The sequence below is a fragment of the Triturus cristatus genome, chromosome 8 (assembly GCF_964204655.1).
Source record: "Triturus cristatus chromosome 8, aTriCri1.1, whole genome shotgun sequence".
Taxonomy (NCBI): domain Eukaryota; kingdom Metazoa; phylum Chordata; class Amphibia; order Caudata; family Salamandridae; genus Triturus; species Triturus cristatus.
Genome location: NC_140591.1, coordinates 1,135,561,993 through 1,135,634,081, shown reverse-complemented (window position 1 = coordinate 1,135,634,081; position 72,089 = coordinate 1,135,561,993). Strand labels below are relative to the sequence as shown.

At 42.4% G+C, this 72,089-nt stretch overlaps 1 pseudogene; it reads right to left on the bottom strand.

Annotated features, from left to right (window-relative positions):
* Positions 1–23,904: 23,904 nt before the first annotated feature.
* Positions 23,905–55,039, bottom strand: LOC146805508 (mitogen-activated protein kinase kinase kinase kinase 4-like; annotated as a pseudogene).
* Positions 55,040–72,089: the final 17,050 nt, after the last annotated feature.

The window sequence follows — 72,089 nt, the reverse complement described above, 5'->3', positions numbered from 1 at the left end:
TTTAAAAACCAACACATAAATAAAAGGCATTGTCATTTACAATGCCAATAGCTGACACTCTTGTAAATGCGAGACCTATTGCATTGCAAATGCTTGTTGTATGTATGTGTATGATATTTCTGTAGCCCGAACCTAGCCTACAGAAGTAAAACGCTGCCAGGGACCAAAGTAAAGTATAAAGTCAAAGAGTGATAGGAGTTGTAGGTGGGTTGTGGATTGTTAATGTATTGTGACAATGTTTTTTTAAGAGGTGAGTCTTCAACTCGTTCATAAATTGAAGCGGCGTTGCAGAGGTTTGGGGGGGTAAGACAAACTGTTTCTAGATCCGGGTTGCATAGGTGGAAAAGCCCTGCACTCTTTGCCCTATCACCACCCTTAAACATAGGGGACCTGTAGATCCTGCTATGGACTTGTGGCCTTCTGCCTTTGTGTCCACAGCTTCATCCACCCTCTCTCTTTGTCAGTCCCCATTCTCATTTACTTCTCTCCTTAATTCCGCGTTGTCCATCATCCAAACTAGTCCCACCCTTCCGGTTGAGAAACCTCAGAGGCCTTGCTATGCTACTGGACCCCTTAAAGAGGCCGTTGGCAAACATTTTATTTACACTTCTTTTATATCTTACAGCCTCCATTGTTCATTTCAATTTGTGTTTGCAACAATTTGGTACAGGATATGGAAGTCCAGTTTCTAAAACTCAAACACTATCTAATCTATATGAACACATATTACTGTTATCAGTGCATGTGTGATGTGAAGGCTGTTGCCCAATGAATGTCATTAGTTAGGCCGGGACAGGAAGTTGCATAAATGACGAAAAATTCCTGGTACTTTTGTTTAAAATAATAAAGACGCTCTGTACTAAAAGAGTGAAAATGTTATATAACATGGGAAACTGAGCTCTGCTTACACCGGAAGTGGTTTGACGCCCTACATGTATCTTTGTCCGCGGGCAAGTCCTGCTTTTCTAATATGTACTCACCAATCTTTAGTGGAAGGAAGCTGAAGGCTTTGTCTAACGGCGGTTTTGCTTTTGGTGTGAAGCAATCTCGTCACATTGAAAAACACAGACCACAGTTTGAGGATGCGTTTTAATTGCAGTTTTATGTATACCGCCTGAAATCCCCTGCGGGTGATGGTGTCCTTTTAAAAAAATACAAAATGTGTATTAAGTTTTTTTTTCTCTGCATGCATTTCAGTGCACGGTGGGTTTTCATACAATCTGTGATGGAAGAAATGTCATTTTTTCATGAACAAAAAAAAAAGGTGGAAGAGCTCATGTTTCCGGATTCCATGGTCCTATTCACAAAATGTAGTAAAAAGAAAAAGCCACACATTTGCTACTGTAGGATTACTTCTACTTTAAGAGCAAATTCTTATTGTTACTAACTGCTGAGCATTTGGCAATGTGATGATGCTGATGTGCATATGCACATTTGACCTTTTATTGTGTTTTGGTCCCAAAGAAAAGAAACCCTTCACCTACGTGATTAAATACGTCTCTTCTTGCCCACCCTGGAAATAGGGACGTCCTATAGGGGTTGCCAGAGGTAGCAGATGCTACTCCTGACAGAGACACACACTTCTATTTGCCATATAGCAAGTACTCCAAGCTGCCGCCCCCAACCTGAAGGTTACATACAGAAACAATGTACTTGGTGAAAACTGCTCTACAGAAATGCATGCTTCAGTACTGCAGTGGCAATGCGCACTGTAAATCACTATACTAGCTCTAAGATGGCTTAGTGCTGAAACTAGAGTATGATGCACATCAGGAGAGAGGTGCATTATGGGCATCGCAGTACTGCAAAGCCAGGGCACACTTCAAATCAGGGTGCAGGAGCACTGTGAGAGCTCTTGGACGACACATTCCTGGAAGTGCGTTTTCCTGATCTCTTCAGATGTCTATATGACACAAGACAGTATTGAGGTGTTTGGAAGTTTCTCATTTTGCTGGTTAGAAAATATATACATTAGGATAGCTCTGCAAACGTCTACGCGCTTGTGTGTCACGGTGCAAGCGAAAATATGATTGTGGTGAGGCAGCATGTGATCCAAATGCATGCCAATTCGAGGCTCTTCGTAGGAGCTTGAAGCTGTGCCAGGGCATGTGATTGTACTTATATCGGCATTCTGCTTGGGCATATGGTCTGGTAGGTGTACCCTTAGCATAACACTGGAGCAATCTAATGAACAAACCGGTGGCTACCAAACGGCAATGTTATCATTTTGTTATTTTCAGAATCTTGCATATATTTTAGTATTTCTTTTTTAGATTTGACATAAAAGGGCATTGTGGTCATTCACGGTGAACATATTGTCTTCCTTTTAAACTTATAGTGGATTTGATGTAAACTCCTTCAGCCATTAGGTTGGTTGGCATAGGAACCTCCGCCATTGGGTTGAGACATTGACAGTCACATCTTGGATCAGCCCATAGGAGTATTTTAGCTTCACCTTCTTTCTATTGGATTTTGGGTGTACACTCCTGACTCCATTGGAATGCAGAGGAGCTATTTTATACCTGAAAAGTTATACACTGTCATCACACATTCAATTCATTAGGTCATCAATGCAAAATAAAAGCGTAGCAATCCTTTCTTTGTAGGTCGAGCCAGGGCAGCGCATGCGATGCTCTGGGGGGCATGCTGTATTCAGGTAGGGACTTGAAGCTCCGCCTACTCTCTGCCCATATTTTTAGTTGGCTCCTGTTGCCATCCTTTGTAAACTGTGGCTGTTCATTTGTCAATAGGCTTAGTAGTCCCTCCTTAGTACAGACTCATCTCATTTTCTAACCTCCAATGGCGACACCCCCTGTTACATGTGTTGTTACTCAGTAGGCTTTAATTACAGCCTGCGAGCATTATTTTCTCAAGTAGCTTAGGACATGTTCTCTCAACACTTTTGAAAATTGTTTTATTGCACGGGCGCTGAACGCATTTGCAGTGCAATAGGTCTCGCATTCACGAGAATTTAAACTATTGGCATAGTAAATGACAATGCCTTTTATGTATGCTTTAAAAACAACACATAAATAAAAGCCAATAGCTCAACCTCTCGGAAATGTGAGATCTATTGCATTGCAAATGCTTGTTATAAACTGTTCTGCATGCAAGCAATCTTTTATTTGTTGCTTTTTACAGCACTCGAGTGCAAGATTTAAACCCTTGTCTTTGCCAATATTACTTTGACAGTGGTATTACTTCCTGTGATCTCATCAAGGTTAAAATTCATGTAATACATACATATACTGTAATCTGGGTCGAAGGACATATAACACCAAATCCTATGATGTCAGGTAGGGTTGAATGCTATGCAGTGTCACTTCTGCTGTCTTTGGAGTAACTGATGACGGCTCTGTGGTAGCAGGAGAGTTTTGATGGAATCAGATTGTATGGCAACTAAGTGCGCTGGCGTGGAGTCACAACACAACCTCAGGTGGGGTCTAGGTGGAGTTAGCTTGGGTTCTGAGACCAGAGTCGACGGAGGATCCACCTCTGCAGCCAGCGACGTCAGGACCAGCATCAACAAAGAAGGGACTGCCACAGATCTTTGTACCCAGAAAGTGCCAGCGTCAGTGCAGAATTGCAGGCAGTTTTAATGTTTCAGACTGCGCCAAGGGCAGACCCGCCAGCGGTAGTCTGACTGAGGGCACCTGTGGATGCTTTGGGCCCGAGGGCACACCAGAGGAAACCAGAAGAGCGCCTAAACTATGCAGCATGACCTCCTTAAAGGGCTTGTCCTGCTGCAGCATTGCCAATGGCTTGTGAAACTCTGCACATCAGGATCAACTGAGCAACCTCTCCCAAAGCGGGGGAATGGAAGCGAGATAGAGTGGCACCTTCACACCCTCACTATTTCTCTTTGGATAAAGTGGGAGGAAGGGGTTGAGTCCTGCTTCGCTTTCTTTCTGCTTCGACTTGATCTTTGACTCACCGGATGACCTCAACATTGAAGTGGACCTGTTGTAGGATCGGCCTTGAGAGCAGGAATATGCTTGCACGCTCCACTTACTGCAGAAATTATGTGGCTTTTTGCAACGTTCAGCAAACGTCTTACCTCCACAGTCTCTAATCACCTTTGGGTGCCTGAGGGCACATTGCTTACATGACAGAGTTGTGCTTCTATTCCAAACACCAGAGACACACCCTGTGGAGGTCTGTCACTGACATACGTTTATGAAAGTCACAGCATGGTTTGAGCCCTGTACTTTTAGGAAGGGGCATTGGCCCCTTGCATACTGGAACTCTGTTTGGAAAAACTTGTCAACAGATGGGAAAGAAGGGAGCATAAATCAGGATCCACGTTGGAAGGATGGAAAGAAAAACTGACAAACAAGTTACCTTCAGTAACACCATATGTAGTAGATACCAGATACAGATTCTTTAACTTAGACTATTCCCCAGGGATCAGCCTGGATCCGGAAAATCTTAAGCAGTATCTCTGCATGCCAGTAGGTGGCGTCGGCCGCAGCAGAAATGATGTGTGCAGTGCCTATATAGGTGCCAACCCAACGCGGTGACAAATACTTTTCGTGACATTTCCATGCCAGAAGCACGGAACCATGGCAGGAACCAGATGGACCGGTGTACAGACACTAAACTTACAGGATCTTTCTTAGGCAGAAAGACTAGTTCTCAGAAGCGAGAAGGTTGGGAAGGTTAGTAAGGAATCTGCAGCTAGACAGAGTTTCTACCAGATAAGGTGTTACCAAAGGTAAGTAACTTGTTTATCTGATAGAGACTTCTAGCCACAGATTCCTTACCTTAGAATAGATACCCGAACAATAACTCCACAAAGGTGGGTCTGCGAACAGGCTTAGACCAAAAAGAACTGGAGGACCGAACAGGCAAAGTACCTGTCATAATGGACTTGACTGTCTAGACAGTGTTTGGTAAAAGTGTGCAGAGATGCCCAGTTAGCAGCCTGACAGATGTCCAGGACAGGGACTCTGCAAGCTAACGCAGTTGTCGCAGCTTTTGCTAATGTGGAGTGAGCTCACAAGCACCCGGTGGGCTACTTCCTGGTCAGTGCGTAGCTCGTCTTAATGCAGAGCATAATCCATCTGAGATGGTCCGTTTCTGCACTGCTTTGCCTTTATTCACTCTGGTGAACGCAATGAAGAGTTGGTGATCCGCCTGGTATTCTCTGGTGCGATCAATGTAGAATAGTACTGCTCTTTTGGTACAAGCGATGAAGTCTATTTTCTTTAGAATGGTGCGGCAGAGTAAATGTCAACAGCGTTATGGTTTGGCCGACATGGAAAGGTATCACCACTTTTGGGAGCGAAGAGGCAGGGGTGCGGAGAACCAGATTGTCTGCAAAGCAGTTGGTGTATGGGTGGTGTACAGAGCGCACCTGTAGTTTACTAACCCTCCTGGTTGATGTAATGGCCACCAAGAAGACTGGTTTGATCATAAGAAAATGCAGAGAACAGCTATGTATGGACTTAAATGGTAAACACATAAAAAAGGTTAAGACCAAATTAAGGTCCCATTGGGGCATAATGAAAGGTTTAGGCAGAAACAAGTTAAATTCCTTTTAGGAAATGAGACACAAAAGGTTATTTGAACAGGGTGGGCTGGTCCAGCAACCGTTACAAAGCAGAAATTCCCCAGAGGTACCCTTTAACTGTGCCCAAAGCAAAGCCTTGCCAGGCCAAGGATAAATCAAACAACAATATCTCAGACAAAGGTGCAGAAAGAGGATCAAAATGCTTTTAAACACACCAAACCACAAATCTTTCCCAATGGCAGGTGTATACGGTATTTTTTTAATGGATGCCTGGCTGCAAATATAAGTTCACAGACTTCCGCCGGAAGATCAAAAACTATCAATTGCCACCACTCACTCTACACACATGAAGCCAAAGTGGACACACTTTTGAGTGGAGAACCTTGCCCTCTTGTTGTGACAGGAGATCCTCCTGAAGGGGTAGCTTGGTCGGAGGACCACCGCTAATGCTCAGGAGTTCGGGATACCATACTCTCCGTGCCCAACCCGGAGCCACAAGAATGACTTGGGCCCGGTCGTCCCTGATCTTCATGTGATGTCTGGATAGGAGTGGCATCAGCGGAAAGGCATATAGGAGCCCTGAGCTCTACTCGAGACAAAATGTGTCTCTAACCAAGAGCCGCTTTGGAAATTCCAAAACACAGAAGTGCTGACATTGAACATTCTTGGCAGTAGTGAATATATCTATCCAAGGTTCCCCAGTCTATCCACAGTCACAGAAGAGACCTTGCACACCACCTCTAGATGGAGATGCCATTAGTGATCTGACAGGCATTGGTGGAGGTATTTGTCTTCCCTGGCATTCAGGGAGCCCGCCAGGTGTTGCACGACCAGTAAAATGTCTTGATGTTCCAGCCATGTTCAGAGTCGCAGGGCCTCTAAACCCAGGGCCCACAAAACCAATCGCCCTGTTTGTTGCAGTACCACATGACCGTGGTGGTGTCCGTGAGCACCTGAACCAGCTTCCCTGTGGTAGGAGCAAGGCTTCAATGCCAAGCGAATCACAACTCCAAAAGGTTTATGTGGAGCCGAGACTCCACCAGAGACCAGAGTCTTCTGATCTCCACCTTTCCCAGGTGGTTGCCCCAACCCAGCAGGGACACATCTGTCACTACTGTGAGGTCTGGATGGGCAAAGGAGCAAGATCAACCTCTGACCAATCAGGTTGTCAGCCACCAGGGCAGGTCTTTCACAGTTCCCTCCGAAATTTAGAACATGTTGGAGCGGTTCCCCTGATGCTTCCCGCACTGGGATCCGAGGCCCCACTGCAGAGTCTGCATATGCCAGCAGGCATGTTTTACCAGCAGGAAGCAGAACACCATGAGACACAGCATTCTCAGGGTGAGTCTCACTAAAATCCATGATAGAGGTTGAAACATCAGAATCATAGCCCAAGTATCCTGGACTCGCTGCTCTAGAGGGGAGACGCGGAACTGCACTGTCAAGAATGGCTGAGATGAAAGGGCGCTTCTAAGATTGAGTCAGGTGTGACATTGGCACATTTATAGTGAACCCCAGCAAATGCAGGGGGTCCGCTGTACTTTGGAGGTTTGCGATGACTGCCTTGGGCGAGCCCAATTTTAACAGTCATCGTGTTAGGGGTAGAAGTGGAACCCCTGACCTCTGCCAAGACCACCATCACCATGGTGAATGCCTGAGGGATGCTGGTACGGCCCTATGGCCAAAGAGTTGCACAGCAAACTGAAGGTGCTCTTTGCCCACTGTGAACCGCAGGTAACACCTGTAGGCAAGCAGGGCAGGTATATGGAAATATGTTTCCTGTAGGTCCAGTGGTACCTTCCAGCCCCAGGGTCGAGGGCAGACAGGCCACCGAGATAACACAAGGATTTTGAATTTCTCCTTTTTCAGTAAGTAGTCTACTATAGGGCGGATGGCTCCATTCTACTGCGACACCAGAAGGTAGTTCGGAATAGCACCACAATCTACTTCTAATGTTGGCACCCTCTCCAAAGCTCCTTTGGCCAGAAGAGCCTGTACTTTGTGATACAACAGGGAGAGGTGGTCCTCTGTTAGCAGACAAGAGGAAGGTGGGATGGGTGCATGAGTGGAAGATCCTAACCACGCCGAATAATTTGGAGCACCTATTTGTCTGAGATTATAGACTGCCATCAGGGTAGATGGTGCTTTATTCTGTCACTGACCGGTTGCCCATGATGGAGAGAGGGCATATTTTAAAGAGGTTTGGAGGCTGCTGGGGGCAGGAATGGAGGGGGCCTGGCAACAGAAGGGGCGAAAGGCAGAATGGGGCTGGCTTGGGGCCATGGAGATTCCCAAAGACCAGCCAGCGGCCCTGCTGTCCTTAAAGTTCTCGAACGCCAAATCTGTCTTATTATCTAACAAGCGAGTGCCATTGAAGGACATGTCCATCAGGGATACCTAGGCATCCCCTCAAAAAGCCAGTTAATTTCAGCCAGGTATGGTGACGAAGTGGCACCAACTAAGCAATCGCTCTACCGTGTGAGTCTGTCGTGTTTAGTCTAAAGCCAACGAAAATTATGCGGCGTCTCTGCCATTGTCAGTAGTTTGGGACAGGATGGCTCGGGCCTCCTCCGTGACCATGGGTAGCACTTGCGCAACTGACTCCAAGACTGCGTGGGAGTTCACGACTGGTGGAAGATAAAATGCTCTTCCCAAAGGTGTCTAGCCTCTTGGATTCCCTATCGGGTGGTGTGGTAGGGAATGCGCCAGGGTTGATCTTGGCAGTGGAGGCAAAGTGACCAGGTTCTTTGTGGTGGGGTGCTGTGTAAGGAAAGCTGGGCATCCAGGAGTGGGGAGATGGTGGCAGTCAATGGTTCTGTGCACAGGCCCCAAGCAGGACATCAGTGAGGACATCTCTAAAGAGAAGAGGTTCCGTGTGGGCCACCCTGGGTTGAAGCACCTCTGTCAAGTTGTTAGTCTTGACTGCACAGAGGGCAGTGTAAGGTGCAGAAACTCAGCCGCCCTCCTCACTACCATGGCAAAGAAAACCCTTTCCTCTGTAGTCCCACTAGGAGGAGAGACTAGGCCAGTGTCAAGATTAGTGTCCATACCACTGGCATTTGCCGGTTCCTCATACCAGTTATCCTCAGCCAGGAGCTGTTCAGGTGGGTCAGGGTGACCATAAGGATCATCAGATCCACCCCATAGGGCATGTCTAAGACACGGATGGTCTTGGTTCGGTCGGTACTGAAGTCCAGATGAGGCAAAACCGATTTGGCTCTATATCGGACTACTGTACGACAATGGGGTTGACGGCACTGGAAAGGACTTAAGAGAAGGTCACTGGTGTACAACCGTAACTGATCCGGAAATGTATTCAAAGGGCCGACTGACACCAACGGCAAACCCACCAGCGGGTGTCCAGTTAGGGCACCTGCTGAACCGGTTCGGCCTGAAGGCACTCAAGAGGGGTCGGCCCGCCCAAAGATGAGGTGCATGACCTCTAAAAATTCTTTAAACTTGGCAGGGGTCGCTCTGACTCCTGGACCCAGACTCAGGCTCCACAGCTGACATATGCGAGTGGGGCCTTGATTTGTGGCATCGTACCCATGCCTCATCTGATGACTTGACTGGCAAAGTCCAATAATGCTTTGACTTCGATTTCTTAGACTTCTTGTGGGACTCACCAAGGATGACTTGGAGCATGGCGACTACCGGTGGGAAAAATTCCAAGAGCGGGCCCGGGGCCTTTATTGCGACTGGGGCCTGGAGCAGTGCAGAGTTGTCCGGTGTATGGTACCCAGGAGCTTTAGGACCACCTTGAGATTCACTGCTGTACAGTCTGGCCAGGCCTGGAGTTGTGCTCCAGCTTCCGGCACCACAAGCAAACCAGGTGGGGTCTGTCACAGAACGGTAGTTTAAAAACGGACTGAGGTAGCTCTCTCCAGATCTGCACTGATGGCATGGAAAGAAAAGGAATGATGTCAACATGCTGGGCTGGCACCTATATAGGCACCTTGCATGTCACTTCTGGCCCGGATGACAACACCGATGTGGAGCTGATTGATGCTAGCTTGCAGCGTGCAGAGGTACTGCTTAAGGTTTTCCGGATCTATTCTGATGCATGGAGAATAGTCTAAAGGAAGGACTCTGTGGCTACAAGTCTCTATCAGATGTAGATGTGCAGGTGGTCGTGCTTCCTTGCTGCTCCACTCTGTCACTTCAAGGCAGGAGGAGGCCAATACAAAGCTGCACGGCACCACATAGCAATTAGAAGTATCCATAAGAAAAATCAGGTTTCTTATTCCTTGTGATGGGTGACCGATAACCTGAAATAGTCCACTTTCGTATGAGGAGTATATGAAAATACGCCTCCTGCATGTCTAAGGACACCATCCAGTTTCCTAGGTTTACAGCGGCCAAGATTTAGGCTAACATGAGCATTTTGAATTTGCCCTTCAGAAAGAAGGCATTCAGAAGTTGCAGATCCAATATAGGCTGAATCTGGAACCTTCTTTGGAGAGCAACACTCAACTCCTGCAGCAGTATGGAGAAGAAAATGTAGATCGGATGCGAGTGTAAGATGTGGTGGAGCAAACAGAAAGGGTAGGGCGGAACCATGCTGAATAATCTGTATGACCCATCTGTCCCATGTGACGAACCACCATTCTAGGAGGAAGTACTGAATTCTGCACCCTTACAGGATGGATCTGTATGGGTAAGGGTAAACTGATGCAGCTTAGGGGCTGTTGCTGCAGTGGACGGAAAAGACTGGTGCCTTGCTGGGCTAAATGATGCATGCCAGAGCGTCATCCCCAACACAGTACAGAATAAGCGATTTCAGGGGACATTGTTTCCTAGTACACTGGTTTTTAAATTTTTGGAAGTCATCGTAGTTCAACAAATGTGGAAGCAGAAATCCAGATCCGGATCTTCGTATCCACACAGCACCAATTAGCAGTGCGTGGGAGCATTGCTGAAACGGTTTCTAGTCTAGTGCTTAGGGAGTATTTGAAGGTGACACATCTGTGGTTATAAATATCATGGGAACAGTCCAGCCCGAACTGCCGGTCCTAGGATGCTTGATTCCGGTCCAGGGAAGACATGGCTTGGCAGTTCGGGCTGGACTGTTCCCCTGAGGCACAGGGTCACGACTGATTTGCATATGGCCATGTCTGAACTGGGGTGGCATGGTGAGCAAAATAACAATGGATTAAACCCAGATCTGTGACTGGGGGTGAATGTTTTGCCATTGTGCAACATTCCGTCCATCATCTTGTGTGTTTTGCTGACCACCCAAGATTACAGATTTAGGACCAACCTTTTCTCTCCTTAGCTAACTAGAGATTATAATCTTCAAATCTCCCCATCTCCCTAACCAATGTATTAAAACAAAAAAGTGAATAAGGTGGAGTGTAATAAAAAGCCTAAAGCTCCACACCAATTTGGAAAAACATTGACAGATGAACATGTCCAAAAGGGTGCTACAAAAACAGACTAGTGACATTTGGTCACGTCCTCCCTACATCAAAGAAAAGGACTTGTGTGTGCTGAGCCTGATGATTAAGTAGCTGCAATACTCAAGTTAGCCTGAGAATAGCTAAGTCCCTTCGAGTCCTCAACAACTCCTCTTAAGGTACTTGAAAAGAAAAGTCCTTAGAAAATTAGCGAAAACTTCTGCAGCCAAAAGATTTGCACTTAAAGCAGGCCTCAACACAGATTTACCCCATGACAATTCTCATTAACCCATACCCCCACCCCGCCCCCGCCAAACCCCCAGAGAACTCCTATTAAAAAAAATAAAAATTTGAAGAGATTGTTTTGGCTGTCTGTTCAGCAGTGAATATCAGGGTTGTGCAAGTATCTTTGACTTTATCCATAAACAAACACCCTAAGGCCATTTGACATGCACTATTTCACATTTTAGTAGATTACGTCACCTAAGGGAGCCTGGTCAAATTATTATAATTTTTATCACTCAAGGGGAATTGGTATCAAAGTTTAAACACCGCAGTTATAAACTGTTTTAATAACACCCGAAGCAAATAGATTCAATTAACTTGCATTTAAAATTAAACTCAATCTAGGAAGAAATTACAACTCTGCTGGGTCAGATAATAAATAACTTTGGAACTTAAATGAGTTATATGTGCTTTGGAACATTTCCTCAAACTAACTCCATGTTGAATGAAAAGTACTTTGCTTTATTAGAACATGCGGCCATGGGAGGCAGCAATACCATACCTGAATCAAACAACTCATCAAGAACAGAGGTGGCACTTTGACAGATCATGCAAGAGCAAAAGAGTAGCATGGAGGGGGATACTATAATGGTAACCACAGGAACCCAGACTAATCTTATTTCTTGGAATGTGTCAGGCTTGGCACCAAAACATGAGCAGCTTATTGAGCAGTGCGATTTTTGCCTCGTGCTCATCGTAGGCTGTCAATTTGACAAAGGCAGCTGTATCACCATCGGGGAAGGGAAGACCCTCAGTGGGTCTTACAACATGGATGAGGACTACAGTGGAGGGGGTGTTAAGAGAGGTCAAGGTGGATTCCCCAGACTTATTGTGTGTTTGTCTTTCAACTCCCCTTGGCAAAACTCTAAATTTCTATAATATCTATCGTAGGTCTGGCGCTAATAACAAACCCATTGTTCTGGAGAACTTAAAATCTCATTTAGCCCCATTAGGGAGCTTTTGTTCAGGCAACTGGAATCCAAATGGATTTCTCGTTTATGTACGGTCGAGTTTGGTCTTAACAAAGATCATGAGTTCCATCATTTTCTATAGAGTTGTGGATGCTATACCAGGATTTCTCCTCTTTACGAAGTGTGATCGTCTACTTTTTAGGCAACTATTGGTACAGCTAAAACCGTGCCCTGTGGGAACCTTATCACATTTACTATTATACCACTTGACTTGTGTTTTCATCGATTTTGAATGGAAGAAGTATTTTTTTCCAGTTTTTAGATTGCCGACACTTTTTTGGCCACCAGTGGTTCCTTTCTCTCTGTCTGGTGATGAGTTTTCTTCTATTTTTTTTCCGAAGGTTATTAATTATAGTGTGTACATTTGACTACAAACTGATCCTTTAAATTTGTATTGAGGCTCTTCAAGTATGCGCAACACAACCATTTACACTCTCTGCTAAGGATTAAGAATAGAATTAGTACTTTTTTCCACTTTAAGATGGCAGACACCTTTTGGCCACCAGTGGTTCCTTTTTCTCTGTCTGACTTCACTAGGACTTAATGTGAAGCTTTGTTTATCTCTTTGAAATGTAGTAGTCAAATTTCTCTCAGTTGCCAACTAACTGGTTTATTTGTACTTAAGCTTCAGAAATATGTTCTATATAACCTTTTAGACTTTCTGCTAACAAAAATGAATTGGTATTTGTATTATTTGCCAGTTACAAGATGGCCAAAACTTTCTTATCACTAGTGGAACCTTTTCCATGTCCTAACACGACATCTTAAGCCAATTGGTATGTTATGTGGGGCATTTAAATGGCTGGAAACAATGAGCACGGTTTCAAGATCTTCATACTGTACGCCCCTTCTCGCTTACACAGGTGAGGTTCTAACAGAGACTAATAGCCCGGTCTTAGTCCCAGCAGCTTAAGGAGTAGTTTTTTTACAATGATTTTTTCTCTTTTTTCTGATTTCCTTTAGATAATGTTTAAAACCTAAATGGGCACCAACTCCATTATTGTGGGCCACATAATGGTTACACATGAATATTTTTAAGACGGGTGAAATGATTACTTTCTGATTGGTCCTACGAGAAGGATGAGTTGTTTTGTTCTTTTTACAAATGTGTGTTTCTAAGATGGACTCTTTTGTAGGCTTTTCGGGATCAAGGAGAGGCTCTAAATAGTGCTTTTACAACACAGAGACTCCACAACCTTATAAAGGTTGTAGAGTCTCTGTGATTACTGTAACCAGAGCTTAGGTTCCATTGAACATTAAAGTTGTGGACTTGATTGAAACAATATGGAGTATACACTTTCTTTAGATGCGGCTTCCAATATGAGCTAAATAATTATGAGTTTGGGGGGGGGGGTCGAACAATATATTGTCGTTTCATAACTGAGTACATTTTGGTGATACTAAGACAAAATGTATTCTTTTTTTGCCATTATATAGATTTGCTTGAATTCTGAGTGATTGATGTCTTTCTTTTCAAATAATTAGAATAACCAACACTTACATTTTGGTGAGCTCTCCGTTTTATACACCAAGAGGGCTATTTGAGGGTGCACGTATGGTAGGCAACAATATGTTACTTAACTGTAGTTTATGAAGATACTTCTTGTGGTTCTCCTTATTAGTTATAATTTTCATTAAATTAGACACATCATTGCAACTTTGTGGTTACATTCTTTGAAGAGTAAATTATTGGTGTAAAAACTTGTTTTAAGTTAGGATGCAAGGTCTTACAAATATTGGCAATAATATGTATTTACCATAGTTCCCTTTACTCAACTCATGTTGCATCTAGAGAAGATACTTTGTATGTAGGGAGCAACACTATTTAGAGGAACATGGAGAACTATCTATGAAAACATCTGTGTAATTATAATTGCGACTACATTGTATGAAATATTTAGATTTTACATCTAAGTTTGCCATGCTTATGAGATAATCATGCTCTAAATATATATATTTTGTCTCTGGTTTTTAATGTAACTATTATATGTATTTTATGAATTATCAATATATTATCTGTTGTCTTTTTACTAAAGTCATGTTTTATGTGTATTTTCTAGGAGGCCTTAAGAAGTCCCTTGGGCCTGGGAAGAAACACATAGGCTGTACCTTGTTATACATGTGTATTGGAATGAAGATTTATGAATAAAGAGGATACAGAGTTACAATAAGAAAGAATTTGCTGTGTTGTCTTTTTCTATTCTAGAAGTGTCTGCTTGCTTTTTCTCAAATGTGCTTTGTTCTTAATAAGACAATAGTATTCTATTAGATTATATTTATACACAGTAACTGTGCTCCTCTACTCTTGTTTTTTGCACTTCATTTAGCCCCATTGCCCGCTAGTGCCAGAAAAATTGTAGAGGGTGCTTTCAATTGTCAATTTGAGCCCATGAGTATAGGGTCCTCGGGCCCTTTGACAAATGAGGATGAAGACTGGTCTATTTCAGTTTTGGAGATTGATCCAATTCGGAAATGGACAGACGCTGCAATAAAAATCAACACATTGTTCTTAAATCAGGGGCGGCGAGCCTGCAATGGCAAATCCAATTTGGACAGGGCAGGGTCGCCTACCTTCAATCTAATCACATCAACTAGCTTAATAGATTTTTTTTCTTCTGGATCTCAAATATGGCCCTCTTTGGAGGATATGATGGTTTTACCCTGGCAGGACACTGACCACAATGCCCTGTCCCTTAAGTTAAGATTAATTGTCAAAGGTCCAATCAATATCTTGCCGCTGGACAGTAGATTGGGAGTTTCCAATAACAAGGGCAGGGTCAAATAGAGTAGCATGGAGAACTAACAGACGTCCTTGGGCCAGATCTATAGAATGGTGGCTGTTGGGATGAGGGAGTGGTGTTGCTAACCCAAACGGGGGACTACAGCTCATCACTGGGGAGAATTGTTGAAATTCACCAAGGGATGTTTGAAAAACTAAAAATGTTGTTTTATATTGAGGCCAGGCAAGCAATAGAGAGAATGCGACCTCCGTCCTGGTATAACAAACAGTGTATGGTGGCAAAATATAATCTAGTCCTAGCCATAAGCAACCAAGACAGGACTCTAATTCAGGCAGCACAGGGTGCCCATAAACAGTCTCTCAGTGTAGCTAAAAAAAGAGTGGGAATGGGAAAGGTGGGAGAGCCTCTTATCCGCTGCCAAGCGAAAAGATCAATGTGCCTTTTGGAATTTAATGCTCTTTGGTTCCAGGTAGGGGCAGTGTACTATAGGGACTAATATTGCAGCGAGCGACTGGGTAGCACACTTCTCTGACCTCTATGTACAGCTGGGTGAAACTCATCTACTCAGACAAATCATTTAGCATAGTCTACGGGCTGTAGATGATGGTATTGAGGGGGGATTTCTGCCACAATCTCCGTATTTGGGAATGACCATAGTCTTTTTGAAATCTCTGTAGCGAAATTTGTGCAGCCTTTAAGATCATCATTCCTAATAAAGAGCCAGGATTGGATAACATTCCAGAGGACTTGTTCCGGGGGCGAGGCAGATATTTGGGGAGCCTATTTTTCACAGCTATTCTGCAAGGGGCACGTCGTGGGCCGGGGAAGAAATTGCCCCCATTTATAAAAAGTTCCCTCGTAAACTCCCTATCAACTACACACCCATCAGTCTGCTTGCTAGCCCTCAAAAGCTATTTTCCAGCATCTCACTTGGCAGACTACAGGATTGGATGACAGATAATAACATTGTTCCTGTTGCAGGCAGGTTTTAGGAAGGGCATGAGTACGGTCAACCAGGTGTTCCACCCCCTGATGACCCAGACTTTGGGTTCTGACCGGCACTACAGGTCTATTACCATCAAGCCCTGGGAACAGCTACGTATGGTGCGGAACTGTGGGGCAGTCTAGACATCTCTTTGCTAGAATTGATGGGAAAACGATTCATGCGAACCTTAGTGGGTGTCCCTATAAGCATGCCTTCATTGCCACAAAGGCTTGACTGGAGGTCGAGACCCCTTTCAGATAAAGTTGGTCTCTGCCCCATTCTCTTCTGGAGGAGGATTTAGGCTACTCCAGAGCTCCGCCCATACCAAGATGGATTTGAAGAAATACTTAGGCTGGTGGGTTCATATTAAAGCCACCTTGGGGGGAGATAGGGGTACCATCATTGTGGAGTGCCCCAAGAGAGGGTAGGTCAGTCTTTAGGAGCACCATTAAATCAGCATATTGGCAGCATCAAAAGTCCTTAATACACTCAAATGCCCGGCACGGCTCTCTGACCAATGCCTTCCTCTTAATTAAAGGCTCATTCACTAGAGAAGATTTCATGGATGAGATCGAAGTCCCCGACTAAAACGTTTCTATAAAATGTGTACATCTCGGATCTAGAAAAACAAAGGCCACATTACCATGAACTGTCAAGTTTTATCACACATTGAAATTATATATATTTCAGCCGAGTGCACATCTTAATGCACAAATACTAAACATCTTGAAAAGTTGAACATCCACACACAAGGAAAGGCATTAAAGCCACATAATTGGCAGGAAGTTTCTGCAATTTCACACCATCTTATACTGAGCAATGGATAAGTCAGGTATGCATCTGATCACAGAATAGTCACAAAATAAAATATAAAACACTCTGTAGGACCCTCATGCCTCCAGCATAATACGTTTCTAAACCCTACACGAATCCGCTTCAAGTTTGCAAGCCTCTATCTAATGCAACACATCCCTAAAACAATAGGGAAAAGACACCCAAACGAAACTTCAACTGTGGCTCTGGTCACTGAGCATTCCAAAACAATTCAGGGGGGTGCCCCAATTCTGAAAGCACTTCAAGATCAGTCAGGGATGTGGTGTACCAATGCACTTTCCAAAAGATGCACACATTCTTGTGAGTCTGCTGCAGCTTTTTGAACAATGGATTTAAAAATACCAACAATAATCTGTGTGCTCCGAACTGCAAAAGTGCAGTGTGTTACAGGAAATTAAGAGCAGTGCAAGAAGCGAGAATTGAGGCAGCACTACTGGGGCAGGGCCTCTGGCGGTCTGCAGAGTACAGAAAGCCAGGAGTCTGCAGACGTACCTGATGGGCATGGAGAGTACTCGATGAAGGTGGTGAAGTTATTCATGGAGAGGTAGCAGGTACCGACGGGGTCGCGGTGAGCCTCATTCTTCAGCATGCGCCAGCTGTACAGTGGGGCACAGGCCTGTTGAGATGGACAGAAGGTCAGGCGGGCAACAACGGAATGGGGGAGGGGAGTGAGTGGGAGCGGAAAGGGCCAGTGAAGGCAAGCAGCACTGAAGAGGGAGGGATTAGGGAGGAGTGGGCACAGAGTGGGTAAAAAAAAAAAGCACGGGGAAAGCAGCAGAAAAGACGGGGGAAACAATTGCAGTGTCGCGCACGCTGTAAAAAAAAAAAAGAACTGCCATGGGTTTACAAAGTGGGAGGGTTGAGGGGAGTGTAACCGAGAATCAACAAAGCGTTTCCCTTGCGGGAGCGAGCCAGAGGCACCATATGTTTGTAAGTTAATTACAAACATATGGTGTCAAAGCTTGCTCCCGCAAGGGAATCGCCAAACGTGCATGCGTTGCCATTGAAAGCAATGGAACGCGTGCATGTTTTTAGGGCGAAAAGTTAATTGATTACAAAAGGTCTTTTACCTACGCAGCGCATGCGCGCTGCGTAGGCAAGACCTAAAAATGTAAGGGCATTTGCTTCTAGTCCATTCATTTATTGCATTAGGATTATTAATATTTTATCATTGCTTATTTCTGTGCTTTTATGGCCTCAGGCCGAAATAAAGCTTGAACGAACTTTGCTTTAAGCTTTTTTTAAAAAATATTTTTAGCTCTGAATGCTTCTCAATGACAAGCTGTAAAGAGAAATCTTGCTAGCCTTCTCTGTACTGAAACACATCATCTAGCAACACTTGTGACCAGTTATTTACATCTGACCATGATAATATTAACAGGCATTTGCAATGCAATAGGTCTCGCATTGACGAAAATTTGAACTATTAACATTGTAAAGGACAATGCCTTTTATTTGTGTGTTTTATAAAACCTGCAAGTGGTGCGTAAACATGCATTTTGCACTTTGCTTTCGAGAAGCAAGGCTGGCAGTAACTGCACCTCTTTTACTGCCAGCCTTGCTTCTTGTAAGCAAGGACTGAAAGTACAAAGAGAGCCTTGGCAAATACCATTCAGTGGCCAAGCCAGAGTCAGCTGCTGTCACACTTCAGATCAAAGTCTTAGCTCCCTCGGGCACAGAAATTGAGAGGAAAAAAGGAGAGAGGCGAGGCCTCTAAAGGTCACCAAATTGCAGTTAAATTACGGGGGGATTCTCGCTGCAGGTATCTCTGCACTTCACCTCGGTGCTAGGCCCAGTTCTGGAGGCCCAATCTTAGTTTTGTGCCAAGTTATTGAGGATTCATCCGATTAATGTATATAGTTTTGACTTTATCCCATGTTGATTATACTGAGTTCTGGTTGCCCCATTTCAGTAATATAGCCAATTCTGGAAACCTTGTTTAAGTTTTGTAAGGATGCTCTGGAGAACTCTCTTAATAATTAATAAACTTCTGGAAGTATTGTGTCCAGTTCTGGAGGTCATGTGTGGTGTGGAAGACTGCTCACAACCAGGCTAGCGTCAGGCAAACAAAATGGGGCATGGTCTGAACATATGTGCATTTACTATGGGGTCACCATGAAACTGTGCTCATGAACCATGCGCTTTTCGTATTGGACACCATACAGAGCTTCCTAAACGTATCTCTGTGCTGCGCCTCCTTGAAGCGCCCCTGGATAGCATAAACCAATCCATAGCCCTTGTTAAAGCATTATGTACCCGTTTTCTTGAACGTATCACTGTGCTGGATGATTGTGTTAAGGTCAGTGTGTCACCTTGATACAAAGCCACCTCAAATCAATAGGGATAGACGACCTCGACATGCTGTAAATAACTGTCACCATCCTGTTCACACCTATCAGCAGTGATGTGCCTTTATGCGTGTGCTAAATGTAAATGTTAGTATGGTAGAATGGCACAACAACTATTCAATATATATGTTGATTATTTTCTTCTTATTTATTCATATAATCTTTTCCTAAATATCGACTTCAAAACCCGCATTGAGATGCTGCGGGTTACTTACTGTGCCTGTGGTTTTTCCTGCAACAATCTGCAGAAGGGTAATGGTGAGGTGGTTCATGTCATCGGCATTGGACCCAGACAGGGTGCAATGACACACCAAGGACCCAGAGGGACACGCCCAGGTACCCACCGTTTGTGGCCTCAGGGTGACGCTTGGCTGTGCCCTGGCATTCCAGAGGGGTTGACTGTCACGGCTACTTGAAGACAGGCCAAATGACAAAATATAACTGGTGGGAGCAGAAATGAATGGGGTCCCAATCCTGCTACCTGGGAACCCGACCCACTGGCCGGTCTCACATGCAGCACTGACCGCGAGCGCTGGCTGGCAACGGTTTTCCTGGCCGGGTGATCCAGCTCCAGTTCACGTCACTGGGATGAGCCACTGGCCGGGCGAAGGAGCCTTTTGTCATGGACGCGTCAGAGGTCCTGTGCACTCGGCGGAGTCAGGGGGACCGGTTTGTAGGCGGCAAATTAGCACCACCCACATACTTCAGTAGTGGCATGGCAGGGTTGAGTTGGTTTTACATGCAGGCTGTGAATTGTCCTCGGTGTTTGGCCAAGTTTGTGCTGCAGGCTAAGATTGGAATGCACTGGCAGAGCTGCGAGGGAGCCCAAGTACTGGAATAAGAGGGGCCACTGCAGATTAAAATTGAGGTGCATTGAGAGAGTGAGAGTGTAACCCTGTGCTAGAAGGTGTCAGGTTGCTCTGTGTCAAGGAAAAGGAGAATTAGCAGCACACCAGATTAGTCCATGTAGTGGAATAGGAGAGAGCGCTGTAGGGCAGGCTAGATGTGCACTGGACGAATTAAGCGCGGGCTCGCAATAGTGGAAAATGAGGGTGGGTTGCGGATGGGGATTAAGCTGCATTAGAGAAGGTACATGATGGAAGTCAGTGTGAGGATGCATCGGCACAGACGTGTGTGGGTGTGAAGCCAACAACAGTCAGGTCACTTGAGGTGCTTTCCTATACAAAAGTCAGCGATAGTAGTCTCAACAAGTTACAGTCAAGTGAATGTGAAACCAAAAACCATTTTGGAGCCACTAGCAAAATTAAACCAGCCGAGGAATCAAAACCCAAAGAAAAGTACTCATACTGACTCCCCTGACGTTAGTGCTGATGCCGCGCCGATGTCGGATTAATGGATTACATTCCAAAACAAGGCAAATAAGGAGCGTGAGTGCCGCTGCTCGTTCCCGCGGCAATACTCCATGGGTGTTAACTTGAAAGAAAAGGCGGGTCATGCACCAACTGTTAGTCATTTGCAGGTTACCATTTTTTAATGACAGACATAAGCCAATCCAAACCGGTGACATGGGTTAGATCCACAAAGTCCATACAACAGATCGCCTGTTTAGGCTCAACCTAAAAAGTGGAAAAAAGGGGCAAGACGAAATAAGACCTTGAGATGTAAAGCAAAGTAAGGAAAAACAAGAAAATGGTACATTAATTAATGTAAACCAGAAAATTAGGGATTGGTAAGGAAGGAAAGCACCAAGAACAGAAAAATAGCAGAAGGGACGATTTACCTCTGCTACAAGGACAAACTAATGTTCTAACTAGAAACACAAAAGGCTCTAAACAAAATACTGCAAGCCAGCTGGTGTCATTTTGATTTTATTTGAGGAAATAAGGGGGAAACAGAATTTCCATAATACACAATAGATATGAGTTAGAAAGCACTGCAACAAATAAAAATAAAAATAAAGTAGAAAGAAGGTTGAACATGTCTACTTGTCACCAGTCTGCTTTGCAGCTTAAAAATTTGTAATTTTAAATGCAGTTTGTCATTTTATTATCTTATCAGAGTTTGGGTTTATTAATCACAAAATGTAAAGTACTGCTATTAATATGAAAAACTAAATAGAACACAAAAATCACTTTAAAAACCCCATAAATATGTGATGCACATTAGTGTAACAAAACAATTTCTGTAAACATTTTCTCCAACATATTATGTGCATAAGATAAAAAATAACAACCCTGCAGTCATACAGTTAGGGTTACTTCAACTTAACAATACAGAAAATAATTAAGTGTAACTTAACCTAGGAAATGGCCTCCCTTAAAAAATCATGGTTCTGAAAGAAGTCTTCATCATTTAGTATATAGTGGTTTTCTTGTAATACTGTTCTAATTTGCAGTTTTGACACCTTGGCACTTTTGAAGATGGGAGCAGTTATTAGTTGTCCCAAGGTGGTTGGGGGTGGCTGGGAACACTTGCTTACTCCAGTTGGGAGCTTCACCAGCAGATGTAGACCTCGGAAAACCGAGGCCATTCCTGAACTGCAGAATGAGTCCTCGCTTCCAAGGTAGTAAAAAAGAGAAGAACTATATTTCAGGCATCTGTCCCACTGGAAGGCTACTGTGTAAAATACAAGATCAAACAGCATAACAAAATTGGCCTATTGTACATGGAGAGGACATGCAGTACAGTACATCATTAATCCAAAGCCTTGTTAACATTCTCTATGTCCATTATCTTTTCACAAGCTAAGGACATAATGCTCCCTTACCAACATAGGCTAGATCGACTATGTCCACATTTTGTTTCAGCGGGATGGAAAATAATAGAATTGGGAGTAAAAAATGTCAAAGTACCTTTCCGCCATAACTTTAAGGCTTTCACAAATCAAAACGTATTTACGTCCTTGTGTACAGGGTGGAGCGTCCACAAATACGAACAACTTATAAAAGGGGCTCAAGTGTTCTTAACACTTGTGTAAATTAATCACATTTTGAAATCTGAAGCAGGTTGGACATGAAGACACTCCTAGTCACTTTGATACCCTGTCCTGCCAACCAGAAAACCTTTGTGCATTTGTTGCATTTTTCTTTTTGGCAATCTTGTGACCAGTCAAAAAACAAAACAATTTTGGGTGATTGAAAAATTGGGGGAACAAAATCATCATGCCATGCAGACTGGAGAACAGAATACCAAGTCCATATGAGAATAGAAGACTGTGTAAGAGAAACTGAGACTGTTCACAAAATGAACAGCTTAAGGCAGCTGTCAACAAAGTACCCCACGAAAATGGCTGCATCATCAAGACAATGTGCATCATTACATCACCAATAGATTACACAGTCAAAGAGTCTCAAGAAATTATTATGTAGCCATTAAACAAAGGTATTATTGTCGAGACATTTATCACAAATGTCTAAACCTTCTCACAAAATAAAAAAGGAACATTTTATTTGTATTTTTAAAAATTGAGAACTGGGATCTTCCACCTAAACACAAGTATGATTATATAAGTAAGCAGTATTAACTACATTCTTAAAATAGTTTTAGTACATTGCATTCTTTAAAAAGAAATATTCCTCACCCCGCATTCCCACTAGCTTCCTACAACATTTAACAGTTCATAAAACTAGCATAGCGTCTGTCTTGCTGCACAATTCAAATTTCTTAGAATTAAATTTCTATTGTATTTTTTTTGTGTTTTTTTATTTTTTGCAAAATGTATCAATCTGCCACTGTTGATGTTTTGGTAGAAACAAGACAGGAGGTTCTGTCCCAATCCACGTTAGCATTTAAAGTTCATGTGTCAATATCTTGCCACTATCATAAGGCCATTCTATGATCGCAATGGCTACCCCCTTCTCCTGCGTTTTAACAGTCGAGCATTTTCTTCTAGATGATTTGGTTTTCAGATGACACATCTGTGTTCTCAAGAAACGTATAAACAAAACCACCTCTTATTTTATGCTTTAAAAACAATGAGGTAGGCACAAAAAAAGGCATAGTCTGGATGTTTTTCTCCCACTCCCGGGTAAAGACATGCTTTTTTAAAACAATTGTTGCACTTTCAGGTTTAAATAAAAATTAAACCTTTAACCGAGGCAGTGCTAATGCTGTAACAACAAATTCTGATCTACACAGAATCCTTTTGCAGAAATTCAACTAACATTTTAATCTGCTGAATGAGTTTTAGCAAAACCTGGTGTTACAGAAAAATGGCCCACAGCTTTTTAACCAGGTTTCTAAAAAAGAAACAACAAAAAATAAAAATACAAAAAGGACCTTTTTACCCTCCTACCCCAAAATGATCTTTCTCTCACTCAAAAAAATATGAGTCTTCCGAATTTTTCTTTCACATTTATAAATATTAACTTCTTGACCTCCGCCTTCCTTTTTGTCCACACTTTGCCATATCACAGTAAAGAAATGTTCACAAGAAATGTTCACACAGTATGTCGGGCTTCTGCTCATGTTCCCACGTACAAACTCTACTTTCACCTTCAATCCCATGCTCCTCAGGTCATAGCATCTGCGCTTTAAAGTTCCATTCATGGTCCGCATGCTTTTCCCATACCTCCTTTGCTAACCATCAGTGTCATTCACAGTCTAGAAACTTCCAGAGTTGAGGGTCAGAGGTAAGAAAAGGAAAAATAAATATTCTGTTCCGCTTTCCGTGATTCCAAACCTAAAACACTTGTAGCACCTGACCGTAACATCTCAACAGCACCAGCTGCATTGCAGCCTGAACGATTAAAAAAAAGTTGATTCCCGGTGCCCAGGTGCATCTTTAAGTGAAGGGTAGCATCAATGCGCAGGTTGCACTCCAGATGCAAATTATTCAAGTTATGAAGATCCTGAGGACTTCGATGTGCCCACAGTTTCCATTACTCTTCTTACCAGCTTAAAAGAGAACTCCGTCCCAAGGTCATGAAATAAACCTGGCTGCTCCCACCGGACCTTACAGATGCAAAGAAAACCTGACAAAGAAAATAAGAAATTGTTGGAGTAAAGGTTGTATAACTGATTACAAATTTAGAATTCTAACTTTATCAAACTCTCCTTGTTATACCAAAATGAAGACATTTGGCATACTGAAGCAACGATCAGCGACATGCTAGAACCTAACCTCTTGCAACAGGGCTGAGCAACAACAACCACATTATGTTACACAACTTCAAATTATCACAGCCACATACATCAAACATTTTCAAATATTTAAACATTTTTCTTTATCGCATAACTTTGTGAAGCAAAGCAGATGCTTAGCATCCTTGATGAGTCAGGGGCTCTGCATATCTACACAAATGTAGGGGGTGATCAAGAAGTATTTAATAATATGAAAAATACAACTGAGCTGGTGATGGCAGAGAATAGATTTTATTCTAATACTTTCAGACGAAGCCTTTAGTTTCACAAACATGTAAAATGAAGAGGTTAGTGTTGAGCAATTAACATACGAAAACAGGATAAGGTTTCCAGTAAATTTTGAGGTGCTAGCAGAGAATGATGCATCATGATACCTGTATTATTATGTTAAGAATACAAGACTTTGTTATGAAAGATTAAAGACCTTATAAAGAGTGATGCAGTGATGCTCAAGGGGAATTTGAGAGTTGGATTATCATGTGCATTTTGCAGAATCTGAAGCAGGGTGACGTTTGACACTAACTGGGATAAAAGTAGAATTTCCATACTCTTTGCAGTATACCCTATTAATGCAAATAGGATACTCATTAGATGCTGTAGCCAGCACCCATCAATACAATTTCAGTCACAAGATGCTAAAATATTCCCTCAATATATTTCTTGATTTATTAATTATATAGCTTTATTGAGCCATCTTCTGAACTTAAGCATCACATAAATGCATAGGCACCCTTGATGGAATATCTCGGTGTGATCTCCAAACAGGAATATCCATGCTTTTGATTAAACACATTTCTCTTATCACATTGTACTCCAGAGGCACAAGTGAGAGGCAAGCGAGTAACTCTAAATTCAGTAATGCACAAGAACATCTTCCATTGATAGGCCCATCTTCATTGGGTTTCCTAATTTGGTCTGCAGTCATGAACTTACTCTTTTCTTCAATTGACATTAAATTTAGCTAATATCTGTTTTAATTGTGTTAATCTAAGCTCAATCAGCTCCTTTGACTTGTTTCCTATGCCTAAATGTATTACGGCCTTTAGCCTGCATTCAAAGGGCATCTTTTGACAAGGTAGAATGGGTGGTCAATTTGCATATTTCAGATAAGTGTCAGGACATGAGTTTGGACGTAGTCAATGTTTTTTTCATCAATCTTCCATTTGCTGCAAGGAACTATTTCAATCGAGCCATGCATGGAGCAGAATTAGCACAATTAGTCCTGTTCTTGGAATATCCTTTGTGGCTTTCAATATGATCGGGTAGGTGTTTAAAGAGAACAGGTAGACTTGTTTTAAGCTTCATTGGCTTTGGACCATGTTAGGATCTAGTGTTCCAATGAGATAAACTGGTCGATTAGTTGCAAACAAATTAACATAACAAAGAGGTCCTTTAATGTTCCTTTAAATTTTTTACTCAAAAAGTGATGTTTGTAATTAATAGACGCCGAACATTACAATTATGTAAACTGTGTAGGAATACAAAATTAGTCATGATATTTCAGGTGGGTGGCTGGAAAGGTTAAATGCAGATTAGATTCTGTATTCCTTCATAAGGATAGCTAGGTCCCTCCTCTTTTTGTCAAAAGAGGGAAATATGTGAATGAGAATTAAGAGGTGCTATGCCAGTCTTATTCATTTACCCCCTCCACTATACCCATGCCTCAAAGTTTGCATTCAGATCTCCACCTGTTGTATGGCATGTACCAAGTGTGGTAAAACTGTGCGTTTGTTGTACAACATAAATGCTGGGATGGTGCGAGTGATTCCCCGCACCCCGTCAGAAGATGTTGGCACTGCTAGCTCACAGTGCGTCATCCAAACCCCTCAGCTTACAGGGCAACAGATGTGTCTGCAACTTCAGAACATGACAACCCTGATCCCCACCCACCCCCATGAAATCGAGATAACAGATTTAGAGCCTTTTCGTTTGGAATCTTGTGCATGCCCAAAGTAGTACACACGAAATACACAGCAAGGCTTTGCAATATTTATTGTAGTGTTGTGATTCTTGCATAAAATAAATGTGGTGCGATTATAAGTAGAAAGCTACAGATCAGCATAATTAGCTTTACAAGAACAGTGAAAAGGATAAATATTTCCATCACTGTGCTAAGTCAGTGTCTATATGTAGGCATATAAGTACTGGGTATATATGTTCTCCTAACAAGCGCTCCCTAACCTAGTCTTGCCTAGGGTGGGTCATCTTCCAAATCCCTGCAGAGTGGACTAACTCCCCATTCCCTGACGGTAAGTGTAATCAGACTGTCCATTTTGGTGTAGAAATGGCCATGCCTCGTGTTGGTACGCAGGAATCAGCTGAGCTGGAATCCTGACATGTGGTAACCCTGCAGTATCAGGTAAGTGCTCCTCTATCTAAACATGGAAATGGCTGTTTATTTATAACAGAACCCAGGTGGCCATGTCGCAACCCCCGTTTGTGCTGCAGTTGTTTATTTTAGTTAAATAGCGGTGTCGCCAATCGGACAAATAAATATGACATTTGCACAGTGAACTTTATCCCTTGTACTGAATGTGCAAGGTATCGTGATAGAGTGCCTAAGAAGCTGAAATGTTAGCAATGCAGATTCAGGTGCAAAAGTCATAGTGTGTAAAAGTGAAGGCAACTTAAGAAGCGTAAGCACATAAACGGTGCTGCCTCTGCTAGGCATATCCTGACAAGGTGACACACAGACACCTATATTTGTATTTCCTCCCTCTTGTGAGGAATCCACTGTAGTAAGCATGCTCTCTGCACTTTTCAAAAGTATACTGTATTTATGTGACTGGACTCTGGTGAGTAGATAAATATTTACAATGTTTAGAATCCTACTGTATTTCGTTAATTGCTTTTAACGTTCAAATTCTTGACCCAATTTTGTCTGCAGTGGCAACATACACGTGGCCACTCCACAAATCTCTCAGTCATTAAAAAGGACTTCAGCCTGTCTCCCTATCTTTTGTATGTAAAATATGATCACCATAGTGCCCACTGGGGATCTGTGGCCGGGCTTAGATGCTACAATTCTGGGGCCAGGCTCAGGTGTTTCAATTATTCAGTAGGTGGAGTACAACCAATTTCCTTAAGGTGTCATGCATTACTGAAGCCTTCTACTTTAAAACAGCCGACTGCTTTGAAACATTTGCCAGTGACAATGTACTGATTGCAAAATGCACTTTCAAAAACTCATCTTGCCAATCATTGTATTTCGCATCTTTGCCGAGGTGTTCGAACTTGGTTGCCTTCTCTATCTTCAAGTAATGTTATCCCTTAACTTGTTTCATCTATGTACTGTTTGGGTTTCCGTCTTAATTCTTCCTACTGCATCTAACAACTTCCCTATCATTTAAGCATTGTCTATTTCGCTCTTCTGACTTCTGAGGGAGAATACCAGTCTTTCTAATTTACCATCCTCTTTTTATCCTTCATGCAGAACAGTGTTTCAATCCCGATTCACAAACATCTGATTACATACCTACAATGTTGTTCTGCCAAGGGCCCAATGTCAATCTGCGTTTTGTGCAGAATTATCTGCATAGCACATAAGGCCCTGTTTCTGGGATAAACTATGTGAAAAACAAGCTCAAGATACCAGGCTGGTCTAAAACCACCTGCAGCAAGAATATACTGAGATTTTGAATTGCCAGCTTAAACATATAAAACCCTAAGATATTTCAGCAGCTACCTCAGACATTAACCCTCCTTGTTAGCATTTGTGAGGGCTTCTCTTGCTTGGTCCTTCCAGTCTGGAAATGTAGCTATCCATTTGTCCAAGCAGTCATTCTTAATAACCTTAAGACTACAATTTACTTAAGGATCTATTATGAGTGGCTCATTCAATTCAGTCTTCTATGCAAAACCCTGTTATGCACAGGCAGAATTACGAGTTTGGTTTTATTTAACTCATCCGATAATTGTTGCATGCGTCAAATAACCCAACATTTGAGAAAGTTTGGCTGGTCTGCCGAAATTTAACAAGGAAAAACATATGGTATTTAACGTATCATGCAGGTTTTGGCGTGTTAAACACCAAAATCCATGTTATTACCCATAAACTAAAAATAGGTGTTATTTATCGCACCCTGATAAATAACGTATCCTGTGGTATCGTTATTTATAAGGGGCGACAACGCCTCCACTCGTAATCAGGCCATTAGTCTTATTTTATGATTTTTTTATCATGTTTCGCTTTTCTCCTCTGTTCTTTTGGTTATTTGTCTATGATATTGCATTTTTCTTCCTGTTTTTTTTTTCTTGCTAATGATTTGGTCATTCTTCACGGTTTGTTTTGATTAGCTTGGAACAGTGCATTCTTACCCAATAGGGTTAAGGAAGTGATAGAGAAATGTTTGAATAAATAAAATATACACAACACGTACGTAGTTAGACCAAGACTGATGATGCTGGACCTACAAAAGCATGATAAAAGCATCTGCCACTATTGTGAACTACAACAGAGGCTTGCTTATGGGCACAACATCAAACTGGTCAAATATGGTGGCGGATCCACCTTTTTTGTCACCATATATGGAGTGAGCATATACCAGCCCAAAATGCTCATAAGCTAGAGAAGAAACACATTAAGGCAGAAGCACAGTATGATATAGCTAAGGTGATTCTGCAGTTTGCTTTAGATAAGAGCACTGAAGTTAGAGTCCTAGAATGTAGCAAAAAAAATTCTAGTTATGCTGAATCCCAATATTAGGACTGTACAAAAAAAAGCACCAGGCACATTGAAAAAGATTATAGTTAACACAGGTTAAATTGGTTTTTCCACTTGTGTGCAAGAACTATATTGGACCACAACTAGACATCACAAACTCATCTTCTAAAATAATAGTTATAATGTGGTTCTACCAACATTACACAGATTTGTGATGTACTATTTTAAAGTTTACACGTTATATTTGTGGTTCTAAAATACTGGTCAAATATGTCACACAAAAAATGGTGCCATTAAGGGGATCAAATTTCACGAAAACATACCTTGTCATTCCGTTCACACAAGAACTTCAGCCTTTGTGCCCTTTTGTGCATAAGCACAACATCCAAGTGCCCAGTTTCCACTGATCGAATCTCTATAGCATTCTCTCCCCAGCCCATGATCTGGCTTGAACGAATGTAAGCTTCAAAAACTAAATAATGAAGTTGAAGTACACTGAGGATTCAACGGCAATCAAAAGAGTATAAAATCATATTAAAGACAGGAAAAAAGATTAACAGCTCCAACAAAGTTATTTTTTTAAACTAGATGCAAATACTTCTACTGACGATTTCAACAATCCTGTATATAGTCATGGATCTTAAACTTGTATTACTGCAAGGTCAGAATTCTTTTAGTTAATGAATGTGATAACGTGTTGGCTGAGATCCATCACCAACACACACCAGTCAGCTGCTTAAAATCTGAACACTACAAGGATCAATAGATGATTCAGGTATCTGACTCACTTAGTAAACTTCATGGTCTTTGAAATACATTGAGCCAACTAAATGGCCTTGTACTTGCCTTTTGTGAAGTAACAAAATTCTCAAAAACCCAAATGCATCCAATAACTCAGAACTATTCATGAACTTCAATGAAAGTTTAAAAACAGAATCCAGGATAATCCTTTGAAAAAATGGGTAAGCACTGTAGTCATGGTAATAGAAATTGTGAAAAGATGACCATATGAATGAATTTCATATCTCGACAAAGTACAACAATAATATTACTGAAGTCATAGAACTAGGGTAGACTGTTAGATCATTTAAAAAGGTTGCCTCTCATACGTTAATGGAATCTATTGAATATGCTTCCTCAGGGATTTTATTGTTACATTAAATGATGGGACCTCTGTTACTACTTCCTAAGTTCATTGCCATCACATAGATGCACAGCACATGTAACTATAAAAAAAAACTATTTAAACACTACACTACAGGTCTACGCAAGCTAAGGAACTGCAAACGTACCAACTGATGTTGGCATCTCTCCCCACTGCAGAACCACATCTTTGGTGATCCTTCCATACGTGTTGACATAACCTCCTTCATCTTCGTAGCAAACTAATAGCTCCATACCATCTGTGTTGGGTAGAATGATGATTGCATGTGGTTGGATGCTGCTCTGTATCTAGAAAAGGACAACAAAAAGGTTCTGAGAAGCAATAACGGAACTGATGGGGAATGATTTAAACATTTAAGTAAAGATTGCTTTGAGCCAAGCTAGGAAAGTTCATATTTTTAGTGAATGAACGAGAACAGGGGTGGGGAGCATTTTATTTTGGACAAAACATTCATTTGCAATTGGGCAGATCATGTATTTTTCTTGCATACCATGATAATGAAATGCAAACCACGAATGGTAAACCATTTTATTTACAAATCTTGAACCTTATGATCATTTATTTAATCGTTAAATAGGATTATGAATTCCCAAAAGTGGACCAATTATAAAACAAATAGCTTTTAACTATAGTGAAAAATATATCCTGAATTGAAAATAATGCAATAAATCTAAGGCCAAATACCAAAGAATACCATACTTGCCCACTGCATAACAGAAGTTTCTTTGTAAATGCTATGAAGGGGATTTTGGGCCCCTTTCCATCATATTCATTCTGTGACTGAAGTTGTACAACTCTAAAACAATGGTTTCTCAAGGTGTGCAGTGCCTACATGAGAACAGTTACTTGTAGCAAGAGGTTTGCCAATGCCTTTTTTCATACAAGATTTAAAATTTGGTTTGTCAAGTTTATATCAACCCGCAAACATTGGGTAGAATTTGTTTTGGAATATTTAAACATTGGAAACTGTACGTGTGCATTTTGTCCAACTATTAAATATACTTTAACTTATACATTGTTACATCTCTTCTTAAAATGAATGCCATGCCGACACTCTAGTGCCTTGTGCACAAAGTAAGATGTAAATTATTGTATTTCCATTTGCATTACGGAATCCAGAGCTGAGATAAAATACATTGACAGAGGAGTACATTTTTTAAAAAACAGCCGCTTTACAAGCCAATAATCTGATCTCACTTCAGAACTTAATGTCTTTTAAAGCAATTGAGTGTTAAACAAAAAACAAATTTTGTATGAGCACAGTGATCAAAGATGTTTGAAAATACAAACTTCCAATAATGTACTTTATCTTCAAAGTTTTTACTTTTCTGCAGTCATTACTGCTTTTGCTCCGGTTGAAAAATAAAAGAATGATTCGAACTAGAAAATGTAACCAACTTAAGAAAGAATATCATATAGAGAAGTGTGACTGACACTCAAAACATCAAAAGAACATTACATGTTGAGCTCTTACATGTGTTGGCAGATAAATATCATACACGGCTCCTGAGTCCACATCTACAGCATGGAAACCAGCACAAGACCCATAGATGACTTTTAGCCTTTGGCCTTCCTCCACTGTAAGGTCTACCAGCAATGGCCTGTGTATCAACTCTCCAAAAGACTGAAGGATAAATAAAAATGAAACATGCCATAATTTAAAACAAACTCAATATATCCGACAGGATCCTTTCATACAGATTCAAAAAAGGAAACATAATTAATGCTGGTTGAACGATCTCTCATGTGAGCAGACAGAAAACAAAACACTTTATCTTTAATGTCCAAATATACTATACCTTTCTCAAAATGGTGGAACTCAAAGTGGTGTCACATAACAGAGAGCTTATCACTTTGACGGGGAGGAATGCACAATAAGTAAAAAATACACGTTATTAGAATATCACCTCTCTCCAAATTTATGGTCATTCTTCAAAAATTCAAGTTCAATATATCTGTTAATTAGTCTGATGTATTGGCATTCACATTTTTCAATGGACTGCATTTAACTACTTGTCAGATGTAGTATCAAAGTTACAATCTTTCATGGGAACCAAAGTAGTGTGCACTAGTTCTTAAATTATAACAGAAAGTAACATTGACTACCTATTGAAGTTCAGAAAGCATTTACGGTAACAAGTGCATTGATGGGTGAAGAGTAGATCAAGTGAAAAACATCAGCAAAACTGTGAAAAATAGAACTAAGCAATTTCCTTTTCTCCAACAGTTTTCAAATAGTTTCACTCACAGCAGGTTGTGGAGAAATGCACGAGAAAAAAGCTGGTGGAAGATTTTTAAGTCATACAAATACAGGATAGGGGATTCATCCCGGTTGTCACCAGGGTATAGTTATGCTGCGCCAAATGTATATTTGTCTAATAGTGGCCTTTGTCTGTGCTACTCAGGAGATAAGAGTGATTGATATAATGTACTGCGCACTGTGGGACACGATATGAATGAATGTCTCACCATGGTGCCTACTGATGCCAAAAAATCTATTGGACGAAAGTACGATTGCCATGCTTAAAGAGGTTAACTTCCACCCCCCCCCCCTTCTGAACGGAACCATATTATTTCTACAATTTCTTGGAGGACAGTGACAAAGTCACATACATATTAACAGCATACCTCTCAAATATTCACAGCAAGAGAAGATTGCCCTGCGTTGCAAACTAGTGTTTTCCTTTCTCCTAGAGCCACTCACTATCTTTAAGGGAGTTTTTTTGGTGGGGAGAGGGAGCAAAAAGAAGGACTGATCTATATGTAGACTTCTTATTGGCATGCCAGGCTTAGTTGCTCTCCTTCATGCCAAAACTAATCAATACGATGAAGGAATTTAGCAAAAACTGATGAATCCATACCAAAGGAAGAATGGTTGCTCTTCTTCTAGAGGTAGGTGGAAGATAAGTTGCAAAGCTAGACACCAGTAGCCTTGAAGGAGTCCCATTATTGGCCAGGCTTAGCAGAGCACAATTTTCTTGATATGCTACAGTTAAATCCCAACTAGCCTGGATTTTGCACTTCTTGGAGAAGACGCTTTAAGTATTTACTACTTGGACATGTTTACTTATTTTTCTATCTTGACTTTGACACGGTTTTTGGTGTTCTCCCTTACTCACCAGCAGTGTTGGAATGAGTCGTTTGGTCTTTTGATATTCACTACATGTATAATTTTGGTAATATTTATTAGATTAATGTATTGCACTGGTTTGGACAAAGCAACTTAATTCATTATCTGCCCTAATTAATTCATTATCTGACCTATCTACCAGGAAACGAGAAAGAACACCAGATATTACAACTACGGAGGGGAGTTAACCCCGCTTGGCAGATTAAAGGGTTTATTTATGATAGTGATTAAAGCTAATGCCTGGGTATGTGTTTGTAAAATTGGGATCAAATCTGAAGCTATGCACAAAATCTTGGAATGAGTATTATTCTTAAAACAGCCTAAAGAGTTATACAATAATATCACTGCATCGGTACAGTGTATAAGAAGCAATTCATGGATGTATGTATTGCAAGTGCACTGTTATCAATGTTATTGAGAAAATGAAATACGAGCTCTGATTTAATTGTTTAGATTTTAAGATGAACATTGACGGTGATGTTATTGGATTGTGAGTTTTTGGTTGCAAATTTTAAGTTTTGTAAGACTGTCTGGGTAAACTAATTAATAAACTAATACAAATTTTGCTCAAAGAATTTAAGTCTCTCTGCACTGCACAAGCACAGTGGGAGCTTCACAAAAAGATACACAAAAGCATACACGTTATATGAAGACACTTCTGGAAATCACCACCTTTACAGCCATGCCTTCTCACCTCCTTTACTATTTTACACCCAGAAAACCTAGAACACTGAACCCATTCTGATGATCTCTGGTGCTAACCAGGCATTGCAGTTTATGAAAATAAAACCTCACTATGTGCATACCTATTAAAGTATGCCTCAGCACCTTACCACAGCACCTACAAATAACCTTGGTAGCACACATCAACCTCTTCAAGTGTGCCAAAACATTTGTTAAGTTCTACTTTGTACAGTTTGTGGTTTCCCTAACACCTCACTGTTTATTTTATTTTTTATAGTTTCTGATAAAGTTAACAAGCCAACAATACTGGCAAAATAACCCTTTCCTGCACACCTGTTTTTGCAAGCAAAAACACAAGCAGACCTTCATCTGCACCCAAGTCATGAACAGCAAATAAACAGAAAGTTTAAATTTAGGGCACGCACAGCAAAAATATCTGTCAGTGGCATTTAAGATCATAAAGATGGGAGTACAGGAGCAGCGTGGCTGGGATTCCACTTACAAATCATGGTGCACTCTATTAATAGCTAGCACATCACAATTAGGCTAAGGCCAGTCCACCAATGTCATCGAACTATCAGTCCTTCACCAATGCTGACTGCTTCAAGTCACCTAAGGTCATACAAACCAGAATGTTGTGTAACCCAAGAAAAACAGTTTTCAGATAATGCGGCACAAAGAAGCTGAGCCTACTGTCTCGCAGTCCTCCATGGGCTACAGAGCCACTCAAAACATAAAATCTGTGACTTCCACGGAACTCTTCAATGCAATGACCAGGTACTTTATTCTTTCACATTTCACTGAAATAAAATGCATAAACAATGGGTAAAATCTGATTAAGAAAATGTTTATATACTCTATATTTTACACAGGTTAGTAGTGTTTTTTTATAATTTCTATTTTGTAAAGGATTCTGAACCTAACTACTGAACCATCAAACAAATGCAATACATTGAGCAGAAGTGAATAGTCCGAATTATAAGAATAGCAAATAACAAAACAAAGTATACCATGCAGGGTCTCACAGGTAGGTGCAAGAGAGAGTTCGATTCGCAGCAAGTCCTAAATAAATTATAAATCCAGCATCAAGGACTCTGCTAATACACGTATCGTTCTGTAAATGTCAGCTTTGGCAATTTTATTAAACCACAAATTGTATTCACCTCTCAGCATCTGTTTTTGCCTTTAGTTTATCTTCCTGCACGTTCACCATTGTGTGAAAGTTATTTTTCATTTTTAGGTGTGAAGTCTCATGAGGAGAGTTAGAGCGAGGAAATAAAAGGCGAACTCTGGCATGCAGGGAAGTACATTGGATGACTTGCTTAGCCAGGACAAGATCTGTGCATGTTAATAGCACAAAAGGAAGCCTGACTGGTTGAAGTAACAATTGAGCTGCACAAATGTTTCTCGCAGACATTTGTAACCTCTTCTATGTGGGGTTAAACAGTGGCTACAGCAACAATGCATTGATTTTAACATTCTTGTGGATGCTTGTAAAAGTGTGCCAGTTGTCTTTCTTGTTATGATGATTTTTGAAAGAGGCTATTTACAAAACTAACACTGAAACAAGCATTTACAAATGTGCTATGTTTTACCTTGGCCAGTCCATGAACATGTGTCCTGGGTTTAGAAGAGAGGGTTCAATCATCTATGTTAGCGTATACATTACATACAGTTGCTCTGTTTCCCCTCTTCTGAGTGTGCCTGAATTTTAATGTATGAAAAATTATTTTTATTCATAACATGGCACCATCACATAATCCAAGCTCACAGTATGCCAGAAATTACCACCATTAAAATCAGGATTACAATCATAGTGGACAGGATCGTGCAATGCTGAACCAAAATATGTTCTGATTTAATGCCATACTGCAAAGAGCGACATTTGTAGCAAGAGTGAGTGTAACGGGTGCCTACAACTTGTCAACAATACTATTGATGCTTACAATAAAGCAAGAACAGTCACAAATGTAAAAGAAAAGGTGTCCTCCACCAGGTTCATTAGACCATGCACTTACAGGGAAAAAGCACAAAACCTTTGGACCTGTTGCGCAGTCTATGTAGATCCTCCAAAAAGCTGTGCAAAAGAGGGCTCAGCTCTTTAGATCAGTACTGAAGACTACTGACCAAGTATCACTGTGTAATACTTAACAACCAATAACTAACTTCTGTGGAAGAAACACTAGATGCCTGTGTAGGAAAACAAGAACCAACAGCACCGATCTAAGAAAGAAGTGACATGCCTAGATTGAAGTATTGTCATGACCCGCTTTACTCCAAGCCCACAGAACCTGGGCAGTATGAACAACTTGAGCAGTGTTGAGCTCAATTGCATACTGTATTAACCTGTTTCCATATCACTGACTGAAGAAGTGCCAACACCGGGAAATGCACAAAGAGAAACAAATACAAAGGAAGATCAGCAGCAACTGTCAGCTCCAAATAAATCACCAACAGAGCAATGTTATGTTAAAGGTATCTGTAGAGGACAAAACTCATGCGGAAGGGTATTGTGGCGCAGACAAGCAGGGGTGGCAGGGGAGGGGCCATGGCCGAGACTAGCAGAAGAGCCATGCCTTCAGTTTCCTGCGGAATTCAGGAACTGAAGAGGCAGCTTTGATGTACAGAGGTAGGTCGTTTCAGGCTTTAGGAGCGAGGTAGGAGAAGGCACAGCCATCGGATCTGGTTCTGTGTATGCCGAGGCTGTGTGCAAAGAGGAGCCAGTCTGTGCAGAGGTGTTGGGTAGGTTTGTGGAAGTTAATGTGATTATTGGTAGAGCCTGATGTTGTGCAAGGCTCTGTATGTGTTTAAGGAATCTGAAGATTGCCCGTTTATGGATAAGGAGCCAATGGAGGTCTCAGTGGTGCGGGGAGATGTGGGTGAAGAGGAGAGTAAAGGGGGAATCAGAGTCTTGTAGCTGAGTTCTGTATGGTCTGGAGTTTTCTACTTAATTGTGCTACCAAAGGTACCTTCTCCCATGTGGAACTGTTGTCTTCACTGGGGATTCTAGCTTAGCAAATCTAAAGCAATAGCTGGACAGTTAAGACTGCTTTTTTTCTCCATGCTAAAGATTATTTCTCATGGTAAAATCTTTGAGCAGTTTCTCAGATGGGTCGACTTCATCTGAACCTTAGGTCCCTACAAAAGTCAAGAAGTCAACTAAATTAACAAGTTACTTATGCTTTGGTAATGCTCTTTTTGGTAGATACTCTACATATCTACAGATTCCACACCATTGGAATATCCCCAAGCACCTGAATAGGTCCGGCGACTTCTTCCAGCAATGCAACTGCGATCCTGGTAGATGGTGAGGTATGGTTTCGTGGTGACTCATACTGCATCATGAGTGACAGAGCAGAGCTGCATATAAGCACTACCCCGATTCCCTGATGGATGCCAGTTTCTTATGTCTTTCTGTGCCCTGAGCCTAGAAACAATTGTCGAGACAGTATTCTGATTTCTAACCAGGGTTCTTTTTACAAGGTGAAGAGGATACTCCACAGAACAAAGTGGCGGTAGGGCCGGTAGGAATCCACAGTTACAAAGAGTATACAACAGAAGGATTATGTTACTTACCCTGTACGCATATGTTCTTGGCATGCAGTGCTGTACATTCACATTCTGGGCCTAAGTCCGCCATCTAGTGTTGGGCTCGGATGATTACAAGTTGTTTTTCATTAAAGAAGTTCTTCGAGTAACAAGGTTGTGTGACTCCTCCTGCTGGTGATACTGCGCATGGGCATCAACTCCATTGTTAAGATTGTTTTGCCGCAGGTGGGTGAGAATGGAGTTGTAGTATCAATAATGTGATGTCCATGTAAGTAATGTGAATTAATGTAAATAAACTGTAACCAACACAGGCTTCCGGGGAGGAGGGAGGGTGCATGTGAATCTACAGCACAAAATGCCAAGAACAGATGCTTCTAGGGTAAATAACATAATCCGTAAGAGGCATGTGTGCTGTAGATACACATGCTGTGCATCAGCTGTAAAGTCCCTCTCCTGAAGTGGTGGCTAGCCTGTGGGGATCGTTTGAATGAGAGTCTGTAGCACTGCCTGGCCAACAATGGCTTGTTTATGTGCTAGTACATCCACACAATGTTTTGTGAGGGTATGTGGTGTGGACCATGTTGCTGCTTTGCAAATGTCAGCAAGGGGAATATTGCCTAAAAGTGCCATAGAAGTCCCTATTTTACGAGTTCAGCAACATTTAGGGGTGACAGGTAAAAGTCTTTTAGCTTTAGCATAACAAGTTTAGATACAGTTTACTATCAATCTGGAAATTCAACTTTTTGAAATAGTATTTCCAGTGTAGGGAAGTAGAAAAGAAAAATAATTGCTTAGTCTTACTAAAGGTTTTTGTTCTGTCAGTGTAGTACCTTAAAGCCCGTTTAACATCCAATCTATTGACTGTATTGTTTTTTGAAGTACTGCTGCTTTGCAGAGTCTCACATTTTAAGTTGCTTTGCTCAGTGTAATGACTAATTCCTTTAAAGGGTTAGTCAGAGGATGCCCTACGGGGAGACGTTTGCTCGCCTCTCAACAAGTTGTTGCGACACTTTAGCCATAATACATATTAAGCGCGTGGTTGATCTATCACCTGAGCCTGCCAGGTAGATATATATTTTTTTTTTTTCCAACCAATGGTGCTCTTGGTCATCACTGAAGCCAGGTTCTCAAACTTGAACTCCAACCTGAAAGAGGCTGGTCTTTGTAGGTGACAGAGCACCATCTGCACTCAGAAATAAACCTAGCTACACCCACAAAATCTGCCACATAAAATGTGCACTGCTTGCTAAACTCATTAACCAGTCTCACCACATGCCTCTATTATCAAACATTTGAACCATGGGCCCCAAGCTTGCAACAAAGGATTAAATGTGAAAGATGCTTGAATGAGTTTTTGCAATTCTCACAAATCACAGCAACACACAAGCTGTGATGTGCTGAAAATGTAACATTACTTAAAAAATACCATTATAAAAACTGCATGGTCAATTTTTATCCATGCGGTCCTAATTCTTCCCAAGTTACCAATAAAACATACACAGGACCACACTGAATACTGAGTTTGTTCAAAATGAAACTCGACACAAAGTTAAATCAGCTCATCACTTTACTCCTTTTTTGCTTGTCTACATCTCATGCCTAGACATAATGCAAAGGAAACAGGGTATCTACGCCATTCCTAATGCCACTGCATTCTCTATGTATTAAAAATTCAAAGATGGTTCACAGCGGTTGTTCTATGCTCATGTAAAATTGAGGACTACAAGGAATCATCTGCTTAAAGCTGCTGTCTCCTCAAAATCTCATCACATCCTTCCATCCACAAAAGAAATCCCAGATTCTATCCAAATTCTGAAATGTTTTGCACAAACGAAGACATTATTCCACAAATGGGAACCACACTTGTGGTCAGTAACCACATTTTAGCCCCTTAAGCTTATTCCCACATCACAAAAATCCAAAGCTTGAGGAAACCCCTCATACATCAAACCACTTCAAATTTTAACCTAGCTTTCCATTTCATTGTAGTGACCATGAGGAAACGCTAAAAGCTCACAATACGAGCAAACTTTCAACTTCCGGAGAGTATTTTATCTGTAACTTGGCTACCTGAAGAATTCTTACAGCATGCCTCTTTGGGCACACCTTGTATTATCATTGTCTGTTAATAATCATTCACCCAACCATGCTAATGTAGGTAGTGGTTATCCTGTATACTTAATGTTTAGCTACAATGTAAGTTTATATGATTTATAATGTGCAGAATTGTTGATGGATATGCTTCTCAGTATTCCTACCACAAGATACACTAACCTCAAAACTGGCATAACTGGAAACTGAAAAACAATTGGGAATCGATTTCAGCTTGGTTGAGGGTACATTTATCAACAGAAGTAACATTCTACAGATAATGATGACCAGAGTGATCTGTGTGGTTTTGTTCAAATAGATCAATGCTTATGGGGCGCCCATGCTGAGCCTCCCTGTGAAGCGGACAAGCCCATGGTGGAACCAGAGAAGGCAATGGTACACAGTTGTATTGGAACATGGTATGCAAACAAACCACACTCGTAATTCAGCCTGTTGAGTTTGCAGTCACTTTAGCCTGAATGAGAGACTGTCCACATTTTACCAAACCATTAACTTCTACCTCTCACTCATAAATGTAGTTATTACTCACCAACTTTGTAGTGCACACAGCCTTCTAAGTCACCTACAGTTGTCCAACCCTGTTTCTTCTCCACTTCGGGATCGTTGCGCAAAATTTTGTTTCTCAACCATGATAAGTAGTACACTCGCAACTTGTTTTTCTTGCCTAGAGATAAAACATAATAGTTAACAGTGCAACGAGATGATATAACTCTGTGATAAAATCGTCACAACCACTTCCTAATCCAAAAACGCATTTGATGCTGAAGTTGTAAACACTGGTCCACTCTAAGTTTGACAAGAACTCAAAAGTTCATAATCCTGCCACTTATTTTTTAAAAAGGGATCATCTTTCGTAACTAGATTGTTACTTTGATAGACATTTTCCATAGAATCTCACATCATAATCCATTTCTGTCATTCAATGGAAGGAAGAACAGAACTGTTTGGGTTAAGACTCTACTGATCTTTTTATATTTTGGTGCAGATGAATACACATTAAAACACAACTGGGAAGGGGCAAATTGAGTCTGAATGCTGTCTCTCAACATTGATCCTAACCCCTGTAGATGGTGTCACGAGAAAGGTGAAATGAAAAAACCTAGCGACAGCTTAGCAGATATTAACTCTGCATAATTTTCAAGAATGACATTGCATGCTTTCTTCCATTCAGAAAGAGAACTGAAATCTGGCACAAAACTTTATAATTTAACATTACAAATAATTTCCAAGAGGCACAGTCGTAATATTGTACGGAATGCACAGAAATTAAGCAGAATATGTAGGGTTTCAGAGGTGTAATAGCCTGAAGAAAGTATACCACTGAGCTGGGATTAAAGGAAAATAATTAAGTGTAATAATGTTTCTATCTATGTTCCGGTATAGTCAATAAACTGGTTAAACCATTGCTTCAAAAGCAACTAATAGGAGAATAGCATGCATTAAACTGTAACAATTGTTTAAAGGGTGGTGGTTATATAAAATATTAACTTCATCCTCCACTTGTGCAAAATGTTAGAATTTCAGTGTGTTACACAGAAAGCAGTAGCATATCAAGAAGAGTGACTGGATGGCTTGGTGAAGCATTTTTTGCCAGGGAAAGGAGGCAACTCATTTTAAGATGAAGGGTGGGTTTTTCCCAGAGAGACCTGAAAAAGGCGGACAAGCAATAGCCAAAGTTGGATGGATAGTAACATAGATGAGCGGGGAAACCCAAGCCAGAAGAGCATATTCTGATATGTTGAGCAAAGGACAAAGTAATAACAGCAGAACTCAGTCCCTAGAAGCAATACAGAGTCTCTTCATTGCTCTAGTCAAGTTACATGTACTTATTAGCCAACTGTACAACAAAAATGAGAAGAATTAAAAAGAAGTACACCAGGGAAACCTCACACCGGGAAGAGTTTTGGAAGTAATGATCCAAAAACCACTATCTATTAGCTGTCTTAACCAAACTAGATTCTTACCTGTAAGAACAGTTTTGCAGCCTAGACTTTTCTAGATTAACATACTGAGCATATTCCGCCATCTAGTGGTTATAGTCGGAAAGTGCTTTGTTTTCTATTTTCTTCCTGTTGGGAGGTTGTGAAACCTGATCCCCCTGGTCAGGCTACTACCCCCTGTGTGTGTGTGTGTAAGCTCTCAGATATTTTTGTTTTCCCTTTTTTGCCTTGTGCTTGTGTCTGTTTGTTGAATAAGTATGATATTGATTGTTTATTGAGCTGAGAGTGCAGCGACACTTGTTGACTTCTACAAGGTCATTTATTGAGATATATTTACACATTTACACACACACACACACACATATATATATATATTTATTTATATAAATATATATATACACACACACACATTTTTTTTATGTATTTATTTTTTTAAGCTCTACTGGTTTGTTTTAAAAAACGTTGCTGTATATAGCAAAGTATGAAAAGCAATATTGTTATTTAATTGTTTGTTTATGAGCTATGTAGGTATCTCGGTGTGACCTTTTCCAAAAAGATCCCCTGCTGGTATAATAGGACAGATGTAGCATATTTGCTATGGTTTCGTTTTTATATATGATGTATGTAATATTGAAAGAGGAGACGTGTAGCTTTTTACTATTTGATAGTCCTTATAAGTACTTATGTACTATGTTTATTTAGGGACTATGTCTTGAGTCTTTCTTTTTTTAAATCATTTTATCCATTATTAATTTTTACTCCAACACATGGGGAGGAGGGAGGGTCGTATGTGAATCTAGAAGAGACTAGGCTGCAAAACTGTTCTTACAGGTAAGTAACTAGTTTCGTTTTGCAGCATAGACGTCTTCTAAATTCACATACTGTGCGTAGATTGTGTAGCGATATTTAGTGATTGTGGAGGAAGGAGTAAAGTGTAGGTAATCTCCACAGGATAATAAACAAAAATGGTGTAGTGTACCACTTGTTCTTTTTGAGAGAATCTGTGTTTTTGTTGTGTGTACATAGTAGATATCCATATAGCTATCCTTTTAGGGGAGTATACACATATATACACCGTTATGCATATTTGCATCTGCGAGTGTGCTAAATATTTATAGACGTGACCTTGAAAAAACCCTTGGATATATATTGAAATAGTTATATTTTATAGGCCCATTCATCTTTTTGTTGGCCTGATTTGATTCTTTTATTTTGTGAGTGCCTTTTTTAATATGGTCTTTGCAAACCACTAGCTCTTGTTTGTATATTGCCAGAAATTGTTTATTTTGTTTTATTTTTTGATGAATGGGCAGGCTTTAATGCCTTGTGTATATATGGTTTAAGCATTTTTTGGGGTGCCTGGTTGCTTTATGTGTGTATGTACTCCTTATTCAAAGTTGGTTTTTGGTAGCGACAAAACACTATGCGTATGCTGCTGACGTGTTTAAGTCAGCTCTTACCTTTCCCTGGTTATGGTATTGCAGAACGTGGACGGTATCCTATGATTATATGTTCTGTTCATGTCCATATGAGCAAATTGAGGGGAGAGTAAAGAAGGCTTTACCTTTTATATGCAGCGTGCATTTGTATATATACATATTTACAGGCATACACATGCATGTATATTATTCATTATGGAGAGTTCTCAACCCACCTTGTATACCAAAGATGTTGACATGTACATATAGAGGCATGTACATATGTATATGTGCTGTAGGTATGCTTACATACGAGTATGCTTGCTTTTGGGTCACCTTCTGTGGGTTTGGAGGTATTTTGGTGATATGATTGACCTGGGTTGTGGATGAAGGGTGTGCTTCTTCTGTATGCATGGGATATCATTGGACCCTGGCTTTTGAATCTGGGTTACGGCCCTTAATATGTACTGTGCACAGTGGGCCTTTGGCCGACTATTTGCGAATAGGCTCCAATCATTTAGTAGGCTAATGCCTGCCGTTAGGGGTATTGAGCTCCCCTGTGATAAAGTGCAAGGGAAAGATACAATAACATTTGAGTGTGCTGTGTGCAGACTTTGTGCACCTTTTATACCTTAGTAAGGAAGCCTGAAAAAACTGTACCTTGTATTGTTTTCAGTCTCCCTTTACACAGGTCAATGCTGTTGTACCAGAAAAGCAACCTTGTAAGGGGCTGAGTTCTTTTTGTATTGTCAGGAATACATTCTGTTGAGTAGGAGGCCTTATCTGGTGGACCAGATGTGAGGTATGGCCTTATGCTTGTCCCAGTTAGCTTGCTTTGCTATATAGTATGTATATGCATGTTTAAAGGTGCTGATTATTTTCATTTTACTGTGTATAGGTGTTTTATGTGGTGGATGGGTGTTAACCCTCCCCCCCCCCACACTTTATTTGGCGAATTTTATGGTCGCGGTCAACCCCAGTGACCAGCCATACGGGATACCTTTGGAAGTTGTGGTTAACTCCTATAGAAGAGATGCCATCTCCGATTAAGGTGTCCAGAAAGGTCGCTGGCAACCCCAGTTGCCGGCCTTATGTGCTAGATTTGGAAGTCATGGTCAACTCCCCTTCAAGAGTTGCCGGCTCCCTTATGGTGTCAAGATTAGTCTCCGTTGTAGGAGCTGATTTTCACCTTTTGGGTTCGCCATGCCCATAATGTGTGAGGGATCAGTGCTTTCAGTGAAGCGGTCTCAAATTTTTTTTTTCTTCGATATTACGGTTGGTTGTGCTATGCTCAACTATGTGGTGGCGATCAGTCCCTTGTGAATGAAGCTGACTCGCCTTTGTCGTCGGGCAAACACAATGTTGTGTTGCAAGTACATGCTCTATTGGTGAAAAAGATTCTGTGGAGCGTCTGAAGATATGTAGTTGCATCTTGGAGTTTGTGATTTGTGAGAGACTTAATTCATTATTAGCAATATACCGGGAGTGAGTAAAACTGTGCATATTTTTTTATGTGCAGCCCCCTTTCTTTTGAAAAGGAAGGGGTGTAAAGAATTTTGCCTGGTGCCCACAATGTTGTTAAGCATATTATTGGTGAATGGGGGAGAGACTTGGTATGCGTTCTATATGTGGTGTGACTTGCTTCCTAAAGAGACAATTTATGTGCTTTTTAGGATTAAACGGTGATTGGCTCCTGCATTTACAACAGGCATAATGCGATGTGTGTCACTGGTAAAGGACATGTACATATTTATATCTCAAATATATATATATATATAGATAGTTATAGTTAGGACCGAGTTCCCATAGGAAATCTGAAAATTCTATTTTGAATAACTTTGGCGCCGGTTGACTTATCTTCGTGAACTTCAAAACTAATGGGGCGCTCCGCTCAGCTCCTACCCTGAAAGTCTCGGGTGATTCGTCAAGCGGGGGCCGAGAAAAAAGGGGGGTCCCAAAACGCGTTTTCCCCATGCATTTTCCAATAGGACCTTTAGTCGAAGGTACAGCCCGAACGACTGAACTGAATTACTTGAAATTTGGCAAAGAGGTAGTCCTCAGGTCAGGCATGTGCCTTTTGCATATATGGTGTAAATCCGTTCAGTAGTTCCTGAGAAAATCAAAAGTAAAATCACATATATATCTGGGCGGAGCCTAACCACACATCTCATCGTGAGATCTGATTGGCTGTCAGCACTTCATCCAAGAAGTGTTGGCAGCCATCTTGGGACCAATATACATGATAGCACCTCATTAAAAAGCATTGCAGTCAATAGAAGGTTTTAAGACTTTAGTTACATTATAAATCATTTGTTGATGGTACCATACTCATTTTAGGAATTGTGGTGTGTTCTAAGGTGATTTTACCATGTGAAAAAGCCTTCTGCTGTGATATCATGAATCATGTTTGAGAGAAAACTATTTTCTCATGCTTTTCCCACAGAGGTTTGGAAGGTGATCTATAAGCTAAACTGAGAGCATATTTTCTGTAAATTCACATTATCTTTCTCAGTCATGTGAGAATGAAGTCTGACATTCTCAGTAAAACATGTACATCCAACAAGGGCAGAGACTGTCAGTTGATTCCTTTGTGTTCTACTGCAGCTTCCCAGAGTGTTCTAAAGAACAACTAGAGCGCTAACAGTCCTACTTATGACAAACGTATAGCACACCTGAAGACATCTTGGTTGGCATAAAGTGGTAACTCTTAAAACATTTAATTTAAAAAGGAACAAAATGAGGGGTTCATTTTGCCATAGAAAGTATGATTGGTGCTGCAGAAAGAAAAATTAGGGCACATTTTGAGTGACTTCTCAAATCATCTTCTATTTCATTAAAAAATTCTGACAAGCAGACTGAAACATGCACTTTTAATACCAGCAGCAGACTTCCCTGGTGAGCAGTAGCTTTACTACAGTGATCTAATAAGCAACTAGAGTGCTAACATTCTGAATTTATGGCAAATGTGTGACACATCTGAATGCCTTCTTGATGGAATCAAAGTAAAAAACTGAAAGTATTTCCTGCTGAGGAGACTGTAGTAAATGAGGAAATTAGGAAACATCATAACAAATAAGTCTCCCAAAATGGCCACCAGAGACAAAAGAGCCCAAATGTAGCCCAAATATCACCCAGATGTAGCCCAAGTATGGCCCAATGACAGAATGTCCCAGAGTGTTCTAACAAACAACTTGAGCGCTAACAGTCTTACTTATGACAAAAGTATGGCACACCTGAAGCCATCTTGATTGGAATAAAGTGGTAACACTTAAAACATTTAATTTACAAAGGAACAAAATGAGGGGGTTCATTTTGCCATAGAAATTATGATTAGTGCTGTAGAAAAAAAAATTCGGGCACATTTTGACTTCTCAAATCCTCTTCTATTTCATAAAAAAATTCTGACATGCAGACTGAAACATGCACTTTGAATACCAGCAGCAGACTTCCCTGGTGAGCAGTAGCTTTACAACAGTGATTTAATGAGCAACTAGAGTGCTAACATTCAGAATTTATAGCAAATGTGTGACACATCTGAATGCCTTCTTGATGGAACCAAAGTAAAAAACTGAAAGTATTTCCTACTGAGGAGACTGCAGGAAATTAGGAAACTTCATAACAAATAAATCTCCCAAGATGGCAACCAGAGACAAAAGAGCCCAAATGTAGCCCAAATATCACCCAGATGTAGCCCAAGTATAGCCCAATGACAGAATATCCCAGAGTGTTCTAACGAACAACTAGAGCGCTAACAGTCTTACTTATGACAAAAGTATGGCACACCTGAAGCCATCTTGATTGGAATAAAGTGGTAACACTTAAAACATTTAATTTACAAAGGAACAAAATGAGGGGGTTCATTTTGCCATAGAAATTATGATTAGTTCTGCAGAAAGAAAAATTAGAGCACATTTTGACTTCTCAAATCCTCTTCTATTTCATAAAATAATTCTGACATGCAGACTGAAACATGCACTTTGAATACCAGCAGCAGACTTCCCTGGTGAGCAGTAGTTTTACTACAGTGATCTAATGAGCAACTAGAGTGCTAACATTCAGAATTTATGGCAAATGTGTGACACATCTGAATGCCTTCTTGATTGAACCAAAATAAAAAACTGAAAGTATTCCCACTGAGGAGACTGCAGTAAATGAGGAAATTAGGAAACTTCATAACAAATAAATCTCCCAAGATGGCCACCAGAGACAAAAGAGCCCAAATGTAGCCCAAATATCACCCAGATGTAGCCCAAGTATAGCCCAATGACAGAATGTCCCAGAGTGTTCTTAAGAACAACTAGAGCGCTTACTGTCTTGCTTATGACAAAAGTATGGCACACCTGAAGCCATCTTGATTGGAAAAAAATGGTAACGCTTAAAACATTTACTTTAAAAAGGAACACAATGGGGGGGTTCATTTTGCCATAGAAATTATGATTAGTGCTGAAGAAAGAAAAATTAGGGCACATTTTGAGTGACTTCTCAAATCCTCTTCTATTTCATTAAAAACTTCTGATATGCAGTCTGAAACATGCACTTTTAATACCAGCAGCAGACTTCCATGGTGAGCAGTAGCTTTACTACAGTGATCTAATGAGCAACTAGAGTGCTAACATTCAGAATTTATGGCAAATGTGTGACATATCTGAATACCTTCTTAATGGAATCAAAGTAAAAAACTGAAAGCATTTCCTACTGAGGAGACTGCAGTAAATGAGGAAATTAGGAAACTTCAATACAAATAAATCTCCCAAGATGGCCACCAGAGACAAAAGAGCCCAAATGCAGCACAAATATCACCCAGATGTAGCCCACATGCAGCCCAATGACAGAAGTGTGCAAAACACTTATTTTTTTAGTATTTGCAGTTTTATATAGTGCAGACTTGTCAGGTATTGGAGTGCTTTACATGAGCATTGGTTACATCACACAAGACCAAATTCATTTTGGTTGTAGACATGGGGAGATTAAGTGATTTGACCAGAATCACAGAATGTTGAGCTGAAGCAGAAACTCCAACCTGGTTCCCCAGTTGCAAAGTCTGCAGCTCTGGAAGTAACACCACATCCTCTCCCCTAGGTGCAACATTTAATCAAGTGGTCAACTGGATAAAAAAACATAAAGAATACAAATAATGTAAAAGTTCTTTGTCGCTATTTGAAAACTCAGAAAATATGTCCTCATTTTAGTTTTTTAGAGCACTAACCATAAATTTGATGCAAATAAGACCCTCTCAAATATGTAATTTCGAAAGGAAATACTCTAGGTATTACAGTTTTGATTACATCAAGATGACGTCAAGCGTTCCACACTTTTGTAATAAATATAGAATGTTAGCAATCTAGTTGTTCATTGGGATACTGTTGAGAAGCAAAGGCCAGGGGCACGGACTCTGAAAATTGAAGGCAGGTAGGAGAGTGCAGATGCAACAATTTGACCACACTGGGCAGGCAGGAAGGGCAGTGGCAGCACAACAGACTATGGAGGGCAGTGGAAAGGGGGGCAGGGGCAACAAACCAACATTACAGGACTGGCAAGAGAGGCTGTGGCAATATAATACACCATTGTGGGCAGAAGGAAGAGGCAGTGGTAGTACAACCATACATGCCAACAGACCCGTTTCAGCCAAGAAACGTCCAATGTTTTTAAGCTCAAATGGGCCTTATTTGATCTCTCTCCTGTCTACAATCTCCTCTTTTTCAATGTAACTCAAAGGGGAAATTCAATACCCCAGTTGTTTTTCAAAATCTCCCTCTTACCAAGTTCAAAATGTTCGCAAGTATGGTACATTGGATCATGGTAGGCAGGAGGAATTGGGGTAGGGACATGGACTCGGATAACAGAGGACAGGAGGGACATGGAGAGGTGCACCAAACTGACCCTACAGGGCAGGCATCAGGGTTTGCAGCAGCACAATACACCACACAGCGCATGCGGGACAGGAGTGCAGCACAACAATCCATAGAAAGCAATAGGGAGGGGACAGGACCATGCACATGGACAACAGAGAACAGAGGGGAAGAGGCAATGGTAGCTAGCTGACCATAATGGGCAGACAGGAGAGAAAGCTGCAGCATAACAGACCATAAAGGGCAGGAGGGACGGATCAGGGGCATTACAATGGAACAGACAAGCCAGGGGTCTACACATGGAAACAGAGGGCTGGGGGCAAGGGGGCAAGGCAGGAGCAGCAAGATGACCATGGAGGTCAGGCAGGTTGGGCACTAGAAACAAAACACACCATGGAGAGCAACAATGAGACTATGATGGCATACACACAGACCATGGAGGGAAGGTGGGAGGGGGTCAGGGGCAGCTAGCTGACCACACAGGGAAGGTGGGAGGGGCCATGGCAGCACAGAAGACCATGCATGCAAGCAGGAGGGTTAGTGGCAGCACAATGGCTATGATGGGCAAGAAGGAGGGTGCAGGGGCATGCACAAAGGACCATGGAGGATAGAAGGGAGGGTCAGGACCTGGGCACAGACAAGAGAGTTCAGGGGAAGGGGCCTCACAACAGACTGCGCGGGTAAGCAGGAGGAGCAGTTGCAGCACAACAGACCAGGGAGGGCAGAAGGGTGTGGCAGTAAAATGGACCATGGAGGACAGGAGGAAGGGGATAGGGGCATGGCATGTGGACAGGCAGGATGGAGGTGGCAGGGACAGGTTACAGTCATCTGACAATGCTAGGCAGGTGGGAGGGGAGTGGCAGCTCAACAGAACACTCAGAGTAGATAGGAGTGGCAGGTCCATGGAACATGGTGGGCAAAAAGGATGGAGCAGGGGCATGCACAAAGACATCGGAGGGCAGGGGGAAGGAGAATAGGGGCAGCAAGCTAAGCACAGAGGCTAATCTGGAGGTCAATGAGGGGCCATAGAATTGGGCAATGGAGGGCAGGAGGAGTGGACTGGTACATCATGCTAAATGGAGGGCAGTGGCAGTGCTCTAGCGCGGAGTGCAAAATCCCTCCATACCTTTGCGGACCAAAAGATCTCACACACGCACACTATCCATACATTCGCTGGTGGGGCCCCTAACACCAACACACACTCACCATCAGTCCGTGCGAGAGGCGATTATCCTTCCAAGTGCTGGATAATGAGGGAGGAAGATACCACTTTACCCTAATGAGCAACAAACCTACAAACCCTTCTTATACTCATTAGGCCCTAGATTCTACATTTGGTATTCCCCTCATGACCGTGATGGATTTGTTAGTTGTAGATTTAAGTGAATTTCTAATACTCTAATTAACCTTTTCATTAACACATTTCAATGAATAAACAACCCAACTCATTTCTGTAGATGTTCAAATCCAAATTTATATTAATATTGCAGATTAATCATTCATTTGATCAAGTTGCCATTCATATTTACCTATTCTGGCTAAAGTCGTCTTCTATGTCAAATCTGGCAATCTCGCAAATCTATGCCCATCAATTTAGCAGGTTAAGTTCATCAGGATTTTGGGCATTAATTCAGTCCATCAAAGATTCAGGCTAACAGCTGTCCTGCAGTGTCACCGTCCTCTTCATCAGCATATCATCAGGAAATCGAAGGAGCGACCCTCCAACCTCTCTATTCTATGGGTTTTATAATAATTTCAATAGCAAAATGTAACAATATTGAGTTTTAAACTGTTCTGATTGGCTGATCAGGGGTCAACCTCTCCGTTCCCATAAGGTTTAGTCCATGCTGTCAGCATACTTGCTGGTTCCGGTTCTTTAATAAAGCCTTTTGTCTGTAGCGCTGGCACCTTTCCCAGTGGCCTTGATAAGTACAGATTGCCTGGGGTCAAGACAGGGCCATTGTTGCTCATCTTTTAGCGCAGGCGCACTTCACCCAAGCCTGGTTCAGCGTCGGCAGTTGGGTTAGGCACCAAAAGCAGCCATCATTTGATAGGCCAGAATAGTCAACTTAAGCAAAGAAACACAAAAACGTAATTAATACATAGAAATGACTAATTAAATGTTATTCCCTCGCTAATACCCATATGTGTGTGTATTTATCTAGCCAAAAGCAACACTCAATGCGGTTTATACTTACTAAATAAAGCAGGAATCACAATTTCATCACCAAAGCGACATATATCATGCAATGTTCTAATTATCTATCATTAATATGCGTACACAATTTAGTTCACGTCATTAATTAGGCCATGCAGATGCAAATCCCACGTGTATTTCGGTCATTAATAAGGTTGATTAGTTATTTCCACATCACTCCAAACCATTAGTACGATTATGATTAATTAATTAATCTAATTAATAAAACGACATGCAAAATGGGATGGGTATACAAAAATTTTGCACAACCCGCTCCAGCAGCAGCACATCAGACCATGCATGGCAGGAGGGAGGAGGCTAGTCCATGGATTCAGACAACAGAGGATAGGGAGGAGGTGGATGGGGCAGCAAGCTAACTGTTCAGAGAAGGTGGGTATTAGGAACTTTATTGTTTTTAAAATGTGTGTCTGTGCAAACTACTTAAAATATGAACAAGTATGCAGCATAATCTCACTTTTATTCAGGAAGAAGAGGACGTTTGTGACTGTGACTCCGGGCTCACTTGGCAGAAACACCCCCTGACCCTCCACCCCCCATCGCAAAATGTAATGCCCGTGAAAAGGGTAGGTGGACGCAGTATTATATAGAACATAGTCCTGAGAGCACTATTGAAAATGAAAACTAGATATAGTATATGGTATAAACTATGCACCAAAAAGTGTGATATAAGATGAACCGGGGCGTGAAATATAATATGCAATACATTGTGCGCAATGACAGATTCATTGGAGAGCGCGAGATAGCACAGGCACTAGCGCGTGCTATGCAATATGCGCCTTGGAGTGTAATATGCACAGGGCAGTGTTGTGTAACCTAACTAGTCTCTAAAGTTGTAATATAAAATATGTGCTGGGGAGTGTAACGTTGCATATGCACTGTGACAAAGATATGGATCCCAGATTGTAATATGTATGGCATAGCGCTGTGCGTTATAACATAGGCATCGAGGAAGGCACGTTAGATGGGGCAATATAACCCGTGCGAAGGCAAGTGTGGCATGACATATTCACGGGGTGGTGTTACAGTGCACATGGGCTAGAGAGTGTCATAGCATACGCACTAGCTGGTGGAATACAACACAGGGGTGTGAGGCACTCGGCGGGCACTGGTGGGTGTAACATAGCATTGGGCTCAGCCAGGAGCACGCTGTGACTCTCAAGTGAGGTTTGTCTCCTTTCCAGAGAGTAAAATAAAAAGTATTACACATCCGGCGGTGGATGTGTGTTTTATTAACCGTGAGGGGGATTTCTTGCATAGTTTGGTCGAATTTTTGTCGATTCCCCTTTGAATGGCTTGGTGTGCGTGTATATTAAATGTGCCTGTCAATAGCTACCCACGTTTGTATAAATAAACTACAAGGGTGTCTACTTGGAGAGTACCCACCGGCGGGGGTGCCGAGATTAGGCACGGTAGGGCGTCAGACACGTCAGGGCTTCACTAGCGGTGTAAATACATTCCATGTGGATTCATTCTATGCATAGTCGCCTTTTAATGAATATCACGCAAATCGTGATGGTGATAGGTACATACGGTTTGTCCAGCATGTCCTAGGTGTTTCTATAAATATATTTTTTTTTTAAATAATAAAAAACAAAGGCCGGCCCCGGGGGATGGGGTCCCCGGGGCCATAAGTGGCCTGAGGAGGGGGGCAACGCAGCCCCCTCCTAAAGAATTTTTTTTAAAAAAGGTCATGACCCGGGGGTTGGGGTCCCCGGGGCTGAATAAGGCATTGAGAGGGCCAAATTAATTTTTTTCAACAAAACAAAAATTAGGGTGCAGGCCCTGGGGGATGGGGTCCCCAGGGCCAGTAAATTAGAAAAAGAAGGGGGGCCACACAGCCCTCCTCCTTAAAAAAAATAAATAAATAAAAGACTAAAAGACCGGCATCGCGCCGGAGGCCACGCCCCCTCCTTGCAGCACTCTGCAAACGCGCCCCCTGGCCAGTTGTAAGTTGGGGAATTAATTCCCCTTCAATACTGAGGGCCAACTAGCCCAACAGGTATCTCCAGTATGCGCCAGGGAGCTGCGTTGCAGACAGGTGTTCTGAGGCCACGCCCCTTTTTACACCTCTATGCAACGCAGCTCTGTGGCGCTTACTGAAGGTACCTAGTGGGCTAGTTTGACCCTAGGAACCCTTAGGATTCAAGGGGACTTAATCTCTCAACTTAGAACGGCCACAGGGTACCTAGTGGGCTATTTTGCCCCTAGGGATCCTCAGGATTCAAGGGGACTTAATCTCCCAACTTAAAAAACGGCCACAGGGCGTGTTTACACAGTGGGGAAGGGAGGGGACGGGGCCTGAGGTGACGTGTGCAAACACGCCCTATGGCGCGTTTTAAGTTGGGGAAATAATTCCCCTTCAATCCTGAGGGCCCCTGGGGGCTAACTAGCCCACCAGGTGCTTCCAGTAAGCGCCACTGAGCTGCGTTGCAGAGAGGTGGTCCAGGCCGTGCCACTTTTTACACCTCTCTGCAGCGCAGCTCTGTGGCGCTTACTGGAGGTACCTAGTGGGCTAGTTGGACCCTAGGGACCCTCAGGATTCAAATGAACGTAATCTCCCCACTAAAAACGGCCACAGGGCGTGTTTACACAGTGGTGAAGGGAGGGGACGGGGCCTGAGTTAACATGTGCAAACAAGCCCTGTGGCGCGTTTTAAGTTGGGGAAATAATTCCCCTTCAATCCTGAGGGACCCTGGGGGCCAACTAGCCCACCAGGTGCTTCCAGTAAGCGCCACTGCGCTGCGTTGCAGAGAGGTGGTCTAGGCCGTGCCCCTTTTTACATCTCTCTGCACCGCAGCTCTGTGGCGCTTACTGGAGGTACCTAGTGGTCTAGTTGGACACTAGGGACCCTCAGGATTTAAGGGGACTTAATCTCCCAACTTAAAACAGCCACAGGGCGTGTTTACACAGTGGGGAAGTGAGGGGACGGGGCCTGAGGTGACGTGTGCAAACACGCCCTGTGGCGCGTTTTAAGAGGTAGTTTTAATCCACTGCCCTATTATATACTAGGGGCTTACAGAGGAGGTCATGCTGATCACAGGGGGACCCCAACGCATAGTATTCCCCAGTGTATGTAGGTGTTTTCACTGTATTCTGAGTGTCTTTTAACATAGCACTGGCTCTAGGACTGGTTAGTCAGACTCAGTTACCACCAGTATCCGTCTGAAAAAGTTGAGGGTACAGGATGATTTTGCAACAAGGCTTCTTTCTGCTCTTCTGTATGTTCTTTCTGCACGTTATCCTTCTTCCTGCACTTTTCTTCGTCTTTGAGGACTTCTGTTGCTTCTTTCTGCATTTTTTTTTTCTTTCTGTGCGTTTTTTCTTCTTTCTTCACATGTCCTATCTCTGTAGGCATAGTTAGAAATTAGCATTTAAAAAACCTTTGAAATTCACTGAAAAAAACATAGGTTTCAGGCATGTTATAGTTAGGAATTAGCATTTAAAAAACCTTAGAAATTCACTGAAAAAACCATAGGTTTCAGGGGGGTTATAGTTAGCTGGACTTTTCACTCGTACAAAACCATTGAAATTCCCCTGTTATAGTTAGTTCAGCTAACTATAACTCGCGCGCCCGCTATGCACTGCTGATGACGTCACATGTTACATCACTCATGACATGATCAGTGACATCACTCATGACATCACTAATGACATCATCCTTATCGACTTAGTGTAGTTTCCACCTGTTGGAACTGAGGTTGCTTTTCGTCTTTGTAGGCGTGGCGAGGATGCGTCTGGAACTTTCTGGGATTTATTCTCTCATCTCACCATGATGCACGTGGATTCTCTTTTGCCTTGTTATCCGTTATGAAGTGGTTTCCGTTGCGTTAACCTTTGCACGTGTATCCAATGGCTGGACATTTGCCCTCGTGTGGAAATGAACATCCACATCGGAAACACAGCTTTCCTTTCGTTGAGGATAGCAACTTACCTGTATCTACTTTGTGATTGTGTTTGCTCTTCACAATTAGTGCTGATTCACTCTTTGCAGTTCCAGCTTTCATGTCGGCAGCTTGCCGTGCTGCTCTTTCCTCAGCTCTTGCAGCCATTAGCACATTTTCCAAACTGAGCAGCTCTCTCAGCATACATCTTCTGAACAAGTCCGAAAGACAGCAATCAATGACTCTAAGGCGCATGGCTTCTTCATCGTTAAATTCACTAAATTTACAGTGTTTGATAAGCACATCAAGCCTCTAAACAAACTCATCGATGGTTTCACCAATTTACTGTCTCTTTTGATTGAAAATGTACATTTCATAGAAGACGTTTGGCATCGGATTGAACTTGGCTCCTAATGCTTCTTTGATATGACGGTAAGAGATTGTCTCAGTCTGAGATTTTCTTTAGCACTTCATTTACTCCATCGCCAGCAAGGTTCTTTAGGTACATAATGATTTTCTTTTCTATTTCTTCAGGGGCTTCTATGAAATCATCGAACACCTCGATCCATGCAGTCCACCTGGTGCCAATATTCTGCTTCTTTGCCATGTTGAACAGTGGTGGTTTCAGAAACTCAGCGGCATCTTACTTCGTGCTCTTTTTAACTGCCGTTGAAAGTATATGCTGTTCAGGTGATGGCAGCTTTCCTTTCTAGTCCGGTACCCCTAGCAAGCACTGGCTGTGTGCTTGTACTTGGGTCGTCATGCCCCATCGAAGGTCGTAAGGCACTATCTTCTTTTTTGACAGTAAGTGTTGGTTTCGTCTCTCACACTGGTTTATAACTGCTTTCAACTGTTTGCATTGTACCTGGTTGTGGCTGCCTTTAGCATCTTTGTTTTGTATTGATGATAGCTCTGTGTTAGGCTGTGGCGCAGTATGTCATCTTTCGGCCTTACCAGTGGGTTTCTGGAGTGTTTTCTATGATACTCCTCTGTGGGGCTTTTGACTTCTTCGAGGGAAGTATATGGGCTGGAGCAGGGCTTTGATTCCACACACATCAAATTTGAACTGTTTCTCACAGAAAAGGCGCACGTGGCACACACGAGCAGTTTGCTGTAGTGTCGCAAACTCTCAAGGAGAGCAGCCTTGTTTCTTCGGGCACAGATTCCTCACTCGTCGCCAGTTGTAGCGTTATCCCCAGCCCAGAAACATGCAAAATGAACACGTCACAAACGAAGCTCGTAACTGATGTCTTTATTCATCAGTGTACAACATTCAACTGAACTTCTCATTACCTCCTAGCCATTAATGACCACAAATGAACACCTCCCGAAATGGTTAAGTGATTCTCTCATCGAGTCTGCCTAGAACCACAAGGTCCAGGTGCTCATAGTCTTAAGACACTACAGTAGTCTTTATAGATTACCACTAGAGAAGAGGATAATGAGCAGCAATGTTATGTTAACATAACGTATAACTCATTTATTCCTACAGACCTTTAAAATGAGGACAACTCAATGCCGTAACATTATTACAGTATTCCAGCCTTATTCATGGATTTAGCTCACCAGTGTAAATGTCTGGCAGTGTTTTGGCAGACTTGGTTCTCTATTACTTACAATATCAATAACCTCTGTTAGTGCGGGAATAAAAATGTCTGACAAAAGCTCTGCAACATGTTATTATATTTGTTTGGTGGTCATTGCTGGACTTACCCACAGAAGTAACAGTTGTGCCACTAGAGGGAGAGATCTGCAGTAATCTGGGGTCAATGAAATGTGTAAATGAGGAGGAAGATCTGTGTTTCTGTAGAGTGCTACTGGCAGATTGAGTCTGTAACGTAAATTAACATTCCGTTAACACATCGCTACCAATAATGCAAAATACAATCATCTGTACATACCACTGTTAATATTTACAAAGGAACAAGCTCTACCTGCCATTGTTGTCATGCATTTAATATAACACCAGACTTAAGTGTACCTAAAAACTAAACTACGGCACACTGCTTCGCAACGTCACGTTAGACCCCTAAACCTCAAGATATTTAATTTCCTTTTAGAGGAATTGTTACATAGCCCTCTCAAATAATCTGACAAGAGTTGCAAACACCTTTCATGACATACGTGTCAAACTCTGTAACTCACATGACCTCAAAAACACACCTCTGCTAATCCTCTAAAACCTGGCCTTGACTAACTTCTTTTTCCTCCTCTAAAAAACAAGCAAAAGAAAACAGGTGATTGGTTTATAAAATAAACACTTGCCCTGGACCTTTCAAAATGTGCCCACCTGCCATTCTATTCTTACATAACTGGCCACTACCTGTGCTATTGAAACATGGCTACGTAGCGATGCAAAAAATAAGCTATAACACAGTAAGAGATGAAAGCTCTGGATAGCTTTCTATGGTGACAAAATATCTAGTTAACAAAAGTGGGATCGCAAGAAGAGCAACCTAAGAACAGTTTCATAATTTTCGATTAGTTGTGGAGCTTCCAATGTGTTTCTGTTCACACTTGAACATTATAAACCCATTCATCCATTCCCTCTCACTCGCAACATTCTACTTTTTTATTATTTGTTCCACTTGTACTAAATAGTGAACAGTCCTATTTTATTTGTTAAATTTCCCAAGTAATGATTTCAAATCGCCATGTCATTTCTTCATCAATCACAACCACCAAGACACCTAACAAAGCTCCAAATTCAAAGTGTTTTGGTTGCACAGATGACTGCTAGGAAACCTTCTTTAGGAAATGGAAAATTGGCAAACGTGCTACAGAATTTTGTATATTTTCCGGTAGCTAACCATTATTAAAGGCATGAAAAATTATTGTTTGTGTCTCGACCTATGGACAGCTATAGAAGTCCATTATTGAAGACCTATTGTGTACACAATGTAACAAGTGGGCTCTGGTCAGCTACTTACTCATGACAGGATGGCTATTTTGTTTGTCTCAGTTCCAGGCTCCTTGTTTGATGGAATTTTTGCCTATTTCTGTGTTTGTCCCTCCGCTGCATAAATTCTGATTGCAAACATGTATCCTTCCACTACTGACGTGAGGGAGCTACTTTTTTTTGTTGCATTTCTGCACGCCACTCATTCATTGCTCAATCTCCCCTCTATACTCCTTGCTTCATTATTCATTCATGTAAAAAAACGCTGCTTGTGCAAGTGAGTGGCAGCTCCACGCTACTGTCAGCCAGCTCAATTTCCTGTCCATTGCTCCCCACCCGTCAGCTCCCTGAGCCAGCTTTTTTTATTATGCTTCTTTTTGAAGAAGAAAGAAATTCTGTGAAGGTCTAACAATTACACTCATCCACGGGCTGTTCGCTTTTGGGCTCTCACTGCTAACATTAAACCATATGGTCTCCCTGTTTTTTTTTTAAAGCATATTTGTTTTTTAACCTACATGATCACTCTAGCCAATTTTACATTTAATAAAAAGAAATTAAAATATTTAATGTAACTGGAGTAATGTTCCACTGAAGCGCTCTGGTCCACTTTAGCCAGCCACTTCATTCCTAAAACTTCTGACAACAATCAGAATGTCCCCTGAAGGATGCAAAATCTATCATGAAGGTACTGCAAATATGATATACATTTTTTTTAAAAAAAGGTTGAAAATAGAAAAAGCTGCAAACCACAAGGTCTGCATGCCTATGTCAGATAGAGCACCCTACTAACTTCAGGAATTGCAGCATCAGGTTCAGGGAACCATTCAGTGTCGACAGCTGACAGAAACGGGAGCCACAGGACTATGACTAGGATGCCGCCCCATGGTGATAATAAACAGATTCTGTGATTGTAACATAAGGGAGCATAATGATTAATACTGTAATCATTACTGTTGTGTTGCTGTTAAAAGGAGGAGCTTTGTGTCTTTTCTTCTTGTACTAAGAGTTGATTCAATTGCTTTCACAGTTGCCAAAGTAACATCAAAACTCGTCAATACATGTATGCCAGAGGCATCAGTCGCAAGCAAGCCTCTTTAAATTCACCAGTCTGATGACAAATTGAGTGAAGGACCCCAGAGGCAGGTGTAATGTTGCCACTTTTCAGAAGCCTTAACTTGTGATGCTGTAAATATGTGAATTTGAAAGTAGGCATCCTGCATTCAGTGGTGCATTTGAAATTGACAGTGATCTACTGAGAACAGAATCTTCACCAGGTCAACATCCTTTCCAGCAAACATACATAGGGTGACTCAGAAGAAGAGCGCAGTTACTACCTGTCTTTTGTTTTTTGAAAGCTGAAATAGTGCTAACAAAATAGGGGCATTGCTACTCCCACCAGAACTCTCTCAATGGCATTCGGTCTGTTCGGGATAACTTCTCAAGCAGGAAGGGAACAAATGGGATAATCACAGGATGATGGATCCAAATCCTTGTTTGCAGACTTTTATTATTTTTTAAAGATTTACATTTTTTACTAAAAAGTAAAATACACACAAAATGAATAATACTTCAAATACGCAGTTCACGTGAAAAATGAATCTATAGATACCTGATAAAAAATGTTAAGGAGGTGATAGCAGACAATAACATAATTGAGAGGAAGGAATTGGCACAGTACTAGAGAACTTTTCACCACTGCCCAAATTTAACTTTCCACATACAAAACTGATATTAATAGGAAACTCAGTTTCAAAGGAGACTTTACCACCATGAAAAAAACAATAGTTTTGTTTCTATTCTCAAAATGGTCTACTGACAAAGGATAGAGCCACCAAAATGTCTATTTAGGATATAGCAGAATAAACAGAAAAAGTTACAGGGATGATATTGTTCCAGTAATAGAAGTCTTTTGAGTCATGAGATGTGGTGACTTCTCCTACGAGTGTATATGCACATCAGCTCCATTGTTAGATTAGCACGGCAGGTGAGGAAAGAAAGGAACATAGGGATAGAAAAGAAAATGTCCAAGCAATAAAGTAAGGCTAGGAAAAAAGGCAGCTGCAAACACCATAGGCTCCTAAGGAGTAGGGTGAATGTATGTGAATCAACAGAACTACATGCAATGAAACAGATGCTTACAGGTTGAGTAACATTTTCCATTTGTGGTATGCGGAACTGTAGATACACACGCTGTAAATAGACTGTAAACCAGTCCTCCCCTAAGCAGTGGCTAGCCGGAGGAAGTTACAGAGGACTGGAAAAGAGTATGAAGTGCAGCTTGGCCAACGTTGGCTTGTTAGCATGCTAGGACCTCCACACAGTAGTGTTTAGAGTGGACCATGTAGCTGCTTTGCAGAAGTCAGCTATGGAGATATTAATAGAAGCTAAAAAGGCCATAGAGGCCCCTTTCTTATATGTAGAAAGGGGCCTCGGAGGAACTGACAAATGCTGCTTGGCCTTGGCATAACTGGTGTGGATACTTCTGACCAACTACCGCGCTGTCCAGGCTATGAAGAGAGCACACCCTTGTGTGGTTTGGATAAGGAGACAAAGAGCTGTAGCATTTTACAGAAAGGTTTTGATCTGTCTACATAGTACAATTGCTCTCTTAACACAGAGGGTATGGAGAGCCCTTTCAGCTAGTGTGCCTGGGGAAGGGAAGAACACTGGAAGTACAATGGTTTGCTAAAGATGGAAAGAGGAGACCACCTTAGGGAGGAATCTGAGATTGGCGTGAAGGACCACTCTATCCCTATAAATTTGGAAGAAAGGTTCTTTCAGGGTTAGTAACTGAAGTTCACCTAGACGTCTGAGTGAGGTGATGACTACCAAGAAAGCTACCTTCCAGTAAAGGAATTGTAGGGAACAAAAGTGTATGAGCCGGAAAGGAGGGTCCATAAGTCTTGTAAGGACAATGTTAAGCTTCCAAACCTGAGCCAGTAGGACTAAAAGAGGGATGACTCTCGAGTCCCTCCATGAAGGCTTTATTGCTGGGGATCCTGAACAGAGATGTGCGTTGCCTTTTCTGGAAGTAGGCGACCACTGCAGCCAAGTGAAGCCTGACATAAGTGTTTGGGAGGCCCGAGGTTTGCAAGTGGAGCAGATAGCAGATGATGTCTTGAACTGTCACAGCTAGAGGGTGGATGTGCCTGGAGAGGCTATAGTGCACAAACCTCTCCACTGTATTAGGACCACCAAAAGGAACCACTGGCAGATGGTGTCTGCAAAGCCCCCATGACCTTTGCGGTGCCCAGAAGAAAAACAAAAATATTGTTCCCATAATGGCACAAAAATCTTGCAAATCAATGGTTTAATATGAGCATGTGTAATATTTAGCCCGAGCAAATATTAAATAGTACACTGATAGCATGTTAAACCTGGAACTAAAAATACATCAAATCAAGAGTGTGTTGCCTGTCCTGCTCCTTCTTAGCAACTGAGTCCGCAGCTTAACAAATATTGAATCAAAATAAGGCCAGCCCTTGGCAATTTAGATTGTAAACTATGCAGAATTTAGTTAAATTACACATTTATGCAAAATATCTTCTTGCTTCTCTATCTTAAAATAAGGGCAGATGTGCTAAAATAAAAATCTGAGTGGCTCCTCTATAGCAAGCAGTGGATTATTTGCCCACATTTTGAGTACTTTTAGCATCATCAGAGGTCAAATGAAGCACAGAAAATGTAATCACTGGAATATCACTTACTGATCAAGAGAATCAGAAAAGCCACCATCAAGTGGCAAAAGTTGGGGAGTTGTTTTGGAAACAAACGGGAAGTGGTTTTAAAGTGGTTTAAGGCACACGACTATCATGTTATTTCGAACTTACACCCCTTTCGTTGAAATTATTTAGTGTCGTGATAAATTCCATATATGTGAGAATGACTCAGATCACGATCCTGAACAGAATGGATCCAAAATTGGAACCTAAACAGTCAACCACGCCTAGGTGGAAAGGAATAATCCATACACGAGTGTCTCCCTGGAAGTAAGTAGGGCAGGGATACTACGAAGTGGTGCATTTTAACTAATGTAGTCTATGTGCATATGAGGTTATCAATCTCGAGTACCACTACCACTGTGTAGAACTTAGGACAGGCAATAGTGTTAAATAACCTCGATTTGGTCAAGAACCCCTGGACAGTTTCTTTGAATGTATTTACATGTTTTTCTCTGTACTGTTTGCATTGCTTGCTGCTTACCTGAACCTTTAAATTGTACACTTCCCTTTAAACCCTGAAATGTGCTACCACTATTAGCAAAGCAAGGTGATAAAGAACCCTAGATCCGTAGGAGTATCCAGACAGCTACGCACTCTTTTGGGGAACAGCTAAAGGACCAAAGCTGAAGGAGGGCATTGCCCTTGTGCCATCTGACCGGAGGGCAATGAGCTGGTTGACACCTCCCTTCGACTTGGGTAACTGGTGCCTTGCCATCAAGAATTCTCCAACAGCGCTGCATAAATGAGGGCACTTTACATCAATACTCAGCACACAAAAACCATAGGATCCTGGTGTGTGTTAAAGATGAGCATGTGTCGGCCAAATGTTTGTTACACGATGAGTAAATAAAAGTATTTTCTTTAAAATTATCCCTTTCTTTGGCTACATTAAGGATTTAATAATGGGAGCTCAACCAACACCCATTGTTCACATTTGGAAAGGATAGGGGTAATGGTCTCAAAGCGTTTGGAAACCAAACACTGTTTTAGGCAAACTCGGTCCTGCGGCTGCCTCCTCATAATGCACCATTGCCAAAATCCTCTTGGCTCAGAAACGATAGGCTAGCAAGCTTAGCAGGAAGGAAATCTCCAAACTGTGTATAAAAAAGCTCTAGCATTCAATTGGTGGATATTGTGCACAATGGAAATGCATTGTTAAACCAGCCAGATGCAACGACAAATTGGCAGTCGAATACTGCCTTGGAAGTAGTTAAAGCAGTACTCTATTGTTGGATAAGCTTGAAATCCCCATCAAAGTACTGCAGTCTTTAAACATTTTTACGACAATGGACTTAAAATTAGGTGAACTGAAGGTGACGGTTGAGTTTCTGTTTAAGAATATAGCTTTAGGGAAACATGCCTATGTGGTACAGTGAGATAGGGATTTGGCTACAGAAATATCTGATGACACCTGAGGGGGGGGGGGGTATTTGGCAGATGACGGGTCGATTGTCTAGCTGTATCCAATATAAAGGGAATGCCTATAAAATACTGGCCCATTGGTACCCAACACCTGTTCACTTGGCCAAGATGTTTGGGGGTCCTGGTTTGTGTTGGAAGGGCTGCGGTGAGAGGGGAATGTCTTTACATACATGTTGGTCATGTCTCCTGATTCAGTCTTTCTGGGAGGAGATACAGAGCACAGTGTGGATCACCACCAATGTCCACCTCTCAGTGGAACCCCAAACGATTCTAGTGGACGATCTGGGGGTCGATAGAATGTTTTCCTCGACAACCTCGCCGGGCTCCCTTATATCCAAATTACTCCTTGCACCCTCTAAACTTTAGAACTTGCCGAACAGACTGTTGCAAGCTCCCCACAATGTGAATTGATTCCAATTAAGGCTGTTCAATGAGACCCTGCCTGGCAGGTGGGGACTACTGGCCTCCAGGCTGGAGGTTTGGAATGCTCTCTGCTTAGTGAACATACACCCTGTGAGCACGGAACAGCCCCTTGTGTCTCCCATCTCACCCAATGTGGTGACCACACGGAACTATTTTACAACTGCAGAACGTGCTTTGAAGAGAGTGGTAGTAGCAATGACAGAGGAAGGGGGGTAGGTGAAGCAGAGAGGACTAGGTGGGGGAGGGGGCAAGGTGCAGGTGTGACATGTTGCGGAAGCAAGCAAGAACTCTGGAAAGGTTCGGGGAGGAGGGTAATCAGCCTGCAAGCACACACACTATCATGGAGTGCTACGACTGTAATAAAAAAAAATGGTTGTAATGAACAAAAACGTATCTCCATCCAGAAATGTGCAGCCAATAGAAGGACGTAGGTTGCTGACAGGAAGCTGTACATGGTCCATGCTCCAGGGCATAGACAAACACACAAAAATAAAGTGAAACCACATGAAGGCAAGAAGCTCTGACCAATGAGAAGCAAGGAAATGCATGACGAAGACAACAAATGGTAAGGAACAGATGGGCTATAGGCCATTTTACATGTTTAAAGAATAGACTCGCAAGTGACAGAGAACACACGGTCTCAGGCGGGACCTAAACATGATGTCGACTGTCATTTGACTAGTATAAAACCACTTTGGGGACAAATTAATGGTGAGTTCTCATTATGACAGTACCTTTTGAAACAGCTAAATATGTTTCCTGAACTGTAAGTGCTTGTATTTCACTTGCTGTTCTTAAAGAAGTAATGACAATCTGGAATTATATTTTGAGAGGAATATATTTCAAAGGCACTTTATGCATAAGCTCAAAAGGTGATTTAATTAGCCCAGCTAACACTAAATTCAAATTCGATTGAGATGGCGAAGCAGTCTGCAGCGAATATAATCTTTCCGTCCCCTTTGATAACCTCTATGCAAAAAAAAAAAACTGTAGCAAAGTTTACAGAGCATATACCTGTGTCTTTATTTTCCTTTATGGAAACCTTTTTTGCATTTTTAGATTTCTTGTATCTCTTACTTGAGAATGTGTATTTTCTCTTTTTTTATTTGCATCTTTGACCGGATTGTAGGTGGTTGTCATAAGAACTCAATACAATAACTGTTTCTGATTAGTTTTAACACACACTTGTCATTTGGTATGGACTACCAGATGCTGAAGTCGATTATTCTGCCCCCTGTTGTTTCTGTGTGCTGAAGGCGCTGCGTTCTAAGGTACTTATAAAGTAGAGGTGAACCCTCTTGAGGTCTGATCCTTCACTTTTTACTCTTCACGAAAAATGGATTTGGTCCCATTGTGATATTTGATAAATTACCCCATAGATTATGCCTTTGATAATGTGGTGCACACAGCTTTCTGCCTTGTCCTCTCGTGGTTGAGGTGCCTTCTCGAACATGCCTCTCACTGTCTGCAATGCTCCCTTCGCCTTTACAGTTTTATCAGCCTTTTTTACATTCTCCAGAGTGGGTAACTTCTGGGTCAAGTAACTGATTTCTTGTGAAGAGCGAGACTATTACATTAGATTGCACTTCGGGTTTAAACCCTAATATGCACAATGAAGTGTGACTTTTCAGAACTGACCCCATTGAGAGTTGTCTGCTTGCAGTCCTGCAGAATTCAATACTACCTTTAGGCATGAGCTGGCAATACTTCTTCCCTTATCTACTACTGTTTTGCCCTCTTTCGGAGAGAGAGGTTTAATTACATTTTCAATGTCATCTCACTGCTGGTGAGCTTAAACATTTAGTGGTGTGCTGTGTGAGAAGTTGGCCTGGCATATGTTGGTCACTAGTTATAGTAGCCACCTTGCACCAGTCCAATTTGACTCTTATGGCAGATAGGTTTAAGACAAACTTTTAAAGAAAGCTATCCTAGTGGTAGCTGTGGAGAGCAGCCTTCAGGCTAAGTCTCAGAGGAACGTAAAGCAGCTTGTTTTACCTTATAATCTCTTGAATTACCAAATGAAAGGACACCACATAGGTATATACATCAAATATATATGTATTTATTTCTAGATACACTCTACTAATCTCTTTATGAGATTAGGAGCCAGGCACACATTCAAATATCAATGTTTCACAATAAGTTAAGCACAAATATGGCTGGGGCCCTAGGGGCGTACCAGACCATATACTAAAAAAGAGGTTTAGGAAAGTGAACTTGCAGAATAACAAGGCCTAGGGCCTGTAGAATCACTGGGTCTTCACTAATGCAGTAAAAGCAGGTAAGTAACAGACCCACGGGAGACGCATGCAGTGTGAGAACACAGACGCGGATTCCCTATTAGTTACAATGGAGCAAGTCGCGGTTTGATTTTTAACGTTTTAGGGTACTTCGAGGAAGTCTACAAGCAAGCCACTTACAAGGTAAGTAACTCGAGGGCCAACACACACTAGGGCACCGGAGTGCACGAGTTACCTCACCCAGGGAATCCGGGTGCATAGGTGTCTTTTGGTGTCGGGTCGCGTTGCTGTTTTCTATGGAGACCAAAGAAGATTTGCTGCTTGCGGCGACTGAAGAAGTGTCCGGTGGAATCCAAGGCTGGATTCAAGATGCAGATGACCTGAAACTTGAAGGGACAGTGTTCACAGTCACTTGCCAGTGACCCGGGGCCAGGAAGATGGATGCCCACGGATGTCGGGTGATTTCAGGTGATCAAGGGTGTTTTGACTCTTCGCTCACGAGGTCCAGGAGAGATCGACGATGACCAGCAGCTGGATTCAGAGTGGACCATGACGTCTGCAGCTGACTGCAGTGTCGGCAACCATATTTGAGCCAACAAGCCTGTGCATCAGCAAGTCTTGTGGAAAGTGAATTTAGTCAATGGTGCAGACCAGCAAGGTCTAAGGGACTCACCCAGCAAGGGTGAGTGAGGGCAGGCCTGGAGCAACTAGGGGAGCCCTTTGAGTTGAAAAGAAAGTCTTTGGGGGACCCACAAGCCAATGGGCAAGGTATTGTAAAGACGCCTCTTGAGGAAATGCTTCACAGGAGCCCACGGTCACTCAGGATGGGATAGGCTGCTGATTTTCGCTGCAAAACCTGCTGGAGGCTTGGGCCACAAATGGTCTAAAGCACAAGTTCGTAAAACATCGAGAAGAGGTTGCACTCGACAATAGTGCACAGTTCCCAGGTATTGCAGTTCCTCGTCACTCGTGGGGTCCACTCGCCTCAGCTCTTCTGGGGACTCACAAAGGTTGTCGAGAAGTCAGGAAATCTACTTCCGGGGCTGCAGGGACTTCGGACTCTGGCGGGAGCGGGAACGTTTGCGACCGTTGATTCAAGTTTTTGGTGCCTGCCAAGCAGGGGAGTCACTCCTTGACTCCAAGGGAGATTCTTCTGTCTTCCAAAGGTAGTGGAATGTAGAAGGGCCAGGATTCTTCTTTGTAGAGCATCGTCCAGGATTATCTACTTTGCAATGGCAAGGTTTCCTATCTTATACTGAAGATAGGGGAGGGACTAGCTCTAGGACCACTCCTTTGGGAGGGTCAGGGTAGGAGGTGGTTACACCCACTTCCCTTTCTCCAGTTTCGCGCCAGAGCAGGGACAGGTAGCCCCTGAACCGGTTTGAGCTGCCATATGCACAGAGGAGCCTACTGCTCCCCCAGTGCAGGACTTTAAAGCACTCTAGGAGTGCACCCACCCAGCCCCAATACACTAAATCCTGTCTGGAAGGTAGTGACACCTCCCTGTGACAGGATGCCTATTGTTGGGCCTCCTCCACTGCGAGTTTCCGTCAGCAGCAGGAGGGCAGCCCAGTCTTTGTGCTGGTGGCATCCATTTTGTGATGCCAGGGCTCTTTCAGATTTCTACCGTGTTACCACAGTAGGTACATGTCGTCCCCTCTAGAAGGGTGGGATCATACTCCCACATCAGTTACTGGTGTGAGGGTATGATTCCAAGTTGTTTGACACCAAACATGACATGTTTTGATACAGTCATTCCAAAGTTAGCATTCACCGGGATGTTATAATGCACTTAAGAGTATATGGTTTAACCGCATCCGCAAACAGCCACAAGGAATAGACCCTGCCAGCTGCAGAGGGGCCCTGCTCAGGCAGAGGAACCCCCTAACATTGTAAACCAAGCATCCTGCCCTAAGGATTGATACGGCCTGCCATAGGGGTGGCTGATAGGTTTATATGTGTGTGTATGGTGAGATATAGGAACCTATACCTCAGTGAGGAGTGCTAACACTACCCCTCCCAGGCTGTAGTAGCAGGCCTGTGGTGTCAGATTTAGTCTGCTTCCCAGGGGTGGCAAAATACATGCTTCAGCCCCTGGTAGGCCTGTGAAGTACCTATTCCCTTGGTACCTAGGGTACCATATACTAGGGGCTCAGAAGGTACCACAGTATCCAATCACTAGTGCATCTAGTATGCACTCAAACTTGTTTAGAGAGAACAGAGAGACTGGGGCCCTGATTAGCAGGGACCCAGCCAGACTATAGCCAGAAACCAGTGTATACATCAAAGTGGGGGCAACATAAATGCAGATCCTACTCTCCTACACAACCCCCCCAAACGCAGGGACACTAAACTAACCTTGACCAGTTGAGTCTTCGTGTTCTAAGTGGAAATACCTTGAGAGTCCATCTGCATTGGCATGTTGGGTCCCAGGTCTATGTTCCACTGTATTTTCCATCCCCTGAAGGGAAATGGACCACCTGAGCAGTTTAGGATTTTCACCTTTCATCTGTTTGAGCCATAGGAGGGGCTTGTGGTCAGTCTGAACTATGAAGTGAGTGCCAAACAAGTATGGCCTCAGCTTCTTTAGGGCCCACACCACAGCAAAGGCCTCCCTCTCTATAGCTGACCAACGTTTCTCTCTAGGGGTCAGCCTTCTGCTTATGAAAGCTACTGGTTGGTCTTGACCTTCATCATTTAGTTGAGACAGTACAGCTACCACACCCAGCTCTGAAGCATCTGTTTGAACAATGAACTTATTTTTGTAGTCTGGACTCTGCAACATGGGGGCAGTGCACATTGCCTGCTTTAGGTCATCAAATGCCTTTTGACAGCTAGCTGTCCACTGAACCATTTTTGGCATTTTCTTAGAGGTTAGATCATTTAAGGGGGTCACTATAGATCCACATCCCTTAACAAACCTCCTATAGTACCCAGTCAGGCCTAAAAAGGCTCTAACCTGTGTCTGGGTTGTTGGAGCTACTCATTCCATTATGGTCTGGATTTTGCTCTGCAATGGTTGAACCTGGCCTCCACCTACAAGGTGGCCCAGGTACACAACCTGACTCTGCCCTATCTGGCACTTAGTGGCCTTGATAGTGAGGCCTGCTTTTTGCAGGGCCTCCAAAACATTTCTGAGGTGGACCAGGTGATCCTGCCAGGTGGAACTAAAGACAGCAATATCATCCAGATAAGCTGAGCAATAAGTTTCCATATCAGTCAGAACTTTATTCAAAAACCTCTGAAAAGTGGCAGGTGCATTCTTCAAACCAAAGGGCATCACCACAAAGTGATAGTGCCCACCAGGGGTTGAAAATGCTGTTTTGGCCTTGGCATCATCAGCTAACTTGATTTGCCAGTAGCCAGCTGTTAGGTCAAATGTACTAAGATACTTGGCTGAGGCCAAAGTATCTATCAGTTCATCTGCCCTGGGGATTGGATAGGCATCCGTCCTGGTGACTGCATTGAGGCCTCTGTAGTCAACACAAAACCTCATTTCTTTCTTACCACCCTGGGTATGAGGTTTAGGCACAAGGACTACTGGACTAGCCTAAGGGCTATCTGAAGGCTCAATAACACCTAGTTCCAACATTTTCTGGACTTCAGTCCTGATACAGTCCCTGATATGGTCAGGTTGCCTGTAGATTTTACTCTTTACAGGCAGACTGTCTCCAGTGTCCACCTCATGGGTGCACCATGAAGTCTGACTAGGGGTTAGGCTAAACATATGTCTGAACTGCTGCAGAACTTGTCTACACTCAGTTTGCTGATGGTCAGTGAGGCTGCTTGCCAAAGCAACACCATCAACTGACCCGTCATCAGGGTTCTGTGAGAGCAGGTCAGGGAGAGGGTCACTCTCCTCCTCCTGGTCCTTATCAGTTGCCATGAGCAAGCCCATGTCAGCCCTGTTCACATATGGCTTTAATCTGTTGACATGGAGTACCCTAAGGGGACTCCTGGGAGTTCCAAGATCCACCAAGTAGGTGACTTCTCCCTTTTTCTCAATAATTGTATGGGGGCCACTCCACTTGTCTTGGAGAGCTGCTGGGGCCACAGGCTCCAACACCCATACTTTCTGGCCTGGCTGATAAACAGTCAGGACAGCCTTTTGGTCATGCCAAACTTTTTGTAATTCTTGGCTAGCCTCAAGGTTTTTTGTTGCCTTCTTCATGTACTCTGCCATCCGGGAGCGGAGACCAAGTACATAGTCCATCACATCCTGTTTGGGAGGTTTGAGAGGTAACTCCCAGCCCTCCTTCACCAAACATAATGGGCCTCTGACAGGGTGCCCAAACAGAAGTTCAAAAGGGCTGTAGCCAACCTCCTTCTGTGGGACCTCCCTGTATGCAAACAGAAGGCAGGGAAGTAAAAGGTCCCATTTTCGCCTAAGCATTTCTGGGAGGCCTTTAATCATTCCCTTTAGGGTTTTGTTGAACCTTTCAACTAACCCATTGCATTGTGGGAGATAGGGAGTAGTGAATTTATAGTTGACACCACACTCCTTCCACATTGCTTTTAGATACCCTGACATGAAGTTTGTATCTCTGTCAGATATGACCTCCTTAGGGAAATCCACTCTGGAGAAAACTCCAATGAGGGCTCTTGCCACCACAGGGGCTGTGGTGGTCCTGAGGGGAATTGCTTCTGGGTACCTGGTGGCATATTCCACTACCACCAGAATAAACCTGTGCCCAGATGCTGTTGGAGGGTCAAGGGGACCAACAATGTCAATCCCTACCCTTTCAAAGGGAACCCCCACCACAGGTAGTGGTATTAGGGGGCCTTTGTTGTGCCACCTGACTTGCCACTGGCTTGGCAAGTGTCACAGGAGCGACAAAACTCCTTGGTGTCCTCTGACATGTGTGGCCAATGAAAATGTGAAACAAGCCTATCCCAGGTCTTGTTCTGGCCCAAGTGTCCTGCCAATGGGATATCATGTGCTAGGGTCAAGAGGAGCCCCCTAAACTTCTGAGGTATTACCAACCTCCTGGTGGCTCCAGCGGTAGGATCTCTAGCCTCAGAATATTGGAGTCCCTCATCCCAATAAAATGTATGGGACCCACTAGCACTCCCAGCAGCCTCAGCAGAAGCTTGCAGTCTGAGGGGTTCAAGAGAGGGGCAGCACTGTTGCTCCTTACTCAGATCTTCCCTGGAAGGTCCCCCTGCCCCCAAGAACGCAACCTGACCAGGCTCAAGTTCCTCTGGGGCGGTACCTTCTTCAGGCTCTGCTTCTCCTCCCTCAGGAGGGGAATCTGAGATCTGAGTCAGAGGGGAAGGCACTGCCTTAACCCTACTGCTCCTCCTCTTGGGTAGCATCTGGTCCACAGTTTCAGGATCCAGAGCTGGTTCAGCTTTATGCATTTTGGCCTGTGACCTGGTCACAGCAAATACCTCTGCAGGTATGCCCGGCATCTCAGCATGAGTCCATAAATCCACTTCAGAGCAGGCTGAAGTCTCCAGATCATTGCCCAACAGACATTTGACAGGACGGTCTGCACTGACTACTACTTCCTTAAGGCCAGTTACCCCTCCCCAGGAGAAATTCACAACTGCCAGACTATGGTTGGTGCGGACATTGCTTGCATTGGTAACCTGGTACATTTCACCCAGGATGATCTGTGCAGGGTCCACTAGATCCTCTGCCACCATGGTGACACTACCACCTGTGTCCCTGAATGCCAAAGCCTGTTTGCCATTTAGTATAGGCTGCTGTTTGTACTTGCCCAGCATAGTGGGGCTCACTAGGAAGGACATATCAAGGTCTCCCTCACAAACTAGCAATGCCTGTGTTGGTACTCTGACTAGGCCAGAGTCCACATCAGAACCCAGGGTCAACCCTACTACACCCTTATTCTGATTACCACCTCCACCAATGACTGCACTAGGGGGAACAATTGCCTTAGGGGCAGGAGTGGTGGTGGTTTGGTCTTTGGACTTGGTACAATCAGAAGTCCAGTGCCCCTTCTGTTTACAGAATTTGCACCAGGGCTTCTTTTGGCCTTTTCCCTTTGTAGACTGTGAATCCCCACCAGATGCAGATTTTTGGGGCCTTTGTGAAGACTTCTGGTCTTTTGCCTTATCCCCACCTTTATCTGAGCCTTTAAGATCCTGCTTCTTAGTGTCACCCCCTTGGTTCTGGGTTTTCTGCCTCACCCTGGTTCTGACCCTTTTGTCTGCCTTCTTTCCCAATTCTTGGGGAGAGGTCAGATCAGAGTCCACCAGGTACTGATGCAACAACTGGTTTTGGCAATTATCAAGGATCTGTTCTCTCATGATAAGATTATACAATCCCTTAAAATCAGTATCTCTACTACCAACCAGCCAACCTTCCAGAGCCTTGGTTGCACAATCAACAAAGTCAGTCCAATCCTGAGTCTGTGCTTTCTGAGTATCTCTGAACTTCAACCTGTACTGTTCAGTGGTTAAGCCAAACCTATCTATTAATGCACTCTTCAGGGCTTCATAGTCATTAGCATCCTCTTCTCTAACAGTGAGGAGCTTGTCTCTACCTTTATCAGAAAAGGAGAGCCACAAGATTGCTGCCCACTGTTTCTGGGGGACCTGTTGAACTTTACAGACCCTCTCCATAGCAGGTATTC